Here is a 72,089-nt window from a genome sequence, read left to right on the forward strand (position 1 = left end):
TGCTATCTCAAAAATGCTTTTTTTTTGCAATGACAGTTCCGCCATTTCAGCAGTTTTCCTGTAAATTTATGTGACACATGTACATATACACATACAAACACTTTCGTATACTCAATTACAGTGAAATAAGATATGTTTCGCTATTAATTTTACAGCCACGGACGCTAATCATTCATCAAATGGGTCTATATTATTTGGGCTTGACAAATGTAATGACCAGTTCTTCAAAGTGGATCACAAATTTTTATTCACTTATTGCATCATAGAAAACTGAATATTTGAAGTATCCATGTTATGATTCAGTCAAGGTGGTTGCAGCTGACATTAATCATGACATTATAAATATCCTTTAACATCCATGTTAGCACATATGCTTGATTTTAAGACAATGTTGTTAAAAATAATTAGGGAAATAGCAATCGCCAGGTTTTGCAATACGAAATATAATCAATAGCTCGTGTACAATCGTTACGGTGATTTTAATAGATATCATTATAATGATTGAAGTAAAACTTTCTCAGTGCATTTTAAGGTTTCCTGATGCTATGAAGTGCTATACACAACAAAAAGTATTTTTAAGTAGGTCCACTTTTTAACAAAGCTTTGCATATCCTGGATTGTGCCATAAATCAATCACAATAAAATGTATTGGAAAGAAGATATTGATATAATATTTGATTAATACCCAAAATGAAGGTGTAAACGTATGTATGTGTACTTTTGCATATGTTTCATTGCATTTCTGTCGTCAAACTATTACATTAAAATATTTTTTAGAACAGGACCTGGTTAACAGTGGGGAAAGGCGAGAGGCCTGGTAAAATGGCACTAAAAGGTTTTTACAGTAATGATATCATATCTTAGAAAAAAAAGGTCTGTATTTCTTATGCTTAACACTCCTAAAATAGAATAGTCTGCTCTATGCCACAGTATGGTCGACAGTTTTCTTTAATAAGTATGTTGCAATTGTCTATGTTCGATCAGAGGTGCACAAAACTTCAACAGAGCATGTCGAAGGGTATCTTGAAACTGTTATTAGTTCTCTTGATGTCAATTAACCCTACTTTCGTACACTAGATCGATCTCGATCTGCCAAAAGAACAGCATACACTTTCTAAATAAGGCAAATATTATTACTTTTGCTTATCATTTAGAAGAACAAATCATACATTTGGAAAGTTAAAAATTGTAGCCTTTACTGTTTGTAGGCGGGAATTCGAATAGCGACAAACTACCATTGTCGCAAAAACACATTGTCAAATGTATTTGATCATATTTCTACAATAGACAATTGATGTTCAATGTTAAAATGAATGAAACTTCCGGCACTGCGGGACCACTGGCAAATTGAACATTCAAGCAACTTCAATTTTTCTGTGAAAAATCGTCTGTAAAAATATATTTGTTATATTTCATGCCTTTGATGATGAGTATTCCATTTCAAATGTGGGCGATAGGAAATACATAGGGTATGCGAACTGTGAGACCATTTCAAAAATTAATATTAGACCAATGTCGGTTTCCCTCTTTAGAGGTTTTTTGCTATTCATTTGGTTCTAGACTTAGGTTTACCAGCAAAATATTAATCTCTTAAGATAATTCGTCACCACCATCATCGCCAAAGTCATCATCATGATCATCGTCATTGAAACCGTCATCGTCTTCATCAACGAATGCCTCGTCGGCTCCACCACCGGTAATTTCATCCGACAAATCAAGCCGGAATGGACCTAATCGGACGTCCTTCAGGACCTTGTCGAACTTGTACATGGAGATATTCTCAACTACTCGTCTCCACCCACTCAGACGTTTGCATTTGTACTTAGGCTTCGACCGTTCCATGTACACCGTACATATGTTATAGCATTTGCCAGCTTTCAACACCACGTTGAATTTGCTACATCGAACAGTCAAGTGTACATTCGACTTGATGTCTGGACATGCCGCCTGCAAGAAAAAGTAGATTTTTTCACACACTGTCTCAAGTGATGAAAAATGAAAAGCCAATTAGTACAAACAGGGAAGAATACAGTAGCAGCAAAAAGCAATTTGAAAGTTATGCAATATAGTTGTGAAACGTCCTTAACATTTTCAGATTTATTTTAACGACTTTTATAATTACCTTAGTTGACTTTTATGACTGTGTAACTTTTGTGTGCCATTTTTAAGATATATTTTCCAAATAACTATCAATCTGAACTCACCCCGCCATCTTTTCATGTTAGCTGATTACATAAAGTCAATGTACAGAGCCCAATAATTGTCCTGTTTTCCTCCTTTTATGAATCTTACTGTTCTGAACATTAATATCTAAATAACGTCGACAAGTTAAAATAAATCATACTTTCTATTTCATGAAACTAAGCTAGGAATGAGTTCCTTTTTGGATTCTTAATACAATTACATGATTTCAAATCTGTAAAACTAAAACACGGAAAAATATATATATATATATATTATTTTTTTCTTAAGGATACCACTCATCAAAAATCAATACTCTACGTAGAAAGTTCACTTTTAAGGGATTTAAGTTATAGTGTAATATATATATATATATATATATATATATATATATATATATATATATATATATATATATATATATATATATATTATACTTTCTATTTTTATCTTTTAACGATTTTTATTTTGTAAAGATTTATTAGTGTTTTCAGTCTGTTGTTTAGTGTACTGTTTTTCATTCGCACAAGATCTCGAAAGAAAGATTATCATATACATACACAAGGACAAAGTCATTTTTTCAAAAGTGTTATCAGAAGAAAAGTCCTTTAAAAGTGAACTTTCTATGTAGTATATTGTTTGTTGTTGAGTGGTATCCCTAAGATATTTTAAGTATGTATTGCAAGCTTTCAAATACAATAAACAAGCGCAAAAAATTGTGAGAAAATGCAGATATTGTGGCAATTTTATCTGACAACAATTGCATTAACTGAAATCGACAGCGGCCTAATTTTTTAGCATATAGCCACTAATGTATATATATATATATATATGATATTATGAATGAGCACCTGACATTTAAAGATGGTCTTGGAAGTAAAACAAGACAGGAAGAGGCAGGGCAAACGTTCCGGAAATGCATCATATGATTCAATTAAAGGAGCTTAGTTTTTATACATTTACCTTGAGATCTTCAGTTCCCTCTTTTTCAAATACTCTCTTGACATACAGCAAGAGTCTCTCATCATCCTTAGATATAAGTCTCCATTTTTTAAAGTCTGAAACGAGTCTATCGACGTCTGTTTCAGAGATGACATAATAGCCAAACTCTTTAGTGTTTTGCATATGTGGAGCTGCAAAGCAGAAAAGAGGGGCATAAGTTAAAGATTCCGCGCTAAATTCACGTGACTGTGGACCCAAATGCACATTGTGCTGTACAGTTGAAATATAAGCTCGGAGGCAATTGATGCAACTACCGGGTAGAGTATGGCAAAGATGTTAGCCAACTCTAAATTTGTAGCTGCCAAATATGTATCAATAGGGTACAGGTAACGTTCAAAGAGGTAAAGAACTATATTTTACACGATCGCAGTCAGCAAGAAAAGACTAAGTTGTAGTTACCATTCAATATTCTCCTAAGTTCATGTTAGTGTTGAGTAACCTTTAAAGGTAAGACTAATTTTTCTGACAATGAGGGTGTGCCTAAGTATTCCTTAAGTATGACATGTGTGGCACCCATAATAATTTTGCTTTGACAAATAAAAACGTATGACCAATGTTTACAGTGAACTCTCAATGACCTAAGAGTATTTAATGTAACTCGATAGATGTGCCTGAATTACCAAACAAGAAAAGAGATCGGGAGAAGAATGGTTCCGCCCTACACAACCGTACAGAAGATGATGTTGATGGTCATAAATTTTGATGACACCTCAAAGGATTCATTGAGTCACAAGTAACATTCGCCTTAAACTGTAAGGATGTTAAAATAAGGGGTTTTAGAATTAGATAACTTTGTTTTAAGGAATAACGTCACCCATTCTTCCTATGCATGACCTAGTTGTCGACACTACTTCGATGAGATTTTTCATACTGCATAAAGAAAAAACATCAGGTGCTATGGCATTCTCAACAATCTCAGATTACGTCAAGTGTTCATGAAATAAGGTTCAAATCTTTGTTTAGTTTTTTGTTTAGGTTTGTAGACGTTGCAAAAGTTAAATCACCTCGGGGCACCTGAACAACACAAATTGTATTTTTTTCATAATTTGATCAGTAAGACGGTTTATTTTTGAGAATGTTGTTGACAGGCCATTTATTTGCACGCAAGCGTTGTTAGATCCTGAAATCGACTCTAAAGAGACAGTCAAATGTTTTATAATTCCATCATTTGCTTTCTTACCGTCGAAGCTGTCATTTTAATAAAGGTTACAGAAAATGTTTTCAAAGATTCTTTTTACAACAATACCTCCTACCAAATAATGACATTTACGGACTTAATTCTGAGAAAGTATCGGCATCCTTCTTTGCTCTTTAACAACGAATATCTTAGAGAAAGACACAATAAAATGATATAATGCTAAATAGTACAAGCAATGCCAAATCCATTTCCTGAGTGTTCTGTGTGTGTTTATGTTCTAGTTTTCAATTAAACAGGAAGCATTAGAGGAATATCATCAATACCTCCACAAGCTCCTTGTCTGTAAGATCCATCAACTATGTTGTTAATCTCCTTCTTAATTGGCTTTCCTTTCTCGTTCAATGTGAACTCAAAGACATTTGATCCATCTCCAGCATGCAAAACGACCGTCACCTCGTCTCCGCATGAAACGATAAAAGTGGCATTCTCTAGAACCTATAAATAAAAGACAATGGATACAGAGGACTGCCAATTATTCATATATATAGCCCATTCAGAGCCGCTATTCAAGTGACCAATACAGAAGTTCAACAAACACATCAATAGCTTACTGTGTTTAGGTTTTTGTCGACAGTTCATTTTTGGCACAAAAGTGTTGGTAGATTCTGAAAACGGCTGTACAGAGACAGTAAAATATTTCGTTTATCCTCTTATGTTGTTTTTATGCCTGAGGTATGAAAATCGAATCATTTAACAGTTAAATAACGAAACTTGGATTAAAGTACATCCACTGTAATTGGTTAAACCCGAAATTCAAATAGACCATGGTACACAAAGAACACGTGTACCAACGCGCAAAGAAATATATATTTCCATACGCGTTTGTACAAATGAGTTGGTTTGTACCAGATCATGTGATCTCTTTGGTTACTGAGTCCACGGAACACTGAGATTCCGGAGTATAACCATTAACTCCCTGGATCTTTCATCGACCAGGATATAGCGACGGTAGTACAGTTAAATCAAATTAAACCATTCTTGTGATAGAACATCTACCTTTGTGTCTGTTTTCTCGATGAAGGTGTTACAGGAATTCAAGGTCTTTATGTCAACCTCACGTGTCAACGCATATTGATTGGCAAGTCTTGTCTTTGCAGCACTGATATGTCGAAAGCTTATTGCTGGTTCACACTTCATTTCAAGGATTGCTACATCGAGGAAAGATTTCAAATATTATGATAATGATGATAAGACGAATATTTTTGAAATTACAAAAAACGATCGTATAAGAAACGTGAGAATAGTGTTATCCACGTGCAACCTTCATGCTCAGAATATCGAATATGATTTTGAAATTAAAGAATTTATTATTGTAACCACAAACTAAACCACCAAATAATGAATTCGTCGATCGGCAAATCTATTGATTGACTGACTAACCGATTGACCGACTTAATGATTTCCTGTGTATGGTGGAGGTAAAATATTGCACCACCGTTGCAGGTATTTGATGTTTCGGGATTATCTCAAAGGCGAGACAAGGGACTTTGTAGTGGAAGACCCTGATCTAGATTTCAACAGGTCTGAAAAGTTGCATAATGGCAACCAAGTGAGCTTTGCACTACCAATATGTTTTAACCAGACCGGACAAAGACGACAGTTGAAATACTCTAAAATAACCTGGAAAACGTGTATCATTCCGAATAATGCAGACTTTAAATTGTTAAATCAATCTTATCTAGCAATGTACGTAACAACTACTGCGGATGTACCAACCTCCTTCAACGTTCACAAGCTGACAGCGATTACAAATACAGGAACACTTTTTGTCAGGCGTTTTCGCTCTACAAAAAGACATGTATTAAATAAAAGTTATCAGGTTTAATTTTGAGTAAAAATCCATCTCCTGAACGGAGAGATCTAGAATGGTTACTGCGTTCAATGAGTGCAGTCACGTATTCAGGCGCAGAATCGTTCAGAGCCTTGTAGGTGAGGAGTAAAATTTTGAATTTAATTCTATACATGACAGGCGGCCGGTAGAATTTTTTCAGAATATGATATTTGTATTGTTGTTGCCTCACTTGTGCGAATAAACGTGCAGGTTGTGCACTCTCTGTAATAACGTGATCGGATGTCGGCAATCAATATAAAAGTGCATTGGCATAATCAAGCTTTGAACACGATTGGAACTAATTTGGGATAACTTGATGTGGAAGTAATGTCTTAAAATCTGCAAATGTAAGTTCATCTGCTTATCTTTTAACGTTACACACTAGTTTTTATGAGTAATTTGTAATATTGAGACCTTCAGCTATAGGGATCCTAACATTTTTGAGAAATTTGAAAAATATGAAGATCCAATTATCCCAAATTAGTTCCTATCGTGTTTTTGAAATTTAACGGATATTAGAGATCTATAGTGGAATGTTTGCTGGAGCAATACCAGTGGAACAGCGAAATGCCGTTATTTTGGTAGATCACACACTGTGAATACGTAAAGGTATAAACCTATGTCCGTCGAAATGGTCCTCTTCTGTGGTCCAGTAGCTATTTCAGCAACAGAACAAAAAAAAGTTGACGACTGTAATGCGATGTTTGGTGTTTCACAGAGCTCCACTTTGGGCCCCCTATTACTCTTAGCTTTTATTAATGATATACCCAGGGTTACGACATAGTAGGATAGTGATGTTGATGATTACACTTTGTATATTAAACATATAAATCAGTGGAGCATCTTAAAAGAAAACTTAATGGCGACTTTCTATATTTAAAGTTGAACAAATGACCGTAACTACTGAAAATACTGAGTTTTGCTTGTTAAACGTCTCAAAAAAGAAGACGCCTAGCTACTAAACAATTGAAGTTTGAAAATATTTTTCTTAAGCATGATGGCAAAATGCTTGGTATTACATCGACAGCATTATGTCATGGATCAAAAATTTGGAGATATTGATTTGAAATGTTCTTTACAGAAAATCTTTGCGAAGCAAAATACTAGACTAACCGCTTTTCAAAACAAATTTAATAAGTACGCATGAACGGACAGCTAGGCCTGTTCTCGGTGTAACGTCCATCGGTAACACTGCCCCTCTAGACCTAAATGTCCGATAAACATTGGTAAATATAACTCAATGAATTTTATACGATAGAGTTTTGCTGCTGTATAAAACCATTTGATCAAGCTCCAGTATACCTGAAAGAGTATATTATTCACAGGTCATCAGAACCAATTTAGAGATGGATGAGCCTATGAATTGGTACTCCCAAAAGCAAAAGCTAAGGGCTTTTGTTTGAATATTGATTATATATCGAGAAGCTAAACAAACGAACAAAGTGTAATATGTTTCCTTACTGTTACACTATTAAGTGTCTTTAAAAGACTCCAAGAAAATATCTTGTTTTTGTTTTCATTTTCTCTCTCATTTTTGGAATTGAATGAAGTATTCATAAATTCTGTTTACATTTTAATTTGCACTTTTAATGTTTTAGAACTACTAAAGAAATAGCGTTTTCTAACATTTTTACCCTCGTTAAATTAAAGTCTCCTTACTTAATGGTGTACAGCTCGGTACATTTAAAGAAGAACGTATTTTATTTTGACAAAGAAGGTACTTGGCTCAACATACAGGGATATGTAAAGAAGATTGAATTCTCGCTATGTTTGTTAGTGGAACTGAAAATAACGGTGCAACCGACCGGGACAATTGATAAACATATCACCTTACCTCTTGGTTTCCTTTTCACCAGTACTTTGGTTTTTCACAGTGCCTCGTAGACCTTCCGGAATTTGGCACACAGGTACCCCATCGGGTCCCATTGCTATGCTTATTGTGCGTTCTTTTTCTGCGTTTCGATCTCCTAATTTTTTAATTTCCTCTTTACCATATATGTTTAGCAGTACGTCTTTCAATTTCTGTTTGAAGAACAAACATGAAGATAAGCTAGCAGACTGCATCACGGTGCAGTTTGTAGAACGACGGAGCCGAGCCACCATAAAAGATATTTGCGCTGCCGTGTTGTTCCATAACCATGTTAAAGCTCATTACCTTTAGTATTTGTTGCTTGATGAAACTTGTTATATTTATAAAATGAACCGATAGAGAAGTAGGATATGTTTTATCCCCAGTCCGTTTCTCCCTTGGCTAAAGAAGTCCTATCTGTGGCATTAGTAATATAATTGCCTATCACTGAAGTTTTGTGTTTTTCGTGGAAATGTGGAAGTACAAGAGCATATTGTTTATGAAACAACAAATAAATAACATCGTACACTTTTAATCTATAGGGGCCAACAAATTAGTGCAGGTCTGCCTGGTACAATGAAATTATGATCGAGAAATGTATGATTGGTTTCGTCCTTTGCTCAAATTTCCACGAGGACCGAAATTGTTCAACTGTCAGTTATCCTATAAGGCTTCACTTTTGTGTCCAACTTGTCAGTTGCGTTTGTGGTCGTGTCAGTCATTACATGGGTTATCGATGAAAGTAAGTTTTATTCCTACGCATTGTATCAGGCACAATACCAGTACTTCGTTCATGTGAAAGAATAGTGCAAACCTGTGAGTTTAAATGTCTACATCAAGTTGGTGCTTGCTTGGTTTGAACTTTAATTGGAAGTATTTCTATAAAGATCATTTTCTGCTTGAATCAAAATGCAAACTGTTCTGAAAGATGAATGTAGCATTCTGTGGTAGTATAGGGAGTTGTAGGCCAAGAGAAAGCATAGGAATGAGCATGAATTTCTGCACTAACACCTCTGGGGCGCTATTTTCATCACTAAAGGAAAATGTCTGTGGACTTGCCACACGAAAAATGCATCAGTAATCAATCTGCTATTGTCTTGACGCGTGTCAAGAGCATTCGAGTTCCTGAATGTTTGAAACTAGGAAGCTCAGGCAGGGTTAGACAAATCTCTTCGATGAAATATCAATTACATTAGTCTCAAAGGTTGAAAATGGGCGTGGAAGTGGGAGCTAATTGAGTTTTGGCGAAAAAGATAAAGTGAAAACGAAAGTTAGAATTCAAATAAAAATAAAAACGAAAAATACTTATAAATAAACACAAACGTAAAACGATATTTGTAAATCAAACTAGAAAAATAAATTCAATAAATAAATCAAACCGAACATGATTTTAATCTTGAAAACAAAATAAATCAGGACAAAGAAGGGCAAAAGGGCAGAGATACTTACTTTAATTTTTGAACGAAAATTAATTTTGAAAATGAAATGAAAATCCGAAAAAGGAAAACTATAACAAAATTCCAAATAAAAGTAAATCTAATCATGAAGTAACAGTTGTAATGGAAATGTCATTTTCTTTAAATGTAAACAATGCTACAATTGGCATTTTTAATATGTTTTATGAGCGCCGATTGGTGTAAGTACAATGGAAGATTATGCCTTGAAGTTGATTTAAAAATGCTACAAGGTCAGAGTGAATGCAAATGACATTGTTAGGGATGAATAAGTAGGGTAACGACGCGTCGGGGAAAGTGCAAGGCCAGGTCTAAGGAAAACATACAACTGATAATGTTGGCGCCTTGAAGACAAATTACATACAGAAGTATGGAAGTATACATGAGTCAAAGTGGATGCTTGATACTCTTACCGGAACTCCTTTATCGCCTTGTTTTGATCTCGGAATGAGTGAATAACAATATCGCATGCATCGAATATCGTCATCATCCTTAAGCTTTCCTATTTTTTTAGTTACCAGTTCACGTGTGATACAACTACTCGAAGTATTCCCTGATCTTGACGCAACTCCATTTCCAACACCTGACAAGAAAGTAGATAACTTAACACATGACGCTTCAACGTGATTGCGATTTTTACTGTTATGCATTGACAAGTATATGAAGCAATAGCGCTGTTCGCGATTTCAGGTTTGTTACCAAATGTACCTGCACACACGCGACATCGGACACTACTGCTTGAAATTCGAGCAAATTTTGTTGTTGCGTGCGTGGCTGTTGTTGCATCTTGTAGTCTGAGCCATAAATTAATGAGACTTTTGGTATCGATTATAACAGTAGCACGCTTTATTTTCGTCGATATTGCGGAAGACCCCGGACAAATATGTATTTTTGCATATTAATGAAAGAAAAATTGCGACAGAGCCTCCGTATGTCAAAGAACATAAAGGTACCGGAACTCCGAAATAGTCGAACGGGAAAAACTTTGTATGGTGCAATGTCTTATTACAATCGTAAAGGATCAAAAACACTCCTTTGCTTTAAATCTCTTTATATTTCGATTGCGTTCGATTGCCACACGGAGCGGAGAGAGGCGGTCATTCCGTTTATTTACACTAACAGTTGCCATGTCAAGAGGAGTAGCAAGCGCGACATCACTCACTACATACCTGTTTGGAGGTAGACCGTGCGGTGCGAACGGCATAATGTTTTCTAGAGTTTGTCTAAAAAATTACAAGATCTTTTACAGAATAACAACCAGATATAATTTCCGTATTAAGCTACCCGAAATATCCTTTGTGCTCAAAGCCCTTCAAATTCTTACGTTGGCAACTTTGCATCGTAAGCGGAGAGCGGCAGCCGTTTTGCTTAATGTGTTCAGTTCGAGCACTCTCAAATCGATGACGATGACGTTTATCGTGCATATCTCGACGTTCACTGTAACGTATCACGGCTGATGTTTCACGTTAAACGTCACCAGCATAAATCGACATGGGCATAGGTATATGATAATTAAATAAAGGCAATTGTGTCGATAGCACATTCTTCAAAACTGAACTTGATCTTCATTACATTAAATTTGGCTCTATACGATTATCAAGGATTTTGAACTATTTTTTAGTCTCTGAGGTTAAAATCAAAATGATACTCGCCATTAGTGTTGCTTCCTGCGCAGCCCATTCTTTCGTTTTGTATAGTAGATGCACCTGTAATAAAGCGAAGTATATTTTTTCTTCAATTCTTCAATTTATTTCGGGTTTATCTGTACACGTTGCTGTTACAGGACTCTCTTCATGGTGAGTCAATCTATCAGTCAAATTACGACATAGTCATGGAATTCTAACGACAAAACAGAAAAATAACAATATCTTATTCAACTGGGAGCGCGTGAGTATACTGTAACAAAATATATCGGAAGCTAACACGCCCTCTATCCGAGATTTACTATTTCAACACCTCTAGACTTATTGCAACAACGAATCAAAGAGGCTGAATCGAGTACACAATGATTGCATCTGTTTTAGATTCCCCCGACGATTACTTATGGTATTAGTCTGGCTCAAAAGCAGTTAAACCACCAAGCTATCGTGTTTCAAACTAGCATTTTATCGTTTGATATTCCGAAAAAAAATATAAAGAACAGGCTGAATAACTTAAATGGACATAAAAGGTTATTGGAGACTAGACGTGAAGGAAAAAAGCAGGTTGACCACATTGCACAGTGCAAATGCACATACTTCAAAAGCACATTGAATACACTACTTCTAGCATACCGGGCAGGGGGACATAGATGTAAAATATTATGCGTTACACCTTACGTATTAACGAACTTCAATCTACGAGTAAGTTCAGATTGAGTGAGGCACTGTATTGAAACAAAAATAACTGAAAGAAGGATTAATACATGTACATTACGTGTAATGTCATATCATTTGCGTTGCATTTGAACGGCAAAATAAGATTTGTGATGACACTGAGCCAGCTCGCCGAATTCAGGTTGCGGCAACCAACACAAGGCTAATGCAGACTTCATGGTATGCATTATCTAATTACCTATCATTTATTGCATACGACACTTAGCGTCACCAAGCTTTGGTTTCAGGCTCATTTGCCTAGATTCATTCATTTTAGGCCATGGTCTTGGCTCCCATACTTCCACTTCCTTTGACGTTCATTTCAAGTACCTCCATTCAAGAAGGTGGTAGCCATCGGCCTGGCGGAACCACTTTTTCTTTCGGAACTGCCAACCCACGTTTGCATCCCAAAGCTTTTCTTCGGAAGCCGGCTGATGGAGATCCCTTGCCCAACCTTTAAGTTGTTTTGTTTACCTAGTTTATTGGCATTTGTGTATTTTCTCATTTATTTAGTATATGTTTTACTTCTCTGTTGTATATAAAAATATTATTTTAACTACGTATCATGTGTAGCGGTGTGTACTTACAAAAAATCATACCATGTACAATTACTGTCTATCCTTGTGCCCGAAAGAGGGGGACTTTTAGCGGGTGGAATATTGCAATTCCCTACTCTATGGAATTATTCAACTATTGTCAGATTACCAATTGGCTGAACGAAGAATAGTACATAAATGAATATGAATAATTGATGTAAGCTTTTGTAACTATATTACTAGTGGGGTAAAAGGCTTTTGAGATTGAGTAGAGCTCTTGTTAGCAAAATAAGGTTTCAAAAAAGAGGCTGGGAAGAATCGTATTTGAAACATATTACCTAAAATCAAACCTAAAAAGGTTGTAGTTCAAATTATTTTTGTATCAATGAAATGTGTCATAAGACGTACAATAGAAAGAACATTGAATCAAAATTTAAACGACGAAAAGTTTAAAAGTATTAAAGGAGGACGTTAGCCGATAGTGTCACTAAGTATTTGTATCTCACTTGTCTATACAAATGCAACCCAGCAATACCATACCCCGGATCTTAATAGTAAGAGTCGCTGGGCAAATGCAAATGCAACTGATTACAGTACATTGGTAGATAGCCAAACCATCAATAGTGTTTTTGTCCCGTTTAGGTTATTTTCTCCGTCGTTTGAGAACCCAAAAAGAGAAAGAATATGCGGAATTTTAAGGAGCTTCGCCGAACGAAAAGCCAACGATCGAACATTGTTGTCAATTGGATATCTTACACGTGCAATCAGGCATTTCTCGTGATTACATGTGTCTACATTGTATACTTCAAGTTAAATAATTCAATTGTACGTTTATCTGACCCCGAATTTTCCATTATATTAAAGGGAAAGTTCACCAAGGATGATTTTATATATGTTCTAGCTTTGTGGTCATTTACCCCGGAAAAGCTATTTTCGTCATTTATAACTCGCGCGTTTTTTTACAAAAACCGATAAAAATAGTACAGGAAGTTGCCCATGTAATTTGAATCATGGAAAAAGCTCCAAGCTTGGAGCTTGCATCATGTGATATCGAAGGGACCACTCACAGTAACACAGTAGTAAACAGCAACACAAAATCTGACAGTCGACAGTTTATTATAAGTGATTCATCATTTATGCAAGGATACTCAGTACATACAAAAGTTATGTAAATACGCACAGCCTGGTTTGAGCTTTGGTGGATGGACAATGCCATACCCATGGGAAGATGGTCCCTTCCATATAACATGATGCAAACTCCAAGCTTGGAGCTGTTTTCCCATGATTCAAATATTATGGGCAACTTCCTGTACTATTTTTATCGGTTTTTGTAAAAAATCGCGCGAGTTATAAATGGCGAAAATAGCTTTTCCCCGAGGTAAGTGACCACAAAGCTGGCACATATGTAAAAATCATCCTTGGTGAACTTCCCCTTTAACGCCCTTTTATGCTAGCTGATGGGCCAGTTAAGTACAGTCTGGCATACAACTACTTTTTCAACACCAACTCATCAGAATCTCGTAACATTTTGAAAATATAGCAACGGAATGTTTTTTCAAAAACAAGGTATACGACCTTGCAAAATACTGCGAGCCATGAGGTTTTTTCAAATTTCATTGCTTTTGCATAAAAAATATTAAATATATGAACATTCACTGTCATTTTCAGACCACTGTCTTTTATATATTTTACCTTGATGAATATTTTCTCCAAATTACCTGAAAGTTTTTCTCAACTGATTTTCATAATGTTGCCTCTGTTCGAAGTTGCTAGGCAGCTCACTTCATACATGTATAACCTTTGATACAGTGGAACCTCGAATGCTTGTATTGCAATAGCGAAAACGTGCTCCCCCACGTAAGCGTTGCTATGTTAGCACCTGATAAAATATTTTCGCTTCGCTAATCGACGTTGGCGTGAACGCGATGAATACATTTGCCAAGCGAACTGATCGCAATTCAGCCTACGTGTAGAACCTATCTGTTCGGCAAGGAAGGCCTTCAATGAAAACTGGTCCATACTTACCTTCGACGGTATATCAGTTATCTGTGTCTTGAAAATTTCTTAGGAAGCTCAGAGTAGACCCTGCTATGTTGATCGGTCTCACTCAAATTCCAAGTGAAAATGTGACATTGTTAGCTGCACAAATGCATTCAAAACTCTGATTATGACAGCTGGCATATACAAAATAGTGCAGTCAAATCTCATCAAGAGTCGATATGTTACCGAAAAAGTTCAAGCAAACCTCCTGCGGGGATCGATTGTAAATGTAAACAAATCGCTGTTGATTTGCTATATTGTTCTAACACTGGCATGGTAATAGATTGTAAATCACAAGGCAGCCCAGTTTTAAACGAACACGTTCCCGTCAAATTGAAATGCAAATTACATCTCCATTACGGCGCCACCAAGTGTCTTAGTTTGTTACTTTGTGATTAATCAGGCTCAACTGACGTCCGTCGTTGTGTGTGTATGTGTGTGCACTTCACAGGCAAACAGAGAGACAGACAGACAGCGAGAAATGTAAAAGAAAGATATAATTGCAGCGGTCTTTATTGTGTTTGAGTCAAGTGAACCAATCGGTTCCACCATCACTTAGTCTTTAAGTTTTCAATGAGGAGATGAGTGTTTTAGGGTAGCAGTTTCGACAGGACGTACATTAAATTGCGAAAATACTTGTGTATCACATCCTTGTCTTGGCAGGTAAGAATCATGGATTAAAAAGTGGGATGGACCCTGAAAGTTGTCACAGATAAAATTGTAAAGTGACATTTCATGTTTAATGGAAATACGTGTCATAGAAGACATCAAGATACAAGATAAGAGTTGGCACAGGCACTACTAGGCTGAAGTGGCATTTGCAGAAAAGAGACTTAGAAATGTCAGAATGTCCCTGCTTGTCTTTGGAGTTTAAGTAAGACATGTTAGATGTAGTACTAAATTTATGCCACTCTTCAGGCAATACCATATATTTCACATTACACAAATAGCAATGCACTGTAAATCAAATAAGGGGAACCATGTTTGAAGGCCTCGATGGATACCAAACACGGCTGTGGAGAAGTGGATAGCTGGAAGATTGCCTAACTTCGCGGTAGGTAGAATCTAGCTGATACTTCCTTCTTTGATGTTTATATTTGAGGGTTACCATGGTCTGTTTAATTAGGAAGCTGAGACTCTGCAGTGAGTGAGAGGTCATGGACAGACTTATCCTAGATTGATTCTGCGATGTGTGTTGGTCACTTGGACCTTAAGGCTATCGACAGTAGTCTGTACCGTTTTGGCTCATATTGTAGGGTTGAGTTCAGTTAACATGGGAAACTCGAAGAAACTCAACTTTCATGAACACTAACACATACAAATCCCTGCGCGAGACATTTACCGTATACTGGCTTCGAATTAGTTCATACAGAGTTATCTAAGTACAATTATATGTTTGGACACTGATTGTGTAAAAACAAAGCATTGAGGGTATGGGAAACTATTGGCATTCTGCTGAAACACCCACCAACCCCAACCCTACCCACCTATATTAATAACGTGAGACAAATATAAAACTTCAGGACGGGGTGACTAATTTCAGTACTTACATGCCAATTCATTCCATTGTACTTTGCGCAAGCTTTGTATAGGTAAAAACATGATAACCTTTCACAAACCGCTTTCTGAACGATCATTAATGTTAAATGATTTTAAAACTTAAGACTCGAAAACGGCTTAAAAACCTGACATCAGGACTGTGTTCTAGATTTAGTTTTGCTTTGAATAACTGTGGAAGGCACTATGATTACGAAAACATTGTGTGCAGCAATCGACCGTTGAAGGGGCAGATTGATGGAATGGTTGCTGGGATTTATGCGATTTACTAAATAAATTCTACATCACATAAATCTTTGACTTATCGGTGTGTTTTATGGTTATATAGGACAAAGGTCCTGCAGTGTTTGAACCAGTGCTCCAAACTGCCGATGAATGGTCGTAACAAGGCTACCGTGATGCGAATGGTGACCTTGAAGAAAGGCATTATAAGCCAAGAAAAAATCTAATATTTAACTTGCTACTTATCAATGTTTTCTTTCTAATCTTTTGTTTGTAATGTCCTACAGCGAATACACCCCGCCTTAAAATCCTTGCGTAAAATGCATGAACATTTTAGGTACAGCCATTTTAAAAAATCTTTACCGTCCTTGGGTTTTTGAAAAACCTACCTTTCCAACCAGGGAAAATAATAAATACATTCAAAAAAGTGTATCAACATAAGGTCAATTTTTATTTGTAATATATTAACATTGTGTTTGTTTTCTTAACTTCCTCTGAAATCATGCAAATGCTACCTTCAACGGGAACAATTTTTTGTAGTAGTTAAGAACTTTGATGACTATTGTTCCGGGACATTAAGAGGATACAGACGTTGGAACTGCTCTCAAAGGTCGAATGGGACCCATACAACAAATGTAAACACTGTGTCCAAGGTACGATGGTGATTGATGGAAGTAACACACGTCTGTTATAATCTACATCATATAATTTAAATGTTGCAGCTATGATGGTGAGGTGCATCTAAACATCGTGCACGAAATACATTGTTTGTAAACCACAAACTCGCACAGGCGAAGTTCCGATGGGTTTCCCTTTAACAAGAATAGTGAGTTTTGTTTGCACCTCCATTCTTGAATTATATGGAATTTTGAGTTCGATATTGTGTCAGAATGGGTCAAATATGTCAGGACGTCAGTATATCGTCGTTTCAGCCGACAGGAATTAACATTTTATGCTGCTAAAAGTCATTAACTGTTAAAACTATTAACCAATTTTAAGGATATAGTAATCCGACGTACACAGATATCATCTCTATATGTATCTGTCCTGAATTATTTCAGCAGCGAGACCAAAATCGTATATACGTGGCAAAATGGCAACATTCAGAGCACTTCCTTCCAAGATACTTAAAGAAAGATCACACATATGGAAATATTTGTGTACACTTTGGTGTGGACAAAATCATGGATTGAATAAAAGTAGGGCTGTAATATCTTCTTGTCATCATCAGCAAGATTAATATAGATTTTAGAGTTCAAAGCTTAAGTTGCCCATTCCATGTAGCTCAAGACACACTTATCTGTAGGGCAAAAAAAAGTCACAATCGATGTCAACGAACATGTCTCAGATTAAAACACGACTATTAAATGACGTTGCATTCCTTTACTTTCAAGAATACTTCTATAAATTGCACGAATTCATGCGAGGCTCGAAGACATGAGCTTATTTGGCAAACAAGCGGTGTAAATCCACATTCAGTGTCATTGTCTTAAGTATATCATCGTGAAAATATGAGGCCTTCGAGAATTTTTGTCCACTCGTTAGCGTACACCATGACAAACCACAGAAATTTAAAACGGGGCAAAGATTGTTCAGTTATAAAAAGTGCAAAAGTGCTTACTTTTCACGGATTTTAGGCACCTTTTTCATCCGATTTGGCTTTCTTGTCCGTAGATTCGCTCCTGGTTTAAACATTAATCATTTTAGCATGACCAATAACAACATATTTGAACACAGCCATCGTGTTATACCGAAAATAATGACCGAGAAAATTTTATCTTTTTCGGTTTTCTTCAAAAATAATCCAGAGAAACATAAACTATCTCCAATTATGATCGATACTGAAAATGGTTCGACATTGTAGCAGTTGACAGTAATGCGAATAGTACATGTAATGAAGTGAGCTTTGCATCGCTCTTTTTCAAGTTTTTGTACTAATAATTTTACCTATTTTGCCTGATACATTCTGCTGTCCATCAAATAATTGCAGAAAAATAAACGAGGGCAAATAAGCTTACTAATTCACATAAAACACTAAAAAACTGCAAGTATATGTGTAAATATCCACTGTACAAAATGCTATACTTACTTCTCCAGGGTCTCAGCAACCCTGTCATCCGATTTGGTGTTCTTTTTCAAGTCAGTAGAACCGCTCCTGGTGAAATTAAATAGGAATAAACCTTCAATACGTTTGCAATGATGCCACACAATAATTTATAAATGCCTATTCATTTTATCGCAGTCGTTACAAAAGGCATCGCTTTAAAGTAGCTGGCTTCGTGCTTATAATGCATGAGAGCATTTCATCACAAGAAGTAGATATTTTAATGGTTTTAGAAATCATCTCCAAGTAATAACGCAACGAAGAGGCCCATGGAAACATTAAAAAAACAGTTATTCAATATTGTAGAATTGATTCTTCTTCCAACTTTCATTTTTAATTATATATGTTAAGTTGCATTCCGAAAGCATCATTATTATTCGTTTCATGATTAAATTCACTTTTATTTCAACGTTTTCGACTTTAGGTTTTTGATATCTTAATTTGGGTTTTAAATGCAAGTTCCTGTTTGTTTCTGTTTTTAATTGATTTAGATATTTTTGTAATATACATGTTAATTTTAGTTTTGGTTTGCAAAACAAAACTGATTTACGTTTTAATTTTCATTTTGATTTTCGCAGTACAATGTTTTTCGTTTTGAGTCTGCTCTGATTTTCATTTTGATTTTGATTTTGATTGTCAAAATAAGATTCAGTTCCGTTTGTTTATTTTCTTTTGTCGTCGTTCAGATGTTCTTCGCCATTTTCGTTTTCGAAATTACAGTCATCCTATAGGCTTTCTCATTTTAATGTCAGCCTTTGTTTTCATTTTGGTTTTATTTTTTACTTTAAAATCAAATTAACTTTCATTTCAATTTTTCAACCTTTACACCTATCTGCGATATGACTGTGACATAATAACATTGTTCAATGGACATGATCACATGTGCAAGACATGTAATTTACATGAGACAAAATTTATTGGCGAATTCTGGCTAGGCTTCTCAAATTGCGTTGAGTTCCTGATAGGTTAGCAACTTTAAAATGTCCTGGCACCCCCACCCAGACAGACCGGTGACAGGGAAAAAAGGCTGCGCCACTGTTGTAGTGCTGCATAAGTCTATTCATGCACATTTAAAAAGGCAGTGGACGTCCCAAAGCAAAAGACAATCAAACAGTTGTTCTTGTCGACCCTTCTGAATAATTGTTTTGTCCCTGGCTTTCATTGTGCAGCATTCTCCGGGCTCATATTATGGGATACGAAACACTAATTACTCTACCGTGTAAAAGTCTAGAAATCAATGAAAAATTCACCCACGTAAAATGGTCGATCCCTTTCCCAACCCTACCAACCCTACTCTCCGACCCAAGGGCTTGCTTAAAGATCGAGGTCAAGTAGAGAATACACCGACTTTTACATTGATTTTCCGCTTTTTCGCATTTTTTCTAAACTTTAAAGTTTATAAACTGTAATTCTATTAAGAAATTAATACTATCTCCTTTTTAAAAACTGACTTTCATTTCCATTTTGATTTACTAATCAAATTCGATTTCACTTTCATTTTAAGTTTGATTCAATATATTGTCCTGGGCATTCAATATGTTGCCCTGGGCATTTGATATGTTGTGCTATGTCGTGATTAAGAACAACGTATTAAAATACCTAACGCAACATACAAAATGCCTGGGACAACAATTGAATGCCTATGACAATATGGTAAATGCCCAGTACAACATATTCAACGCCCAGGACAATACATTCAATACCCAGCACAACATATCAAATGCCCAGCACAACACGATATTAGACCACTTAAGTCAGTCATGACTTTCCGTGTGTTTCCATAGTGAGAGTGCCTACGGAGGTACTTCAGAACTTAATACCTCCATGAAGTGAATCTTTCGACAATTGCTGCAAAATTGTATGAGTATGTCATCTAATTGCATTTTCACTGAGGGGAATGTGGTCGCTAGTCTTGCCACTCCTTCGACTGTGTTGTCGATTATGGTCAACGCGCAGTCATTGCGCATCATGATACGGTATAAGGCGAATAGCTCTCATGCAGGTGACATAGTGTCTGTCCACTGATGCCGTAAATCTTATCCACAGACCCTCTACAAACTACTTTCGTATGCAGAAAAGAATGGACAGTGAAATTGATCTAAATGTTATCACACTTGTGTAATTGGTTTGTAAAGTTGTTTCAAAATTTACTACAGGATCGGTAACTTTAGTTGAGTTGCGGCAAACAACACGAGACGGATGATAGTGTTGTTTCACAGTAGGCTTCTGCTGTAATTGTTGATATAAAGCAATAAAGTAGACACTGAATAGTGTCTGTGTGTGAAGGGTAAAGATTTCCTGACTTTCTATCCCTGTACATTTCGACAACTTTCTCACTTATTATTTCTGGCGTATGTACACCTCTTTTCCTGTAAATCCTGATTTTATGCCAAAGAACTTCATACAATGCAAAGGCAACAAGAGTCTAATGACAACTAGACTCTGACTTGTCTGTGATACAATGTAACTCAAAGCAGCTTATAAGGAATGTAACATGAGTCTGTGTATGTGAAGTGCACTTCAAAGTGTACTCCCTGGTGTGTGTTTATTATGGGTCCATAAAAGCTCTTCGATTTTCACCGCAGTTATAACAAGTCAGTGCAACTTTGAGGCAAGTTTTGGAACAACTTTACAAACCAATTACACGAGTGTGGCAACATTTAGATCTATTTCACTGTCCATTCTTATCTGCATACCAGTGTAAAACGGCACAAATAAATGTTGGTCAATACGTAAGACACAGTCTGTCAAAGAAAAGGTAGGCGTAAATGCTGTACACTATGGATGCAGAGCAATCATACAGCAAAACTTGCATGAACTATCAAAACTGATTTGGTCTCTTAAGAACAAGGACCAGGTCGTTGACATGTCATGGTTAATTATTGACGAAGCATCGATTTAATCTAACATAAGCAGGCGACGAAATCTTTGTATATCAGAAAAACTACACATTATCAATGCTGACACACACACATGCACACCTACACACACCTACACACACCTACACACACACACACACACACACACTAACATATAATATATATATATATATATATATATATATATATATATATATATATATATATATATATATATATATATATATATATATATATATATATAGTTACGAGATGGTTATCGGTATGCAGAACTAATTTTCACAACACCATATCGTGTACCAAAAAGCTAGGCGATCACAGAAGTGAAAGTTGGTACGGAAAACATAACCCTGTTACATTCAATTTCTGTGTAAGTTTGTTCAGAAAATAATTTTTTGCTTAACTTTTGACTGTGGACATTCAACGGACATTCAATAGTACATTTTAGTTCCAGCTACAGAAATAACACAATGTTGAAAGTGAATAAAAATCCAACAACAGCAAGAACATATTATATGTTGATCAAAAAAGTTGTGAAAACATCAAAAACTTCAGACAAAATATGTTGATAACCTAGACATACTGTAATTTCGATTCATAAAATCATTGTTTAGAAAAATCAGGACAAGGGCACCAGTCTGGAAGGAATCGCTGAAAGATGATGTATTACTAATTTGCTAGAAGACATGACAGAGACTCTGATCTCGGCAGAGAAAAACGCCAATACCTAAAATCAGTGGGTGCAAGAGACTAATTCCTTATACAAGTGAACTTACAGGCATATGACAATTCAATCCCTAAACACTGCTGTTTTTGCATTTAAACACATCAATACTGTACTAACTACCAAGAGAATTTATAGGTTCTGTTGGCCAACGTATGCCTGCATGGGAGTCTTTTATATTTTTCAAGGAACCAATCCACAAACCTTCAGTTTTACTGATATTTAAAGTGGGGCCTGCTACTAAACTAAAGTCGTTAACAATACCTAAAACCTTAGTTATTGAAGTTTTATCAGAAACAAAAATGGTAGTATCATCAGCTACCTGGGAAATGCGTATTTCTTTTGATAAATTTTTTGAGTAGCATACCCTGATTCCATTCATGTCTTTTTCAGATCTAATTTTAATAGCAAGAATTTCAACGATTAATAAGAAGAGCAAGGCAGATATGGGGCAACCCTGTCGTATACCTCTTTTAAGTAGCAATGGTTGTGATATCCATCCATGATTCAGCACACTAGCTTGACAGTCATTATACAGGACTCGAATAAAGTTAATAAAATTATCCCCAAAATTAAACTTCTTGAGAACATTGAACATAAAATTCCACTCAACTGTATCGAAAGCTTTTCGAAAGTCAAGAAAGAGGACAGCACCTGGTAAGTTTTCATTATGTGTATACTCAATGATATCATAAATTAATCTAATATTTTGCCCAATAAAGCGCTTTTTCAGATAGGCTGTTTGGTCATGATTAATAATCCTACCTAGAACGGGTTGTAGTCTGGCAGAAAGAACAAAGGCGATAATCTTATAATCCAAATTAAGAAGACTTATCGGTCTCCAGTTTTCAAGTCTGTCTCGTTCATTCTTTTTATGAATTAAACGGAGGAGGGCATGTCTTTGTGTATATGATAATTTACCATCTTGCATACATTTGCATATGGTTTCATGAACTATAGAGCCAACACAATCCCAGAATTCCTTGTAATATTCCGCTGTTAACCCATCACTCCCAGGGGCTTTATCATTTCTTAAACTGGCAACAACTTTAGTGCATTCACTTTATGAAATTGGCATGTCCAGCAGTATTTTTTCCTGGGCATTTACACTATTCTCGACAATAATATTATTTAAATAATTATTGACACTATCACTAGAAACCTCATTTGATGAGTATAATTGATGATAAAAACCCCGAGTGGCATTTAATATATCCTCAGGATTTTGTAATGTGGTCTCGCCATCCTTCAGACTTACAATGTCATTTTTAGAGCTGCGCTTTTTTTCAAGATTTAGAAAGTACTTAGTTGGCTTATCACTTTCTGCATACCATTTTGCTCTGGCCCTTACTTTGGCACCCTTCACCCGATCAGCATAGAGTTGCTCAATCTCAAACTTCACTTTTCATACTCATTTAGGACCATCAAGTCAAGGGTTGAATCTATTTTCTTTTCAAGCTCTTCAAGTTTTTGTTGTAGCACAGGTAGGCGGTCACGCTTTTCTTGTGCATGTGATTTGGAAAAGTTGATAGAGAAATCCCTTATGCGGGTTTTACAGAGTTCCCAAGTTAAATCAATGGGACAACTACGACTTTCTATTTTTGTTGTTTCAATTACATTGATTATACCTTCTTTGTATTTTTCTACTTGTGGTAGATTTGCATTCAATTTCCAGACTCCCGGTCCTCTTGGAAAATCGGAAATCTTAACGGAGACAAAAGCAGCACGGTGATCGGTTAGGATGGCTGGCTGGATTTTACAAAAATTTACACATTCCATGAGAGTTTTCGGAATAAAAAAGAAATCAAGCCTTGACAGGACTAAAGGTGTCTTTTGACGAAAAGTAAATTCTGATACATTAGGATTTTTAGAGCGCCACACATCAACAACTTTCAAAGACGATCAAAATGATTTCTTGGTACTTATTTTTCAAGTAACCCGTATGATGGGATTCGTTTTGCCTTAGATAAAAAAACTGTCATCTGTTAAAAACACTCTAAATCTTTGGACTCATAGAAACCTTACTTTGTTTGGCAAAATTACTGTTATTAAATCCTTGGCAGCTGCAAAAATCATGTTTCTTTTAAATATCTGCACTGTCTCGGAAGATTTTCTCAAACGTTTAGAAAGAATTTTCTTTAACTTTCTATGGGGATCAAAGTTCGACAAAATTAAGCGCAAAACTATTATTGGTGATTATAACCAAGGTGGATTAAAAATGTATGACGTTTTCTCTCAATATAAATCCTTCCTTGCTGCTTGGATTTCACGTTTTCTGAGAGAAAACTCCGATAATATTATGCCTTCATGGAAATGCATTCCCCTGTTTTATTTGTATAGAGCAGGACTTGATAAAATGATTTTTCACATGCATTTTGATGACTCAAAGTATTGTCCGGCCACACCTGGTCTCCCGGACTTTTATAGATATGCCATCATCGCATGGCACAAGGCTGGTGGGGGCTGTTCGCCAGTCAACAATGCAAAAGATATCGTACAACAAGTTATCTGGTGTAACAAACATGTTCAATTTAAGGGTAAAGTTCTACTTTTCAAATCATGGGTCGAGTCTAATATTTTCTTAATAAATGACGTCATTGATACTGATGGTAGTTTTCGTATACGATGGCTTTCAGGTAATATTCATGACAAGTCAAATTTTGTATGTGAGCTGTTTATGTTGTATAATGCCATACTAGCTGGCTGGCGTGCTCAAGTAGAGCAGTCAACTTCTATTTTCACCAGAGCCGCTGAACTTTACAGAGCCGCTGAACTTGTTGACAGCCTCTGTTTTTCTGCCAGGTTTTTCTTCACGAAAATTTGTCCACAAAATCACAACAAAGGAATACTATTGGTCTTTCATTCGTAAAAAATCTGTCGAGCCTTGGGTTTCCAAAAAGTGGAATCGAGTTTTAAATTTAGGAAATGACTTTAATTGGTCGGAACTATGCTATAACAGAGTTATAACTGTAACTAAGGAAAGAAAACTGTCAAACTTCATGTACAAATTTATACATGACATACTTCCTCATGGTTTAAACCTGTACAGGTGGAAAATAATGGAAACCAGTCTTTGTCAGATCTGTATGTCAACAAATGACCTTTGTCATATGTTCATAGAGTGTGAGCGTGTTAAGCTTTTCTGGAGAGACTTTCAATCCTTTTTACTTCAAAACTTTCATTTTCATGTAGAGATCACCTTGAAGACACTTTTATGTGGTCTACCAAATCAAAACAAAGTTGTTAATCTTCTTATAGTAGTAGCAATGTTCACCATCCATAAGTCATGGATGCTTTACAAAGATACAAATAAGCTGCAAAATATTAATTTATTTGAATTTTTAACGCCGAAGTGCGATTAAGAGAACATGAAAGTGCTTTCTCACAACTTGTAAAAGACAAGTAAAGAAAAAAAATGTAATACTATTCTGTATGTTTTCACCCAGTTACAACCAGTTATGTATTGATATTTTTATTTAGATTATTGATTTACTGAAAGGAAAGCTGCTTCAAAAGGGGAGAATTTATATAAGATGGCTACCAATTTTGTTCAAATAAGAATGTAAAACTTTCATAAAAGCAATAAACGAGTAAAAAAAAAAAAAAAAAAATACTGTACTAACTAGCCCTTATCACAGATAGCAGAACATGAAAATTTTAGTTTTATGTGGATATTTGAACATGAAATATCTTAGAGGAGTTCACTGTATGTTTTGTCCACTGATAAATGTTTGATAAATGTTCTTCTTTTCCGGCGTAGGTAGAACTCGGGGTAAAATACGACCCCTTAAATACGACCCCTTCTACTTTAACAGACACTGATAGCGCTTTGTTAATTACTTTAGTGGTTCCTAAATCCAATGTTTATGCTATCAAGATTGAATTTACACCAAACGATATTGTTCCTATCTTCCCGAAATGTTACTCTCAATCAAAATCTGTAGTATGGTTTTGCGAAAAGGCAGGAAACATAACGACTCGGAAGAATTCTCTTCAACTCGTAACTTTTTACTCAATGCTGAGTTTAAAATATCAATTTTTATTATAAACAAATGTTTTAGAAGTTTGCCTTCATGAATTAGTTTTTAATCGACGTTCCTTGACGTTAACATTGTTACAGGATACTTTGAAAGTAGGTTCACATACACGAGAAGACCGTGTGTAATTCAGAATGAACTTTGCATTGTCCTTTTTTAGAGTCTGGTAAAAATCTTGATGACGCCACTTCTGTCTTATACATTTCCGATGTGCACAAGCTTGCTGCTTGACAAATGAAACACAAGAAGAAACTAATCGTGTAAAAATACATGTCAAACCCTCAATGAAGAAATGTAATACTTGCCCTTTACCGCCTTCTGTTGCTTTGTCATCCGATTTGTTTGTGTCTTGCGATGTAGTACGATCGTTCCTAAAGTAAACGTCAATGTAACTTTAGCACATGAACATATTCAGACTGTATGAATGTACAATTTGTAAGTGACTGAGTTCCTGTTACCATTAACATTTTATAAACTGTGTGCGTGTAGAATATTTTTTTAAGCAGTAATGTACACCTCTGGCCCATAGTGGACTTCAACAAAAAGCCATAATGTAATACTTACCCTTTACTATCTTCTGTTGCCTTGTCATCCGATTTGTTTGCCTCTTTCGATGTAGTACGACCGTTCCTAAAGTAAATGTCAATGTAACTTTAGCACATGAATATTTTCAGACTGTATCAATGTACAATTTGTAAGTGACTGAGTTCCTGTTATCATTATCATTTTATAAACTGTGTGCGTGTAGAATAATTTTTAAAGAGTAATGTACACCTCCGGCCCATAGTGGACTAAATGTAATATTTACCCTTTACTGCCCTCTGTTGCCTTGTCATGCGATTTGTTTGCCTCTTGCGATGTTGTACGTCCGTTCCTAAAGTAAACGTCAATGTAACTTTATCACATGAAAATATTCAGACTGTATGAATGTACAGTTTGTAAGTGACTGAGTTCCTGTTACCATTAACATTTTATAAACTGTGTGCGTATAGAATAATTTTTTAAGCAGTAATGTACACCTCTGGCCCATAGTGGACTTAACCAAAAAGCCATAATGTAATACTTACCCTTTACCGCCTTCTGTTGCCTTGTCATCCGATTTGTTTGCCTCTTTCGATGTAGTACGACCGTTCCTAAAGTAAATGTCAATGTAACTTTAGCACATGAACATTTTCAGACTGTATCAATGTACAATTTGTAAGTGACTGAGTTCCTGTTACCATTATCATTTTATAAACTGTGTGCGTGTAGAATAAACTTTTAAACAGTAATGTACACCTCCGGCCCATAGTGGACTAAATGTAATATTTACCCTTTACTGTCTTCTGTTGTCTTGTCATCCGATTTGTTTGCCTCTTTCGATGTAGTACGACCGTTCCTAAAGTAAAGTAAATGTAACTTTAGCACATGAAAATATTCAGACTGTATGAATGTACAATTTGTAAGTGACTGAGTTCCTGTTACCATTAACATTTTATAAACTGTGTGCGTATAGAATAATTTTAAGCAGTAATGTACACCTCCGGCCCATAGTGGACTTCAACAAAAAGCCATAATGTAATATTTACCCTTTACTACCCTCTGTTGCCTTGTCATCCGATTTGTTTGCCTCTTTCGATGTAGTACGACCGTTCCTAAAGTAAATGTCAATGTAATTTTAGCACATGAAAATATTCACACTGTATAAATGTACAGTTTGTAAGTGACTGAGTTCCTGTTATCATTAAGATTTTATAAACTGTGTGCGTGTAGAATAAATTTTTTAAGCAGTAATGTACACCTCAGGCCCATAATGGACTTAAACAAAAAGCCATAATGAAGCTGAGTACTGAATGGAATGCAAATCATGCTTGAGTCCATTACCTGGAAGGAGACACATTATTGCTATCATTGGTTAGTTTTGGTAATGCCTGAGAATTCGGGGATATAGAAATTATCTGGGGCCACAAGTTTAAGTGATTGACATACTTTGATAATTCTGTGTTGTTGACGTATGCTTTGCTTCGGAAAGATTGGACATGTCTGCATAGCGTGTTTTAAATGTGTTGTCAGTTAGACCGATGTTTATGTTTCGCCTCGTAGCCATTGCTTGTACTAACAGTAGCTTTATAGATTATAGATTTAGACTGGCAAGTCCCGGGCAATTGGTCTTTATGCGGCATTTAGATACGTCAGTGAGTTTTTTATCACTTCTCTAGGTAACCCGTTTGTTGTCTGATTTCACAATACTGTCCATGTTCTGCATGCAGCTGTAGCTTAATTTGACTGTATTTCTATTAAAACTTTCTGTAATTTGCAATCCTTCGGAAAATGTTTATCAAGGAGACGGAAGAATTCCATTCCGACGCTAGTTTTCACACTCTTACTGTATGGTGGCTTGAAAAATGTAATTCTACGCTGTCTGCTTCTTGTTTTCTTTTCCGGCTTGTCAACACGTGTGTAATTTAACAGGTCGTCGTACCAACTGGTCTGAACCACACTGTAAATATCACTGCACGCCTTGTTGAACAGACTCCCATCGCTGGATATCGAGGAGATACGCTTTCCAACTGTATTGGCGATGTGTTTATTAGTGGACGGAGGGTGGTTTGATTTCATACTGATATATACCTCGTTGTCATTAGGTTTTCTGTATGGATAGTATTTGCCGTTGCTCAAGTATATATATATATATATATATATATATATATATATATATATATATATATATATATATATATATATAAAATCGTGTTGCAAGACTGCTCGGAACGAGGGAAGGTAAGTATTAAATATAAGTAGTAATGATAATATATATATATATATATATATCGAAGTATACAGATGTCCTCGAGGGAAATTACAGTGCTCAATGCAAGAAGCAGAGCGTTATAAATAAACAGATTACTTCAAGTACAAAGTAATGAAATCTATTACTTAAGTTTCATGCATCTTGCAATCCTCAGATACATGATGCATGAAACTTAAGTAATAGATTTCATTACTTTGTACTTGAAGTAATCTGTTTATTTATATATATATATATATATATATATATATATATATATATATATATATTATATATATTATATATATATATATACATGTGTACCATATATATATATATATATATATATATATATATATATATATATATATATATATATATATTCAAAAGTAGTTAAACAGTTTAAATTCACTCGGATGGAAATAAATACAGCAATGATGTAAAGTAATGTCATGCAAGTGCAAGCAATAGATCATTATGGGTTTTCTATGATTATGTCATATGAATGATGAAGATATGACATCAGCAAGATTAGTTTTTAACAATTAATATACAGCAAAGAAATAACATCATCAAAATCTCCTAGGTGTTCATCAGTTATTAACCAAGGCGACTGTTTCGGGGATTTGAAAACAATACAGTCAACTGCCTTGGCTCCCCAAGCAGTACTGATCAGGTACCACCACACCTTAAGTTATTCTGAGTCTTATGTTATATATGATGTCTTTCGGTGTTACATTGAATTTTTCAAAAAGTTGAGGATGTCTTGACATAGCTTTATGAAACTGTCTGATAATTTTAGGTTGTTGTCCTCCTTGAGACAACATCCTGTTGTACAGGCTGGCAACTCTTGGAAGAAAATCTTCTATTAGAAGTGTTGCGCGAGCAATGCGAAGATATTCTGACAATACAGTGCCATAAACAATATACGAAGGGATGTTACTTTCGCGATCTGGCATTCGCACTATAGAAAACTTGAAATCATCGCGCTTGTCAAAGAGTTTATAGACGAATATTCCATCTACTATAGAGTGAGCTCTGCAGGATATATTTGCTCGTATGATCTACAAAACTCTCCACCATCATTTAGAAGACATGTATCACCGATGAATCGTGCGCATCCATGAAATTTCCGAGCACGAGCTATATCGGTATGAATGAGTTTTGACATAAATCTATACTCATGCCTGTGTAGATATAAATTTGCCCAAAATGGTGCTGGATCAATACCCATAGGAATGCCTGTGTTTTGTAAAAGGAGTAGGTTGCCTATCTGGAAATAGCTTTCAAGTATGAGATGTTCTATAGCAGACTTTAGTGATGCCTGAGAAAAACAAAGGCTTTGTTTCTCTTTGCGCCAAAATGCCTTAGAAGAAGAGAAATCAATATATTGTTTAGTTCCACCCTCAAATACAAAGTCAACTACGTTGTACATTTCTTTCAGTAGATCACTATGTTCAATTTTGGTGTGTAGTGTACTGAAATCGAATGTTGAGATGCATTTGGCCTTTTTCCTAGTGTTGATGACGTTCAACTTTTCAATTACTGGAAAAGAATTTTTCACAACCCAGAAAGTCTTGATGTTGCTGTAAAATTTACTTTTTAGATGGAATCTGTGTACTTGCTCAAAAATTAATTTAAAGACACTAGAAACCGCTTTACTTAGTGGTTTAGTGTTGCAAGTGCTTGATGCTACAATAAAGCGAGCTCCGGATTTGTTCTTATGCATCTTGGGCATCCAGTACATAAGTGGTAGTTTTTGTTCTTTCTCTGATACTTTAAGTCCAAATCTGTCACATACTGCTATGTTGTTCGTGATTACAGATGTCACATCTTTTGTTGATATTGTGTATGTGTCTGACCCCTCCGTTCATGATACCCACTTCAGTAAGGAGACGCTTTATATAGAATGATTTGCACACAAATGCAATATTGTTTGCAGCTTTATCTATTGGTACCACAACATATTTACGGTGTAGGTTTTCGAGACAGGCGACTGCCGTACGGTCTTTAAGTACTGAAAATGCTTTCCTTGGTTTTTTACGTTTCTTCAATTTTTGAACATTTGCATTCACCGCATCCATCACCTTACCTTTCCATTCATCGAAAGTTGTGATGTCAACATCATATTTTGCGGCCATGGATTGAATGAAGTCCTTGAGAGATGACTCAATAAACCTAACACACTGTGAATAATTGACTGTCCTGGGCTCCCTAAAATTAGGTCCCTTGGATAACAATTTCCTTAACCTGACATTTTTAACAATCCTGAGATCCCCTGTTACAATATGTCTGTGATTCGGATCACAGAACTGAGAATGTTGACAGTCACTTTCAACCGTTTGTTTGTTATTACGAATAGGTTAAACCAGTCTGCATGTCACTCGAGGTCCATCATCATCCCCCTTCATTTCTCATATATATATATATATATAGATATATATATATATATATATATATATATATATATATATATGTGTGTGTGTGTGTGTGTGTGTGTGTGTGTGTGTGTGTGTGTGTGTACCGTATATATACCGTGTATATATATTATATGTATATGTGTGTCTGTGTGTCTGTGTGTGTTACTACTAATATTGAATACTTACCTTCCCTCGTTCCTAGCAGTCTTGCAACACGATTTCTTTGAGTTTTGCGATTCAGTGAAACTATTCATATTGTAAACATTAATTAACTGTTAGAACCTTAAAATAATTCTACACTGAAACACTAAATTGGTTCGTTTTAATACTTTTATACTATCAGCATCATTTGCAAGTAAGTAGGTTAGGTCTGTCATGATTTTAGATCTCTTCTCGACCATAATAAAAAACATATAGTGGTTGATAGACCCGTCGTTCTTCGACCCATCGAATTATTGGAATATGTATATGAAGTACACGAAGTTTTTTACTGTTATGCGTTCACGATGCACACGTGTCACTTCAAAACAAATAAATATAATTTTAAACGCGTTAACGATAAAATGTCACACGTGTTCATGCACACAAGTGTCGTGATAGCTATGAAATACTGCAGATTGATTGTGTATGCATGATATTGCTGATGACATGAACCTCATAGTAAAAATTTTACCTTCGCCGACGACTAGAGTTAAGTAGTGATAATTACAGTTACCGTAGTTTGACGCATGTTAGAATGAATAAAAATACCGCAATTATACGGTGTCGCTCAAATTTGATCAGAATTGGTACATACCAAAGATCAACAATAAGTGTTATTTCTATCTGTTCAGTGCAGGAAAATTACACGTTATGTTATGACAATTTCTGCATAGTACAACCAGGTCAACTTTAGCAACATGCATAGCAGAGAACCTTTCAACCACGGATGTACAAAAATAGACATCCATGGTTTCAGCAGATCTGTTAATATGTCACAGTTCATAAACAATGAAAGGAAATGACCAATTAGCTGTTCCAGTTACTGCTACCACTCCCAAACATAATAGGTACCCTGCATACAAATACGTTAAAGGTCAAAATCCTCTTATTCAGATGTGTGGGCTGATTCAGTTCACTGCCACTTCTCCTGCACACTTGCAGTATTTCCCTTTTTCTTACCTCATTTGCACATTTTTGACACTTATGTGTTCATTTGAACAAATTCACATCTCAACCCCTACATCTACCTGTACACTAAATACTGAGACGGTAGCTTTGGCTGTATGGGAGCCTTTGTGTGTGACGGACATACATCCGCACATACATACCCACAAATATACAGACATACAGACGCCACTCAGACTCATCATATAAGCTCTTTTTGGTATTCACATATAAAACCAAATATGAGCTAAAAATTACTCCAAAATGTAGATTAAGTGTTGTTTTGCTTTTTTTGTCGATGATTGCTAAACTATATAGAAAAAGTAACGCAATACAATTTGAAAGATTAAGTTTTATTAGCTTCAGCTAATTTCATGATCAATCAATGACTGTCATGAGAATAAAACAAACAAAGAGGACCCCATCTCCATTTCTCTGATCGTGCTTGTTTTTGACAGAGAAAACTAAGTCTTGCGTCGTACTTAATAACTGAGTTTATATTAAAAAGTTTTCATGCGATAAGATGTAGAGCTGAGACTATGGTTGTTACTAAGATCACATTTAAAAAAATATCGAAAGATATCTTTAATGGAACTAGTCATACTTTAAGGCAGTTTCGTCAATTGAGAAAAAGAAATTCAATACTTTTACTCTATTTCTGAATGATATTTAACGGCAAATATACGATTCATCTAAACCGAAGCTATGTCTGCTATGTGGGTCTAAAAAGGGGAAAACGAACATTAATTTGGGTAAAAATTAAAGTTCAATTAAGAAATTAATCAGTAAAAGACAAATATTTACTTGTTTTATCTGTATGTGATAGTTAGTCATTGATTGAAGGTGTTTATTTTTATAAGGTAGTTTTTGTTTTGCATGTTTGTTTGTTTGTTAACTCACTTGCAGAATAGAATATTCAAGGTTTTTTTAATATGAAATAATAAATTATATTTAATAGGAACAGAGATAATGAGCAAATACCTCTCCTTTGGTGGGGCATCTTTCGTAATGTAATGAAGAGGGTCTCCTTTGTGATTCTTTACAACCCGTACGTTATTTGATCCGTCCGATACCTTAAACACCAATGTTGTTTTATCACAATATACTGTGATGGAGTCAAACTGTGGTACGTGTGACAAGAAATGAAATACAAAAGGATGTGAAAAGCTCATGCTTTTATTGCAAAATGACATAAATAAATCATACGTCTTCTTATTAAGAGACGTAATACAGAGGAGTTCTCAGATTGATTTATGCACTAACTAAAATGCACTAACAGGGCCATTTACTTAGCAAAGTTTGAGAAATAAAGTCCTAACCGATCTCTAGGGCGACCGGACGGTAAATGTATTTTTTCAAATATCAGGAGTAATCAGACGTTGTTACCCTGTGTCGTTCATATGTTGCATGCCCAGGACAACATATTGAACATCTGGGTCAACAAGTTGAATGTCAAAAACAACATGCTAAATGCCTAAAGAAACATATTAAATGCCAAAGACAACATGCTAAAAGCCTAGGCAACAACGTAAATGCCTAAGACAACATACTGAGTGCTTAGCACAATATTATGAACGCATATAACAAGATGTTAAATACATATGATAATATGAATAACGCTTAGGCTAACATAATGAATGCCTAGGAAAACATTGTAAATGCTTAGGACAACATTGTAACTAGCATCATGAAAATACCAACATGTTCAATGCGTATGACCACATGTTGAATGTCCAGGTCAACAAGTTTACCATAAAAGACGATGTGCTGAATGCACTAGACAAAATGATGATACTGAAGACCACATAATGTTAGTTTACTTTAGTCAGTCATGGCTTTCCATGACGTGCTATTGTCTTTATATAAAGCCAAAATGACGAGTCAAACTCTAGACATGAAATTAATAGTTTAAGTAAGTCAAATTATACAAAAAACAATGCAAATTAATGCTATTAAAAAGAAATTACTCGATCGCAGAAAAGGAGGTCAGTCGAACTCAGCTTTGAAATATTTTATCGGCAAAGTATGTAAAATAGACAACATCTGTATTTCTGAGATGCCATAAAAAATTTGATGTGAATAGAGAACTATCATACAAACAATGACAGTCTGCTTTACGGAATATTTCTTCCTCAGATTTCATTCACTCGTAAACGTCTTTAGATCATGCGATGCAGATTTGATCATTGGCTCATACTTATTCTTAAATTGTATGTAGCCAGGAAATTCGCAAAATCACCTCAAAACCCTATTACTCCGGTCATTCAGTCCCAAGTATCATGAACAGCTACCTTTTTAGACGGCGCCATCGATGTACCGGGGGAAATCTGAACGTATTTCTGCAAACGTTTTAACATACTTATCCATATATCCATTTTTATTCAGTCTTACCATACTTTTTGTTAATTTTATGTCCTGTCACACATGTTCTTCTCCCTATCATTTTCTGTCTAATATAATCTTGAAATATTTGTTCTGGGGAAGTTAGCTAATCTTATCAATCCCGATATTACTAAAATGATTACATCAAAAATCATTAATATTACCAATTGACAGTATTATTATAATTATTTATTCGTTTTTATCAGGAGGGATAGAGTATCCTCATACCTTGTCATGTTCTTCCTCCGTGTCATCGGTATCATTTGATAGCAGTTTATAACAATATCTAACACAGCGCTCATCTTCTCCCTTGACATTTTTCAGACCCTTATATATGTCGTTGAAGGATATACCAGTGGGGCTATCACACTTCTGCGTTATGATGTTTCTTTCGGTAGTTTTATGAGGTAAATGAGTTTCTGTAGAGAAATTTGACCGCTTTGTTATGAAATATGCCGTATGCATAGTCTGTAACTCATATACTATGGCACCATAACACCAAAATGTATCACTTCACTTCATGATATTCCTCACCAGTAGTATATATAATGTGTATAACTGTGATAAATTTGTGTTTTATGTAACTACAGGGGAATTCCCCCTTACGCGTTTGCCTATTGTGCATGCGTGGAAGAGGGAATTCCCCACTGAGTCAGATATAGGTCATTCAGCGCTAGCTATGACTCACTGGGTAATCCCCTAACAGAACAGCATTCTATTATCGTATGGAAGGGAGATCATTTGTTAGATAGATTCGGACTGTGATGTAAGTATAAAAACAATGCAAATTAATGCTCTTCCGAAGGCAACAGGGAAGCGAGCCCGTTCCGAAGGCAATTCTCGTCTTTTGAATGTAAGTATATAGAATTTTATCAATATCTTCTGGCTGTGTTGTGTCCCTATTCACAATGTTTCTCATTTTTTCCTACCCTAACGGAACGGGAGCAACCCTATCGGAACGACTTATGTTAGATTTTTCCCTACTTACCGGAACGGGAACACTGTTGCGCAATACCCCTATTGGAACCGTAACCGTTGGGTTTCCAGCAGGGGCTTTCCAGTAGGGAGATTCCCATTTCGATAGGCTTCGAGTGTTGCTTAGCAGCCTGTGATGTCATGACAGAGGTCTGTCATTCTACAGTTTTTCGGAACGGTTTTCATGAAAATTTTTCTACAGAATTTTTTCTAAACTCGGAGTTCCTATCGGTACGAACTTTCTCACGCGATAGATAAAATTTTAGAAATTTCCTCTGAACTTAAAATATGTCGGAAGACCATTACTTCAAACAATATGAGACGTTTTAGATGAATGGTACTGATAGCCAAAGTATTCACACTTTTATCTTTACGTACAAATGTAGTTCCGGAGTCGGAGAGGGGTTCTACTCTATTCCCACCAACAAAACATTCAATACTCATTTCATTTCAATCTTTATCGATACTTATAATAATATCACAAGTTGTTCTGTTGTCTGTTTTCATAGCGTAATATCCTACCAAATCATCAAACTCGTCTCCTGTAGCTAACTTTACACATCTAATGAGAACTGTACCATGCTCAATTATTTTCATATTATCAGTCATCTGTTGATTTGCTGTCTGTAAAGTTATTCAGCTGCCTCCTCACCGACACTTTTCAAGCCCAGTTTCTGCAAAGTTGTGTCCCAAAATAATCTTACTGGAACCCCGCTAGAATTGTATGAGCAATAATTCTCCCCCTCGTTTATCCACCTTCGCAGTGTATTATCTGAAGACATTACTGTTGAAAGAGGTTTGATCTTGAGGTGAATCGGTATACCAAGAAGTGCAATGTATGGAATCTTAGGAGTAAGCCAACGACGAAAATCTAGCAATTTATATTTGTTAACATTGCTATCAAAATAAATCACATTTGGAGTTCCTGGCGGTTCATCAACCCCACCTGCAATTTCACTATCCATTATATCTAAGATGTTACGTGGTACATTATAAGGCCTGAATTTCTGACTAGCCGAATCCCATGTCAGTGAAAAAGGAGTAAGATCATTTGAAGCCTTTGTAGCGTCTATTACAGTTCCATCGACGTCTTTAAGTTCGGAAAATTCTACAGCATGTTTGTGGGTTTGCACCGCGACAGAGGCTAAAACAAAAAGTTTCTCACGGTCTTTATAACGAAGGATGTAATCCTTATTATGATTACCTGCTATCTTAGTATTATTGTTAACTTTAACATCACTCAGATCTTCGAGCTCGAGATTTTGTACGTGAATTGTACCTAGACCAAAGTTACTTGGACCAGACATAATTACCCAATATACAGTGAAAATTAAAATAGTACCTTGTTATAACAAGGAAAAACAGGAGAAATATAAACATTATTACGTACAATATAATAATATACAATCATGGCTTCAGCTATAGGAATGACAGTTCTCGGTGCTGTATTAAATGCAACGGCATTCACAGGAGGAAATATTATCGGACAAAAGCTTTCTGGGAATGGTGACGCTCTTATTGAAGAGAAAATTAGACATGATAAAGCATTAGAAAAATTTGAACATGATCGCAACGTCTGGTCAGAAAAAAGATTACTCCAGGCTGACTGGGAAAGAGAAAATCAAGCAAAGGACGCGCATGCTGCAGTTGAATTAAGAGATACAGATGCAGAAATCCTGGAAGAAGCAGAAGCGGTAGCCAACTCTACGTCAAGGCCAGCGCAAGCGTTAGCGCAATTCTCAGATTATTATCAGCCCAGTCAAGAGCAAAAGAAATATGAAATGATTTATATTGCTGGAGGATTGGTTGTAGGATGGTTTATGTTCCGATAGGGTTACACCGATAGGATTCTATGTTAGCTACAATAATTCAATACAAAAGCTAATTGGCCAGTTATTGAAATTGACCATGTTTCCATCCTGATCTGTTATCCAAATACGCATTGAACTCATATAGTCTGAACCCTTTCTCAATGGCATGGAAATTGAGCCCCTGGTTTTTAAGTCATAGGTGACCTTTTCACTTATTTCTGTTGTATCCTGGACGGTAAGTATTTGTAAACAGTCCGATACTTCCCCCTGTATGTATTTGCCAGAGCCAAATGAAACATAATTTCCATTAACATCAACGACATCTGAATGAACTATGTATTTAGTGACTGTTAAGAAATCTGCTCGACCTGGACTCATAGTACTTTTTATCACGGGGTTGTCCTCAGGTTTATCAGAAAAGCCGACAAGGTTGGCGAAGCTACCTGTGGCATTAAAATAAACTTTAATATCTTTAGCCAAAGTGAGATAAACACGGTTTGTCGGCAGATGTTTTTCAAAATTAATTTTTTGCTTCAACCCGGTTGCTTTGTTTAACGTATCAATATTGTAGTTACCTGGACGCATTGATTTGGTCTTCTTCGGTTGGTCACCTTCTTGGTATTTTAGTACATTATTCGTCGATGTTATGTTATGCCATGAATTATATAGTCCACACTCTAGCAGTCTTATTTTAGTAAACTGTGTCATGTCAATGCTAGGGTTAAAATTAACAGTAATCGGTTCGCCTGTTTTGCTTACAATCCAAATGATCATCGTTGTATGTTGTATATACATTACAAAGTATACTGTTCTGCAGGAATAATATTTTTCTGTTCAAGAAGATCTTTTGTCGCAACCGCGGCAGCAGTCGCTCCACCTAATTTTAGCCACCGAGTCCAATTTGGTCGACTTTGATCGCCCATATCAATTTTTAGAAATTTGCTGGAGATCATTAGATATCCCATCGCTAGTCCAGCGATTGCAATACCATCGTACATTGTGTTTACAACTGTTTTAGTATCCATGATTGCTGATAAGTATATAAAATAGAAAAATAAAATAATTACGGAATTCCTTACGGAGTTTGAGCTATGTATATTTTTAACAGGTTTAACATTAGTCATAATAAATAAAATTATGTATATGCTATGTATATTTTTAACAGGTTTAACATTAGTCACAATAAATAAAATTATGTATTAGTCCATCTCATACAATGTAGAGGGACTAATAAATAAAATTATGTATTAGTCCATCTCATACAATGTAGAGGGACCTTGACTTAGTTTCCCTATTGGAACCGTTCCGTAGGGGTTCTGGAGGGGGCTGCAACTGTTACAGGCTCTGTTTTTGTCGCTTTCTGATTTTGTTCATCTTTCAGGAGGGGACACTGTGTATGTCGAGCACGCCCCCAATATAGTCCTAATGCAGTCAATGAAACTCCTATAATTCCTAAAACAAGATAACATTTATTATACCAGGTATCACACTGTTGTGGTGGGCTAGGTAAGCTGTCACAGTCTACCTTAGTCATTGCTATTGATTGACGCTTCTTCTTTTTGTTTTGCCTGTTCCATTCCGCTAATCTCTTCCCGGCTTCCACTCTCCCTGGATGCTTCGTCGGTAATGTAATTTTCTCTATATTGCGCTCCGTTCCGTAGGGTTCCGAATGGTAGTCGTCGGAGTCGGCGGAGCCGTTTGCTGAGTCGGTGTTGGAACCGGTTGCTGAGTCGATGCTTGCGAAGTTGAATCCATTTATTTCGTTATTATATTAAACCCGATTTTTTTTAAATCTAAATGTTTACCCGTAATTAAACCAGTGGAAACTAGAGCAAGTATGGGGCCCCACGTGTAGGCTATCCGTCCTGATAATCGTTTTATTTCACTGTTTAGAATAAAATCCTTTTTAAGATCAGTGGCATAGTTTGTTCGATCATCGATTGGAACTACCTGACTGATTGCACGGGCTCCTAGATCTATGAAACTTTGAGTGATGGTATCACTTATAAGAGAACTGTATTTCGCTTCATAGACTTTAAAGGCTCGTGTTATGAACTCATCTTTCCACGTTTCCACTTCTCTAACTGAAAACTCCTTACCAAAAAATAACTTACTCTGGCCACTTGCTATGAAACAGAGTATTTTTTCACGTTTCGTCTCTATTATGGATCGAGCGTCCGACGCTGCGGTTGGCCCTTCGAAACCGTTCCGGTAGGCCACTGTCGTATTTGCCGCTGCCGATGTCTTTATTAAATTCTCGATTGTTTGCAGTATGTTATCTATTCTTAGTAAAAAATAAAAAATTCGTTTAAACCTGTATCCGAAATATAGTATTAACATGGTCTGGAATATGAAAATATAGAAAATTCTCCTCCATTAAAATCTATCTGTATATAGAAACACGAATAATGAGTACAGACGCATTCTCAGTTGCTTTTCAATTGAATAAGACGAGCATACCGACAGTACAGCATGCAGATATTCCTTCTAAACCAAACGGGGGAGTAAAACCTATTCTCATTGACTTAGAAATATATGTAACGCCGACAGATAAATTTACTTTTCATCCTCGGGATGTGTTCAAAGATAACGTAATCACTCATCGAACAGCTAAAGAAAGTAATATATGGCTGGGCACATGAAATACTGGGACCAGCAATTAAATTTCGCCGTATGGTGCAGCACTACTGGTTGTGGTATATCATTCGCCCATCTCTTTGATAAGAAATTTCCGCCACAAATACGATCATTCTGTCGTTTCCATGTATACTTTACAATACGTCGGATCCTTCATGAAATGGGCGTTGCACTTCCAGACGATACGATCTTCAAAGCGGGCGACAATCCATACAATCTCGTCCAATATGAACTTCTATGTACAGAATTTGGAAATATAAGTCCAACGAAGCCCAACTTTCGTTATCGAAAAGGTCAAAATAAAGGTCTTGGTTATGGTTATGAATATTACACTAATCGTGGTCCCGTTCGTCAGCCAAAAGCAATATACAATGGTCATGACTTTTTCCTCTCCGCCGACGGAGGCGTTTTCTATACACATACCATTTTTGGAAAGAAAAAACATGTACTGCCCGACAAAGACAGACCACATTATTATTTCTTCCGAAATGATGGAACAGAGGGGCAATATAATAGTTTCATTCCTCTGAGGGGAGACTATGGACTAACAAAGGCCGGTCTCGCCCGCCTCAATGAAAGCCTTGAAGCCTATGTATATTGCATACTTGGCGCACAAGCTAATATTCACAGTACCATTGTGGGTGATACTGGCAGTGCAGAGCAAGTCCGAAAAGAATTCGGCGTTCTCCTCGAAGATGAAATTCGTAATACTGATAAGGTAATCAGTTATAGGCGATATCAAGACACAATAATGAATACTGGTGTCAAACTTGATATGGCAGTTTCGCCCAATTTACTTCTCTTACCGTCTAAAATGGTCATTCTTTCGGGCCCGGCAATCACAGGATATAATAATGAATTGCAATGTGCAACGGAATCTATGGTCTTCGGGGTAAATGGAGATATAAACACAGAAATTAAAGAAAGTGCTAAACATGAGATGGATGGGGAAGTGGATGCTGTGAAATGGCAGGATGAGCCTCCTTCGGAACCCTACGGTTACGGCTCCGGAGGGCCACCTAATACGGCAGACGCTGTTGACACAAGTCAGATTCCCTTATCGCCCCTTCGGAACAAGGCAGCAGCCGTGCCACTCGCCGGCGCGGATCCTATTCACGAATACGGCAAAATTGGTTCGTTATCTTCCGCCATATTCATTACTATTGTAGGTGGAATATTCTGAAAGATAAGCAGTTCATTTATGTACAGTATTTAGATCAGATGTACGCGACCCCGCCATTCAACATGATTGTAACTGGGCCGACAAATTCTGGCAAAACAGAATATGTGATGGATCTCCTCACCGGTCCGTACTTAAGGAAATTTGAATATATAGTTTTCATTTGTCCGACATTCATGAACAATAAAACGTATAATAAAAGATTCATTTTCACCGAGGACCACGTGTTTGTGTTTCCGGTCGGACTCGATGCTGTGGATGATACACTAGCCTACGTACATAAGGTATGGGCCGGCACAAACACTTAAATAATCCTCGACGACTGCGCCTCGTCCAAAGATATGAAGAAGCGCAGTGACGTTTTAGTCAAACTTGGTTTCAGCGCAAGACACGACGGATTATCTGTCTGGGTTCTGACTCAACAATATACTAGTATTAGTAAACCATTTAGGGAAAACATACAGATGTCAGTACTTTTTTACACACCGAGCAAGACAGACAACAAGACTATTATAAAAGAATATGGAATGGAGGTGTCAGAACGGGAGGTGGGTTCCCTGATCAGGAAATTGAAAAATACACCATTCAGTAAACTAGTATTTCATTTACGGCATCCGTACGACATTCAATTTTTCGTATAATAGGAAAAAACAGGAGTATCGAAATATAAACATTATTATGTTCAATATAAAGAGCTGCTAAGCTAATCATGGCTTCGACCGAAGGTACTCTTAGAGAATTATATTACAACCCGAAAACTGGGTTTGGAGGTGTACAAAAATTATATGACGCAGTACGCGCCAGCGGACTAAACGTTACTAAGAAAGAGGTGCAGGAGTGGTTAAAAACTCAGCTAACTTATAATCTACATAAACCGGTACCACGTACTCGTGCTACGGGCGGGAGGCGTGTTTTCGTAACATCGATAGACGAGTTTTGGCAGGCTGATCTCGTGGAATTCCCTTCACCGTTCGCAAAAGAGAATAAAAACATTCGATACATGCTAACAGTAATCGATGTGCTAAGCAAATATGCATGGGCCAGGCCGATACAGTCAAAAACAGCTGATGATACGTTACAGGCGCTACAAGACATAATTAAGAAATCCGGGAGGCAACCCGACAAACTTCAGACAGATGAGGGGAGGGAATTAACAAACCGAAAAATGCAGAAATGGTTGGAGGAGGCGGGAATTCACTGGTTTCACACCTACAGTGACAAAAAAGCTAGCGTCGTTGAACGTTTTAATCGTACTCTTAAAACGATGATGTGGAAATACTTCACATACAGACAGACACGTTCCTGGCTCCCCATTTTACCACAACTTCTCAAGAATTACAATAACACCGTACATGGAAGTATCAAAATGAAACCCGTCGACGTAACAGAGGACAACGATTGGCAGGCATTTTATACACTTTACGGTCCTGAGTTGGCGGCCGCGGGCACCACCCCTGAATTCAAGCTGGGAGAACAGGTCCGAATTACAAAATACAAGACTACTTTCAGGAAAGGATATTTACCAAATTGGACAGAGGAGATTTTCATAGTTTCAAAAGTGGTGTACGCAGCTGGACTGGGTACTCCGCCAGTTTACAAAATAAAAAATCTGAATGGAGAGGAAATACTTGGCACTTTCTATTCTGATGAACTTCAGAGCGCCCTTTCGGAATGTGTTGGTGCCGACGAGCTGTACAGAGTAGAACGAATTTTGAAGACGAAAAAAATTAGAGGAAAGAAATATTATCTGATAAAATGGCGCGGCTATCCAGAAAGTTTCAATAGTTGGGAGCCAGAGGAAAATGTTATTAGAACTTCGTAACTACTCGACCAAGTTCCTGTGCTGGTACTAACGCAAGTAATTACGAAAGTAATTACGAAAGTTATTCAATAAGTACCATGGAGCAAGCCTTAATTTCTTGAAAGCCAAAAGTGTCAGTTTACCCCTTCGAAACGCACCCCTCTTCCAACCACCTGGCCAAGTATTTATCATGTATTGTCGTAAGTAATGCTCACTTATTGCATCTCTTTTGGCTGTATGTGGATGAGGTGGTACAGGGGAGGGGGAGGATCTGGAGCCGTAACCGTAGGGTTCCGAAGGGGCACATATTAAGTTTGCAAGATCTTCAAAGCAACTTCTCATGTTGCCAAGGTCCGTTCTTTCCAGTCCTCCTTGTTCAGCTTTATCGATAAGTTCTGGTTGAAGTATAATGTACACAACTGACATGAGCCATAGACAAGTAACTTCAAAGTCTTGCCCCCTTTCGGAACGGTAACCATAGAGTTCCTTCGGCATCATGTCAAGTGCCTTTAAGTCAAAAGAAGCATTATAAGCGAGCACAGATTCACAAGCATTAAGAAGTTTGTGTAGGTTCTTGAGTGAGACTCGAGGTTGTTCTATTTGTTCTTGATTAGGTGGATAGTAAGCTTTTTCAAGTTCCTCCTCGCCGAAACCGTCTATTAAAAATCCCTGGCTGCCGCCGCCCCATGCAATTCCAAAGTCAAAAGCTCGTGGAAAATCTACTGGCCTGACTGTCTCGGTATCAATTGTTGGATTAAGTATATTCTTGAGAACTTCAGGCGTAAGAGGATAACTAATGATCAAACATGGAAGTCTGTAGTCGTTGCAAATTTCTAAGAAAGTCTGTTTGAACTGCTTATGAATCTCTTCTAGTTCTTTTAAGGTAGCTATTTCATATTGTCTGGCTCGAGTCAGAATATTCCGCCTGCAATAATCAAAAGGCATATCTTTGAATATGATAATGAAACTATGTAAATGGTCAAATGCTCTAGAAACAATCTTTTTTTCTTCCGCTGCCACGGAAACGTGGGAACGGATTCGAGAAAAAGTCAGATGTTGAATTATCGAAGATTCACAAATAATGTGGTCGATGGCGCCCGCCAAATTTACTGCATCGTAACTTTTACGAAAAGAATTTCCTGAAGTCAAGCGAGTCGAGGACATCGAAATGCTGGTGGATATCGAAGGTATGACCAAAATAAGAAAGATGTACTCTGTTTATACAGAAATGGAAGTCAAATTAGTGGATCCGAAAAACGGTAATACACAAAATCGTACATTGCCTGTTAAATTAAAAGATATATACACAAAAGATGTAAGAGGCACAGCGGGATCGGATGTGAAAAACCAATTAATAGATCGCTACGACCATATGCTTGATAAAATTGAAAATGTTGAGGGTTCTGGTCTCGTTCTTGAGGAGATACTTAATTTTGAAGTAATTCTAGAAGAAATTTTACTCGGGGCCGGCCGCCCGATTCAACTTCCCAGATGGTTAAAAAATAAGCATTGTGTGAGCGATCTTATTCTTCCTTTTGGTAGCGAGAATTGTTTTAAATACGCAGTTGTAGCAAGTATAAAGTTAGGTGATATCACGTTTCGTGAAAAGAAATGTGGACAGACTAGAAAAAAATGGAATACGTACACTCCATTTATGGCCGATTACTCTTTTGATGGAATACCATTTCCTACGCCCGCCAATGAGACTGTATTCAAGCGCTTTGAGCAGCAAAATCCAGGCATCAAACTCCAAGTATTTCAGATCTACGAGAATGATCCCGCCCCGTCCGACATAACTGTGCTATATAGTAGCTGTAGCGGAGCCGAAGCCCGTTCCGAAGGCGATAGGGATCAAATAGCAAATATTTTACTGATAGTCGGCGAAGACGCCCTTTCGGAACGGTTCCCCTCACGGAACGGAAGTGGCCACTATGTACCAATTACTGCGTTAAATCGCCTTCTTAATTCTAACAGTAATCGAAAGAATGAGCGCAGGCAGAAGTGTATTTGTATGGTTTGTAAGCAAGGTTTTGCATCAACAGAAGAATTAGAAATACATCAGGTGTACTGTGGAACAGACACTGCTCAGCCAGTTTTTCCTAAGGAAGTGTGTCAATTCGAAGGACATAAGAAGAAGGTTCCTTGTCCCTACGTTATCTACGCAGATACTGAGGCAATTATTGAGAAGGACACCGGCCGACACATTCCAATTTGTATTTCGTATGTTATGATTGAACGATGGCCAGGCCGGAAAGGGCCGAAAGTTTTTAGTAAAAGAACATTCACAGGTACAGATTGTGTTACAGAATTTCTAAAGGATATGAAGAAAAGGGCTGAGAATTATTCGAAATCATATTATTGGAAAATAAAACCGATGAAAGATACTTCTACTTACAACGATCAAGACTGTATTGCATGTGGAGATCAAGCCGGATACCGAATAGTGAAGGATCCTATCGGAACGACTTTTTATTGTGAAAAGTGCCGCCCATCAAGAACCATTCCTATATACTTTCACAACCTCAAGGGATACAATGGTTCTTTTATTTTACAAAAAAAAACATGAAATCAGGGATGTTGACGAACCAGAGCCAGAATATCATAGCTAAGACGGGCAATGGTGGAATTATGTGTCATATGAAAACATTTATTTTTCACGCCTCAATTGTTGTCGATGGGGGGAGGGAGACAAAGAAACATTTCTTTTCTATAAAGTTTATGGACAGTGCTCAGTTGATGTCTGGGTCGCTCGAGAAGTTGGCAAAGACTGTACCAGAGAATGGATGGACGGCAGTACCACTTTCATACCCAGACATTCAGCAGGCGAAAGGTTTCTTTCCGTATGAATATTTAGATTCTCCAGAGCGATTGGAAGAGGACCAGCTCCCACCATGACACAAATTTTATAGCGAATTAACGGAAGAGGGGATTTCTGAGTCTGATTACGAACATGCATTGAAGGTGTGGGACGAAGTTGGATGTCGGACGATTAAAGATTATATGGAATTCTATTGTGAGACGGACGTTCTCCTTCTTGCAAATATATTCGAAAATTTCCGTGACACATGTTTAGAAGCATATAAGTTAGATCCAGCCCACTATGTGTCAGCGCCCGGCTTGACATGGGATGCTATGTTACTTTACAGAGGTAATAAGTTTAAACTCATTCAAGATGCTGAGCAGATGAATTTCATTCAGAGGGGAATTAGAGGTGGTATCAGCCTGTGTAATATTCATTATTTACAGACAAATCATCTGGCTTACGGGGATTACGATCTGGAGAAACCGTTAACCGAAATAAAATATTTCGATGCTAACAATCTTTATGGCTGGGCAATGAGTCAGGCAATGCCAGTGGGCGGACTTCATTGGATGACGATGGAAGAATTGTTAGAATGGGAAGGCGGAGCGGGCTTGGATTGGGGACCCGACGCTAGATTTCCGCCAAGTTTTCTAGAAGTAGACTTAGAATATCCGACTGAATTACATGAAGAACATTCCGATCTACCACTCGCGCCACATCACTACGAATTTCCGAGGCAGGGAGCTACCGCCGGAGGGAGTCGACTGATTACAAGTCTTATGGACAGAGAGAGATACGTCTTACATTATAAGTTGCTTGAATTCTATCTTCGGATGGGAATGCGACTGAAAAATATTCATCGGGCACTCGCATTTGAAGAGGCTCCGTGTCTCGCGAAATATATCGACTTTAACACTAAAATGAGGGCAAAGGGAAAGACAGATTTTGAAAAGAATTTCTATAAGCTGATGAATAATGCAATGTTCGGCAAGACAATAGAAGATGTTCGAAAGTACAGAGACTTTAAATTTGTTTCGGGCCGGAACAGTACGGATAGTGGTCGTAAAAAGATTCAGAAGTATAATCCAAAGATGAAACATATAACTCTCATAACTTCCGAAGAGGATGGCGATTCCTGCGACAGTGTCCTACTGGAACTGAAAAGGGATCAATATGAATATAAAAAGCCAGTTTTCATTGGTGCGGCAGTGCTTGAACTTTCTAAGCTGCTTATGTATGAGACGCATTACAATTACTTTAGTAAAGCAGTTCCCTGGAATACGATTAACCTACATAGATACTGATAGTTTTGTTTACAGTGTACCTCTTCCTTCCCCGGACACCTCCAGCATCAGCACTTTCAATGATATAGTCCGAGAAGATGTGGAACAGAATGGTGAGAAATCTATATATGATACTAGTGGTATGAAAGATGTGATGGGAGTTCCAAAGATTAATAAAAGGTGATAGGTAAATTTAAAGATGAGTTGAATGGAGAACCTATTCTTGATTTTGTTGGCATACGTTCGAAAGTGTATGCTTTTCGAACTCCAACTTCCCAGACGAAAAAAATAAAGGGATAAAAGATGTTTGTGTTAGAAAACATTTGAACTTTGAAGACTATAAGGATCTGTTTGAAACTGGGAAGGAGCAAGAGCAGGCACATTTTGTGCAGTTTGTACGGAAAAAACCTGGAGAAATCCGTAGTGAAAAGCGCAGTAAAATCATGATGGCGCCAAATGATATCAAACGTGTGCAGTTATACAATCCAGACACGGGCGAGTGGCTGGCAGAAACATGGCCGATAGGGCGGAGTTCCCCTTCGGAATAGAAACGCCCTTCGGAATAGAAACGGAGTTAACTTTTATATTTCATATCCATTTAATCCATAATGTTGCATGTATCTTTCTAGAGGTGGACTAAATCCTTCTTGTTTTTAATTGTATTTCTAGTGCCTGATGAAATATGTCCTGAATAAGTTCTGAGGCGTTTTCTGTTGTTGCACCTTTTTCTTGTATTTGTGTAAGCAGCTGTTTATATTGAACGTAATAATGTTTATATTTCTCTCGCCTTTTTGATACTCCTGTTTTTCCTTGTATCACATCAATAATGACACCTGGTATAGGAGTTAAAGCTAAAAGAACTGGAACTGTCGGAATTGCTGGTATGACAGCTGAACTTACAAGAATTCCCTTAGTCACATTAAGAGCCATATCAATTCTGCCCATTAATTTGTAACTTCGTCGATATGCGGCGCTAGTTCTTTCGATATAGTCGGCCAATTGTTCAACACTTTCAACAACTGAGACAAGCATTTTTTTTTACTGTTTATGTAAGGATGATAAAAAATAATTGTAGTAATATAGTGAGACAATATGGCAGAAGAAGGAGAAGATTTTGAACTCCGGGATTTCGATGATGCAAATTTGAATGATTATGATGCTGCTGAAACATCTTTTTTCGATGATGATGCCCTTACAAAAGGCGATCCTTTACTGGATAGCCCGCAGGTGGATCGTTTGACTGGCCAGAGAGTAGAAATTACAAAACAAATGGCGGACCAATACTTAGATATTCATATTATTACTGATATGGATAAACGAAGATTAATGCATAATAATGCTAGTATTAGGAATGGAGAGCTGTATTATCGAGACGCCAGGCTGACATCAAATAAAGGCAAGAGGTATTTAATGCTCTCCTCAATAAAAGGTAATGGAGCTGCAGAATTTAAAAGAGATATATTAGAAATACCTCCAGATTTTGTATCACAATTGACTAATGATGAAGTGAAAATGTTATTGAAAAGACAGGCTGATAGACTGAAACCATACGACATTGGACGACTCAGAGATAGAATAACATATTTACGAGAAAATTTTAGCGATAATGCCGATGAAATACGTACTATCGAAAATAAAATCGATGAATGGAATAATCTAAACCCTGACTACAGAGCTTTTGTTGATGAATTAAAGATGGCGAATATGCGTCTAAATGAGCTTTACAATGAAAGAGATAAAATTAAGTCAGAGCAGACAGAACTTACACCCGAACTCAGAACAAGACTAGCTAAAATTAATAATCGAATTGAAGTACAACATGATATGATCAGTGGGGCACGTGAAAGACTGGCGTCGACTAGGTCTCTTCGTGATGTAATTTCCGATCCAGAATTGTCACTCAGGCTGAAGCTGACAGAGTTATTTAAACGGAATGGTATTACAATCGCTGCAATACTGACTGCCCTTGGAATGACAATATCAACAATTGCCTTGGCTGTGACTAAAGGAGGAGGAGGAGCAGCAGGAACTGGCGCAAACACAGGGGGTTCAGGTCCGCCCAAAGTATACAAAAGAGAAAGAAATTGTAAAGCAATTTGGCGAATGGTTAAAAACCTTGGCTGCAAAAAGTGCTGCTGCAATACCAGGTTTAATCGGTTCACTTGTTAGTTTTCTATTAAAAACAGCAGGATCAGTTGTCAGATTTGTTGGAGAACAGCTATGGATATTTTTAACAGGTTTAACATTAGTCATAATAAATAAAATTATGTATTGATACATAGTCTAATAAATTCTGAAGACGACTCCGTAGGAATAATAAATAAAATTATGTATTGATACAGAGTCTTATAAATTCTGAAGACGACTCCGTATGGATAATAAATAAAATTATGTTATTTATGTATTAATATATGACCAAGCATGTTTGGTGAAAAGAATATTACAAAGTTTCTTTCTAAAAATAAAGACCTGTTTGGTTTCTCTGTCGAATTGGAATGGTGCAAACTCCGACGAGTAAATAGACATATACTTCGAGCAAATCCAGGTGTTCGACTCAAAGATGATAATCTATATCATAACATATTAGCTTTCGTGAAGGAATGTCAAGAGACTAACTTCTTTAAGCGACTAGAATTCATAAACGTATTCCAAGAGATAGATAATGATGACCAGGAGGTCATATATTTACAAGAATATTTGGTTCTTTGATTGATTCGCGACACAGGTAATCGATTTATCTTTCAATCAGACGGAAATATTTATGTAAAGATGTGATTTATTTTGAATTTTTTTTCTTCTGAGTTATTATATACACGAAGTGAAACTTAAGATGTGATTAATTTTCTTTTTAACTGTAATTTTTTCTTCTTAGTAACTATATACATTACACGAAAATGGGATATGATAGATCATTATTACCGACTTTCAGCAACCGAATACCGCAGGGAACGAAGTCAGAAAGAACTCATCATGTGATTGCTCATAATCCAAGTGAGGCAGATCCAGGTCAGACACTTATCATACGATGTCCAAAGTTAGAAAGCGGAGTAGTACTAGTTCCAGATACTTTCGATCTGGTTTTTGATCTCGAAGTAATGGGAGATAATTATAACCGAGTAGTACAAAATGTTGCAGAAAATATAATCGAGCGTATGGTTCTCACATTTGAGGGGTAGGCACTTTTCAATTTGAATAAATATAATCTTATTGAATATTATCGCGATCTCTTCAAACATAAAAAGGAGAGAACGAACATGACACTGTACGGAATTCAGAACAAAAATCTAAGAAAATTGAAAAGTGGCGCGACCGATGCAGATGCCGCTGTCGTGGACGATAATTTACTTTTTGACACATATAAATCAAAATATGCTATTCGTTTGACTCATCCCCTCATAACAGGTCATGGGGTTGCATATCCATCAGCGTTAGGGAGTCATATTGAATGGGAAAATACGCTTGCACCTGCCACCCAATTAATTGCCACACACGCTTCATCTGGTTATAAATTAAAAAACATTCAAATGGAATATGAGACATTAAGTGATCAAACACTCGCGAGAGAAACTGCTGGTTATTACAACAACGGTAAAAGTTACCTTTACGAACATTTACATTATTTTAGAACAATCCCATTCAAAGAATCGACCACGGTTATCAATGAAAATATAAATTTACCACGACGTAGCATGAGAGGTATTGCTATACTCTTCACTAAAAATCAGGATCAGATAGAACTTAATAGCGAACTTTTCTTTAATCCATCCATTGAATCTGTGTCTGTAATGATTGAGGGCATTGCAAATAAAATATATGCTCAGAAGATGTTACCAAGACAATTTTGGTCCAAAGCACGACGGTATTTTGCTGAAGATAAAGATTGGTGTGAAATTGATATAGATGAAGTTGATTATTTGAAGAATAAATTTTGTTTGTTTATTGATCTGCGTAGTTTTAAAGATATTGAATTTCATGGAAATGGTCTTAGAGTAATGAACACAAAGGATGGAATACAACTTGAAATTCTGAAAAAAGATACTTCAGTTAGGGCTGGCGACGACGCTCACGATGATAATATATTTGCACATGTTTATGTTATTAGCGATGCCTAGGTCTCTGTTGAAAATAGTAGATTAAAGTCTATACTATTTTAGTTAACTCCGAATTCAGAAAAAATTCTGTAGAAAAATTTTCATGAAAACCGTTCCGAAAAACTGTAGAATGACAGACCTCTGTCATGACATCACAGGCTGCTAAGCAACACTCGAAGCCTATCGAAATGGAAATCTCCCTACTGGAAAGCCCCTGCTTGAAACCCTACGGTTACGGTTCCGATAGGGGTATTGCGCAACAGTGTTCCCGTTCCGGTAAGTAGGGAAAAATCTAACATAAGTCGTTCCGATAGGGTTGCTCCCGTTCCGGTAGGGTAGGAAAAAATGAGAAACATCGTGAATAGGAACACAACACAGCCAGAAGATATTGATAAAATTCTATATACTTACATTCAAAAGACGAGAATCGCCTTCGGAACGGGCACTGGAACCCCTTAAGGAACGGTACAGAGCTGCAGCACAGTCAGAATCTATCTAGCAAATGATCTCCCTTCCATCCGGTAATAGAATGCTGTTCTGTTGGGGGGATTACCCAGTGAGTCATAGCTAGCGCTGAATGACCTATATCTGACTCAGTGGGGAATTTCCTCTTCCACGCATGCGCAAACGCGTAAGGGGGATTACCCTTCTGTACTATATCTGACTCAGTGGGGAATTCCCTCTTCCACGCATGCACAATAGGCAAACGCGTAAGGGGGAATTCCCCTGTAGTTAAATAAAACACAAATTTATCACAGTTATACACATTATATATACTACTCTCACCATGCGGGCGTCCCACGTTATCCAACACACTATTTCCCTTACGTTTTAGTCCTATGCAAATACGCCTTTGCGACATTGAAGTCATCTTTAAGATAGTTCAAAACTTTTTGTCTCTTTAGTTGCCACATGTCTCCCTAATTATCGTAAGACATTATATGGATGGTCAACAAGGAGATACCTGTATCTACATACTGAATGTGCTTGATGTGCATCCCATCTTTAATTAATTAACTTTGACACCATGTAATCCTGGACCACCTAAAAGACGAAAAGATTTACATAGGGAATGAACCATCTTTTTAAGATAAATAGTATATGTGAAGATAATAATTTTCACACTGACAAATAACTCAACATGGACAATTTGAAATGACGTTATGATAAGCTCACAGAAAACGAGCTGCTATCTCGTAATACGTGGTTTAGGAGAGAATAGTAAAAACAGCATAAACTCCAACATATTTTGTCATAAACAGTCTTGGATGTCCTCATGTCACATAAGCATATTAACGTTACATAAAAAGTACTATTTGGATGTTCATGTTTTTTAAAGTTGATTACTAAATTCTATTCAGAAACATCTTTATGGTGCATAAGGTCGAATTACCTCCCCCAAAAAGTACTGTCGATGATAAAATGTAGGCATTGGTACAATGGTAACACTTAAAGTCGGGGAGTCGCTATGGATATAGCAGTGCATTACATGGTTAGCCAATCAGTAAAACCGGTTTACTGATATTCACGAATTTCGCGAATTACGTACTAAATTATGAACTATGATTTATTTAAGCAATAGAGCACACCCAGCGACGGTATACCACTCGATTTTGACCAGTTCACTTCATATAAGCATTCGCTATCGCCCGTACATATATGTCGTGAACTGGTCAAAATCTCATGGTATACCGTCGCTGGGTGTGATGTATTGCTATTATATCATAACGGTAAGCTTATATTGAAATTCTGGCGTGAAACGTCAGAAACGGATTTTTGCTCAAGCTGAGAGCTTGCGCGTATGCCAGCTGTGGTATATCGCCAATATACCACTGTTCTTTTCACATTTCGACCAATCAGATTGCTGTATTTGGGACATCAATATATAGCTATGATATAATTAATCTTCTACAAGGATGGTAGGCAGTATATCTGACGGTTTTGGTAAGCTTTAAATCGAGTTTTATACTCAATTTACCAGACTTTCACTACACAAAAAGACGTGTTGTTCACTATATCAAAGGATAACAGTGCTCAACTGTGCGAATGAATACGTGCAGAAGTGGACAGAGCGCTTTCACCGTCGTACATATGCCATGATATCTTGACTATTGAGCCTTTATACTTTTTATAACACCTTTGAGAGAGGTTTTTTCGATCTACCCATATCTAGGTACATGCACTTAATAGGCTACTGTCGTGCACAAATTAAGCAAAACCCGAGTGAAAGAATTTGAGTATGACCTAGAACGATTCTCGCATACACGCTGTACTGCGAGCGAGCATGCACGCCCTTATTCTGAACATTTTACATTTGTTCACGTTCTCCCGCAAATAACATTTCCTTTAAAATGGGCATTTTATTTGATTTGTTGGTATTATAATAGGAATAAAGGGCACCCGTCTTCCAGTAACGTTTACTAATGGGTTAAGGCGAGAGTTAATGTGCTCGTCTTTTATGCTGGCTTCCCTCTTTCACTGGCAGGTAATAAGCATTAATGGATGTCAACTCCTCAAACATTTTATGTTTTTACAGTGTACCGTAAATAGGCTCCTGTAAATCGACTTATTATAAACGGATGAAAGTACAGATGCATCCAACTCAGCATGTTGCAGTCGTACTCAAACCACTGACTACGGCAAAACTGAACCAAAAATTAATCTGTAAACCCAAAAAAACCAACTTCACCAAAATTAATATTATGTTTACAAAAGGAATCACGCTTTGCGAGATATATCTATTCACATTTTTCAACATGTTGACGATACAACAATAGCGTAGAAATGTGTAATCACATTTTACGATGGCCTCTTATTATACTTGTCTTCATTACATCTAGCCAGCACTGTCAGTGAATTTGTGTATAGAGCAAAGACTTACCTGACACTTCCTTCGTACACAAATGACCAACTGTAACGTCTCATGACAGTAAATAAATAACCAGCCAGATCTTTGCTTGGCAACGATGTGTAGCGCAGTTACAAATGCAGACACTTGAGTCAGGCTATCGCGAAGACCTGAACTACTTGATTGACAGGACTATCATAAGTTATTACTTTGCATTGTCGTGGCTTACCTTTAAAGAGGCTAACTGCGCCTCCGATAGGTATGTTTTTTCATAGGAAGTCATTTTAGATTTACACTATCAGGGCACTTCCAATGTGAAGTCGACTCACTCACTGATCGCCTGGAAAAGTGGAAAATGCTATTTCTACTAGTAAACGCTACAGTCGTTGACTGTAGCTGTACCAAAATATTAACATATATTAAATACGGTATTTTACAAAGGGATGGAGGTCTGTGACGCTTTTAAGATTTTACATAGATTGAATGTCTTATTAAACACCTATTGCCTGGTCACGAGGGCTATAGCGCCCATCTATTACCCCGAGGGGCCGTGTGTTACCAGAAACACATCGCTATTCCCCGAGGCCGTAGGCCGAGGGGTATAGCGATGTGTTTCTGGTAACACACCGCCACGAGGCGGTAACACACCGCCTACGGCCTCGGGGAATAGCGATGTGTTTCTGGTAACACACGGCCCCTCGGGGTAATAGACGGGCGCTATAGCCCGAATACAACATGAGCATGTGGTGTGTTATAAAACACCTATAGCCTGGTCTTTATTGTTATATAGTTTTTAATGTGTTTTGATATTTTGCACCGCAACAATCCATTGTGACAAGTTTACTAGGTGATGTTTCCACAGCGGTTTCAGTTGTACGTTGTACTTTCTTTCAAAAATATTCGAAGCATACCTAGCGACATCCTTAGTTGCACTTTAATCTTTTCCGTCGATGATCTGTTCAAGTTCCTACGCTGTTTGAATGTTGGAAAATGTTGGAAAATCTCTTTTAGAGAATGTGTCGTCACCTATCCCGGACGCACGTCACGTTCTAGCCACCCGCCATTGTTGCAAATCTGCAGACGACACTACGGTCACATGACCAGGCACTTTTCCAAATTTGGTCAGAACTATTTCTCTAGGGAAATAGCTTTTCAAAAAATGCCCTCTGACGTCACTTATGTCGATCCGATGGGGACGAGACGTATCTATTTTTCCGTCATGTGACATATTCTGACGAATCGCGACACGGAATGAGCATGTGGTGTGTTATAATATATTATAGGGACATGAAAATAACGGAAAGGTGGGACTATGGCCAGTTCTATCACTCTAGCAGACGTGCCAGTGTTAAATTGTTACCAATATTTAGTTAATCTGTTCTCTTCTCCAGACACGACACATGGATTTTGAGCTGATTAATGGTTGTTTATATGACTGCCTTCTTCTTTTAGTCACGTAAGCCATGTCCGGTTGGTTATATTTTGAATTAATCAATCACTGATTGTAAAGACTGTATTACAGTAGCAGAGTCTAGTTTTCCGTTTCTGTTCGTACGTACTTTACTCCCTGTCGCCAGAACTACAAACTTTAAATTCAGAATTTGGCCAGATGGCAGTTATTTGTACCTCGTTAAACTTTAAATCGTCGGTATGCCAGTTTAAAAATAATTAATATCTGAGTGATGATGCTAACACATCAAGAGAAATTCAAAACATCAACGACGTGCCCTGACCAGATTACTCGTTAGCAGCTACTAACTTATGAGCTGCTAACGAGTTATTTAGACAGGGCGATAAGCCCCACGTTGGTGATCGGCAGAACAAATTAATGAAGGGGATTAGGGAGGGCAATTAACAGATATAGACTGTTTTGTTTGAAATACTGATCAGAGATAGCTAGGGTAAAGTAATAGACACACACTAGACACAGGTAAGGCTTGTTTATTGAAAAAAGTTTACTTGAATACATGACATATATTGATCATATTCATAACTTCTAGACGAATATTGCTCGCGATACCCTGTGGTTGAGCAAACGCATAATATTCAACTCACTCTCATGAAATTCGCAGACCTTTTACTAGTCCACTAATATGGGACAAAAAGTGCTTGCCCGCCCTACCTTTGATTTCCTGATTTCACCAACGTCTTCGGAAATCATTCCATAACCCTTCGGTTTAGGGCGCGATTGCTCAGTTGCGTGAAGGCAAATGCTCATTAAAATAGGGAGGCAGAAAAACCTGTTTGCATAAACAAGTGTTCAATAGCAGTTAGTTGGTGGCGACCGTACGACTTCCCACTTATCCGTAAACGGAAAAGGAAGGGTGGGCAATTTGATCATCCGCAGGCGAAAAAAATCAAATTTCTTCAGCGGACAACTTAAAAAGAGTAAGGCCAACAGGCGGATGCGAAGTAGTGAGTGCATGAGTTCACGTAGGGAGGTCCAAAGTAGAGCAAAGAGAGCCCCGGAGCGCTTCATAGAGGCGACACGCCGAAGCACAACTTTTTATGAGGAGAAGACCGTAAGGGTGATTATTATGAGTGGACATATAGAAAGGCTGGAGATCCCGGCCGCTTTTTAAAATAGTTATAGAACAGTTGCGAAGTTTTCAATTTAAGTTTTGCTCCACGAAGAAAATTATATATATATAAATATATATATATATATATATATATATATATATATATATATATATATATATATATATGTGTGTGTGTGTGTGTCTGTGTCTGTGTCTGTGTCTGTGTCTGTGTCTGTCTGTGTGTCTGTGTGTCTGTGTCTGTGTTTCTGTGTATGTGTCTGTGTCTGTAAAAGCAAATCTGGTCACAGTGTCTTTAAATATACATTTTTTTGTTTTAAAGTCAAGTCACTGAGTAGAAAGTATGTCTTCCCAGGCTATCTTCTATTGATTTGCAACATCCATTTAGACATATTTAACCGAATTCATTTTGCAACCTCGAGATTTTTTATCTTATCTTAATAGTAGCCTGTGTAGACAATCTCCTTACAAGTAGTTCACGTAGTGATTCTGTTTTTCTCGACAATGTCCACAACGAAGTCTATGCTCAAAATAGTCTCCCATCGTATGATTGCCTTTATTTACTACGCTTTAACGTTGCGGGCCGAAGGAGAGTAAACAGTAATACATGTAAAGCCGTTGTAAATGTTAAGGGAAGGGCGTTTACAGCCACTTAGTTTAACCAGCAACTAAGTGGCTGTAAACGCCCTTCCCTTAACATTTACAACGGCTTTACATGTATTACTGTTTACTCTCCTTCGGCCCGCAACGTTAAAGCGTAGTATTTTATAAGAGTCACGAATGACCACATAAAGTGGAGACCTTGTGATCTTATCACACAGGTAGTCGACCCTTCTCTCTTTGGTTCCTCCGTATGCAAATATCAGTATCTTTTTTCAAACACGAAATTTTCCACAACAACACTGTTTTCCTGGTGCCTCTTGACACCCTTGTTACAATTATTTTCATCCCTTCAAAAAATGCATTTGCTAGTTGAACATATAATTATTTTCGTTTTTAATGTTTGAACTTTTACCCTCCTGAATACTGTACGATGACTTTTGTATTCCTTTGTCACGATTGACGTCGAAACAAAAGGGTATTTATGCTAGTTTTAATGACATCAACAAAAAAAGCAAAAACAATCATATTTATTGGTCATTATTCTAGTTTTACGCGATAAACAAGCGTAAAAAGTATAAGTTCAAGTCACTTTGATATCAATCAATTGGAATTCCTTTGCCTATTACAACGTAAAGAAGACAGGTACTAATAATATCAACATGTGATACACTTGCAAATAAATCATGCTACAGATAATCCTTCGCTTAAAGCCAATGTCATAAAACACTCCCACGGTAACTATGGTCCTACTTCTCCAAAGTGCTATATTACAGCTTAATGATGTGTTACTAATCGTTTTTTCTTCATAGTAACGTTCCTGCCACCACGTTGCTATTCGTTCTTTCAAGGGGAGTTTGTATGTTGAACTCGCCTTGGCCTGATGAGAGGTACCTGGGGATCTTCAGTGTATTGACTACACGAGACGTTTAGAGTTCGTTGGTACTGCATAGACTTTATTTCTCTGTAGACAAGCTTGACAGTTGCCATCGCCCAAGATACGCTTCTCCCATAGTCTAAATGTCTTGGGTTCGCTGTGTTCCTCTTTCAATGTTCAAATCTTACTTGTATTGTTTTAGAATAGGATTTTTAAACGTTATCTTAAAGGCGTGGCTTTGATCATACGATAGACATGAATTAAAGATAAAATAATACATCCAATCATAAACATCAATCCAGGTCTTGATCTTAAATTGACAATTACCATTAATATGTAAACGTAATTAACTACCTTCATAATTCTTAATATAATTCAAATATATTCAAGGCTTCCGTAAACATCCTCGTAAAACATAATTAGCGTTATTTTGCGTTTGTCTCAAATATGGTTTTATGTACATCGACTTATAATTGAGATCTTGTTGTTTTAATTAACCATTTCACTGGTATCAATGACCGCTAGGTTCATTAACCTTTGTGTGAGATAAAATATCTCCGTAACACTCTCCGTCTTTCAAGCAATGCGTCCCGCATTGTTATCCATAAACTAGTTACATCTTTAAGTGTAAAGAACTAAAAGTTGTAAATTCTTTAAAAAGCGAAAAATTACATATTAAATTCCTTGTTTACATCGAGTTTTAAGCGGCATAAAGGTGGCCATCCCAAAACAATTTCGTGAGCTTAGTTATGAAAAAAGAATAGACAAGTTGAATCTCAACATCGCAATACGTATTCACTTTCTGTATAAATAATGTTCAAATCCAAAAATATCCCTGTTCCGTTATACCGATGCTCCAACAAATGCATCGTCACAATAAATTACATAAAATCATCTCTACGATATGAAGTTTCCCCATAACTTCGTACACAAAGTCACTTTTATTCATCGTGACTATATAGAATTCTCGTAAAACTCTTAAATCTCTTGAAACACTGAAAATATCTTAAAAACTCGTCTTCTTCATATACAAAAATAAACAAGACATATTTCTATTTTTCAAGTATTGTTTACACAGGCACTTTATCAATTGCTAAGGTGCGACTCAAATCTTAGAATAATTTCATAAATAAATAAGTAGCATCGATGGTTAAGATAAAAGTGGATAACATGACACGGAGGTTAATTTCCGTTTGTAATACCATATGACACCAGTCTCCTTGTGTAAAAATGTAATCTAATAATTCAACTGGTAGGATTACATCTCGCGCTGTGAGTTGCACTGCGCCGGCTGCAATGCACACTCTCAATTAGTCATGTAAATCCATACCGAGATGAATTAAAATATGAATTTTTCAGTTGTTTTGTCAGCGATTATTGCTTGTACACTCGCTGTATGATTAAAATGAGTTTTAAATGGACAGTCAAACAACACTTCATTGATTGGATGTAAGATTTTGCGAAATATAACTAGAAGAAAGACAATTCTTCATCGAATTCAAATTATTCCATTACAATGAGCTTAACATCTAAAATAAAACTTCCCATCTTGCATATCATTAATCTCTATACCATATTTCACCAAATAAAAACATTGACGTCGACGTCAAAATACCATATCACCGTAAAATAATTAAACAAAACATTGAAACATCGTAATAAGAACCAAATTAAATGTTCATTGTTAGATCGTATTTGGAGTTCATCGAAAGTTCATTGCTAATCAGAGTTCGCCGAGTTCTTAATGCTTCAAATTTCATTACGATACTCACAGGCCGCTTCATTGAAGAGGTTGGTGATTCTCGCAACTCGGATCGCTGCATTGCTCTTCGTTGTTCGACGTACGTTGATCAGTTAAATTGATGTTTCAGCAGTCAGATTCTTCATAGATATTTCGCATTGGTTCATATTCCAAAGATCATTTCGTCGTATTCAGCTCTTCTTGTCGTCACCGTTGTTGGTTACCAGTTCTCCATCTTCGTGCAATTTGCTCTGTACCCGTAGGGTTCTTCTACCATGTTACTAATCGTTTTTTTCTTCATAGTAACGTTCCTGCCACCATGTTACTATTCGTTCTTTCAAGAGGGAGTTTGTTTGTTGAACTCGCCTTGGCCTGATGAGAGGTACCTGGGGATCTTCAGTGTATTGACTACACGAGACGTTTAGAGTTCGTTGGTACTACATAGACTTTATTTCTCTGTAGACAAGCTTGACAGTTGCCATCGCCCAAGATACGCTTTTCCCATAGTCTAAATGTCTTTGGTCAGCTGTGTTCCTCTCTCAATGTTCAAATCTTACTTGTATTGATTTAGAATAGGATTTTAAACGTTATCTTAAAGGCGTGGCTTTGATCATACGATAGACATGAATTAAAGACAAAATGATACATCCAATCATAAACCTCAAGGGGGAAGTTCACTAAGGATGATTTTTACATATGTGCTAGTTTTGTGGTCACTTACCCCGGAAAAGCTATTTTCGCCATTTATATATAACTCGCATGATTTTTTACAAAAACCGATAAAAATAGTACAGGAAGTTGTACTTTAGAGCTTCATTAACTACATGTAATTTGAATCATGGGGAAAAAGCTCCAGGCTTGGAGCTTGCATCATGTGATATGGAAGAGACCATCGTCCAATGGTTATGGCATTGTCCACTCACCCATGCTGGATAAGGTGGGTTCTGTGGCATGTACATCATAAGTATAATAAAATTAGATCTTAGAACACAACACTGTCAATGTTGATGATGTCGCTGTCTTTTATCATATTGTGAGCTATGCATGTCATCTCCAAGCCTTCCTCATTCCATCTACCAACAGTAACATTGAAGAGAAAAAATGCAGAAAGGTCTGCAGTATATTGTCTTTTCAAAGTACAGTACTGTATGTAAAACCTACTAAACTTTCTCATTTTGTTTTCTCAATTATAAATCACATACAATAAATCTCATTCTGTCTTCAATTGCATTTTTACTGTCAAACAAATTACTCTGAAGAGAATAAAAGACTACAAACCCCAAGCATTATACTTGGAGACAAAGACAAATTGAGTATCTATACAATCCCAATATGTCATATGATACTATTTTTACTATCAAACAAATTACTCTGTACAAAATAAAAGACTACAGACCCTAAGCGTTATACTTGGAGACAAAAATAAATTGAGTATCAACACAGTCCTAACATGTCATCTGATACTCACATCAGTCACTGGTAGACCATTGTCCTCCGGTGAATGAATAGTTGACAGAAAACAGACTGGCTTACCATCCATCCAAGGCAGGGCCAGCCATGCTCAATCATATCGTTCCCCTCTGAACGTTGGTAAGCATGTCTGGCACAGCAGAACTAAATTTGACTGTTCCACACAGCCATGTGTCCTATTGATAAAGGTCTTGCTGTCCTAAAACTGTATCAGTCTACAGATGATTGCCTAAATTTAGTAAACCCTGCATAGGATCAAACACTCATTACCTTGCTTGCCTAACTTCTGGTTTTGCCTGAAATATAAACAAATACAAAATTTTTATTTTTTTTAAAATAAGTACAAATAAGTTTCAGTAAGATAATCCAAGTACAAAGCCATGCCTTTTTCATGGTGGCATATTTTATGAAGAAGAACAAAGCTTGGTATGGACTAAGGAATTATTATTACATCCATCTCTCTCTCTCTCTCTCTCTCTCTCTCTCTCTCTCTCTCAGGGTAGTTCAAACATGTTGCGGTTACTTACTTCAAATACTAAAATATAGCAGTATGTAATACACTCTTTTTTCTCATTTGTTTCCATAAAATTTAGATTACAAAGAATTACATTGTACAATGCTTACACATACTATCGGTATCCTCCTTACATTTGAACAAGTAGGAAAATAACATTTCACCTTTGGCATTAGTATCCATGAATAAAAACAATTCAAAGTAAATTAGATTATGAAGGATATTTATATAAAACCATATAAAATACAAAAGACAGACGGGCAGTTCTGCCTCCATACACATCTGCAGTCAGAAGGACATCTACAGTAAACCGAAAAATGCCCTAAATGCCCTATCTTTCATCTGTCAAACGTCTGTCTTATCACCTCTGTTGTTGCTCTGTCATTTCCTGGTTGCCTTGTTGAGGTTTGTCAAAAGTCGAGCTATGCCAAGTATCATCATCGATGCATACATCTTACTGAGGTGCATTGCCAGTTGTCAATTATAAAGAGGAGCTAGCCTATCATTTCTTACACTGCGCTGCCACGATGGTGGATTACTTTGAAGGCACGGGTCGGACTTCCCGTTGCTGAACTGGTGGCTGAATTTTTTGCCGTTGGTGTGGTCATAGGCCGCCATTTTGATCTACATCGATGTCCCGTTGGTCTAATGTGCGATCTTCACCTTTCTGAGCGGCTTTCTATGCTTGGATTTGGTCAAAACAATCCCCAAAACACCCCCGTCCTATAACGGATCAAAGCATAGCTGTTGTCGGCCGCAAATTTTAAATTCGTCTCAACTTTCGCTCACGATCGACGCATAGATATCACAAACTTGACGAAGCTCTTCGTATGTGAAAGAGTATGTGGTTGTTCAAACGCTCATATTAGGTCCCCTTAGCTTTCTGACTCAGAGTTGTATGGCTGGCATTGCACTTCAGGCAGGGAAAGGACCTGACGTCAACGTATTACAATATCAAAACATGCGTGCTAGTATCTTCTCAGAGAGTACAATTGTATAATAATTATATATATATATATATATATATATATATATATATATATATATATATATATATCACATACATAGACCCAATTATCGCTATAATATGACGTCACACTAAAGGTATACTGTTTACAGAATTTCCGTATACCCCAACTTCTGACGTCACACGTAGGGGTATACTGTCGGCACTTTTTTCCACTGAAGCTGCTTGTAAGCATTGTCGTGCAGATGAAAATTGAGTGGGCACAAAGGAATTTACCGAAAAAAGCCGCAAAGGTAATATACAGCGAAAACGTCAAAGATTTTGATAGCGATGATTTTGAAAGTTTGTTTTGTTTTTTGTGTTTTTTTGGGGGGGTTTTGGTTTTTTTTCAACTCGGGAAAAAGAGAGCGTTCACTTTCGTCTACTCCCTACGTTTGCTACTACCACAGTAACTGTGCTAGCTCGTCACAAGCCGTAAATAGCTGAGTCATATATATATATATTGGCTAACACATAAGTCCAGTCTTATTCTTGTTTAGCCATAGTCTTCGTCAGGAGCCACGCCACTGTGGGTACGATAACTGTAATAACAACACCATTATAAGCCATTAACAGGAACAACAAGTACACCTCCGGTGATCTCACGAATGGGAATGTGGTGCATAGCTGTTTGATACGTTGTCAATATTGGCGGGAGTTAAGATTAGCCATTGAGTTGGAAAGCGATTCCATTACTACATATCGCTAGGCGCAGTGTTATCATGTGATGTTATTTCTTGGTTAAAGTGATGATTGCTCTGATATGTGTCGCGTTTGTCTTATTCACATTGATTGCCGTGGCCCTTACCATCATCTACAGAAGATGGTACATTGATACAATGGAATATACATAATATAATACATCTGGGTGATTGATGACGATATTGGATCGCCATCTTAAGACATTTCCGTGGAGTACGTGTACCGTCCATCAGCTATACCAACATAACTGAATCCCTTCGAATAGCCTTGTTAGCTCACGTGTGTGAACATGTGAGCTAATGTCATAGCGATAACTAAAACACCCCTGAACAGATTTGGTTGACAGGTACTGTATGCCATTGCATGAACTGGTTAGATTTTGGTTGGTGTGGCTTACATATTAATGAAGTTATTAAACTTTTTTTCATACAATGGTTTCCTATGGAGACAGGGATGACAGTGTCAACATATATCAAGCAATACTGCACAAAATTCATGAAAATTTTCGCTGATGACAATCTCAGAACATTATAATGATACTGTGAATGTCATGTAAATTTTCTGCTCATTTGCATATTAATAAACTTTTGTAATTAGTGATATAACTCTGAAATTCCTATACCGAATTTGATGATAGCTGCTAAAAATATTGGTCTGAGAGATAACTAATTGTATTGAGAAGCATTTAGCAAAGCCCGGCTCGAAATGGACCGGGATCACGATTAGTGCCAAGTTTGGCTGGGCGTTTTGGGACATGGCTCTGCATACTGAGTCTGTTTGTAATGGTTACGATCGTTCGCATTAATATCTGCGTAATCTGTTCGCTCTAAAATCACGGTTGGACTAATATAGATACGTACAGCCTTCGTTTCCCTGTTCGTTTTAGTTATGCCATGGCATTATTCGAAAGAAATAGAAGGAAAGAAAGAAAAAACATCAACTTCATCAAACAGGAGCTTGCTGCATAGATTGACTGAAGTTTTGAGGCCATGTCTATGGAAAGCCGTATTATGATGATGTCCATTTACATTATGATGATGCCCATTTACATTATTGTGATGGGCATTTACATTATGATGATGTCCGTTTACATTGTGATGCTGTCCATTTTCATCTTGATGATACCAAATGACATTATGATATGGGCATTTACATGGTGTTGATGTCCATTTACATTATGATGACGGCCATTCACATGTTTGTGCTGTCCATTTATATCATGATGATCCACATTTGTGTCATGATGATACCTATTTACATTATGATAGTGCTCATAACTTTATGATGATGTCCGTACAATTTGTTGTGATGCTCTATCACATCGTTATGGGGGCCATTTACTTCGTTATGTGGGCCATTAACTTCGTTATGATGGTCAAATTTCCCAGAACCCCATGCGAAATCTTAGACATGCGCATTCGTTTAAACTAGCTGAAACTTTTGTCGGAGATCGAGAGTAATACTCAACACAGTATCCAGTAAGAATGAATAGTATCTTGAGAGAGTTATCTCTGCAAACACTTACGCCAAGATTCCAACAACAGAGGCAGGTCCTGTTTCACTGTGACAGATAAAAACCGCAATCGGAGAAGGAGATATGGCGGTCCGACGACTACATCAGTACATGGAGTGATGGACTCATTTAGCGACAATGACATTGATTCCACTCTGCGCGTAATAAGATACATACTCTAAAGACGACAAAGCCGAAAGGAAAGAGAAGAGAGAGAGCGAGAAAAAATCAATCAATTGCAAGCTATTAGGGTAGGGAGGGAGGATGGGGAACGCTCTAGGGTAGAAGCTAGTTCTGATTAACTATTAGGTAGCCTCGTCCGTAGACCGTCCCACTCACAGCCTCGAACCCGGCCCATTTAAACTACAATAAAACAAGTTTTCAATCCCAGGTTTTCGCATTAGTGGAGTTCTCCTCCCAGTCAAACGCTTGGCCAGTACGATTTTTGATTTCTATAACACTGATTACACAAACTGATCTCAACCTTTTATCACATTTTGCTAATCCTGCAAACAGAGTTTATGCAAGCTATTGATTGACGGTCGGTTCAAATCGCCAACGGTCATTGATTCCCCACCACAAACGCTCGAATTTCCTAAAAAATTGTCTTCCAGTCGCGTTAGACTTTGAATATAACCATAGAGTTCGATCGGCAGCAACTTCGCGCTGACCGCTTGGCAGTCTGCCTGTCTTTTTGTGGCAAGGGAAAGCTAAAAAGTGACATTTTCTGGACCATGTGCCCGCTTGTTGCCTGTTTGGTGTCCACTTACACAATAAACGCCGCCATACCTTGGCGTCCTTTTAAAGGGAGGCTCCGCCTTTAAATGATGCCTATACTGATAACATACAGACAGACACAAGTGTTGGGGGTCAAGGTCAACAACTTTATTCCCATGTTGACTGGCTATGAGCCGATTTCCGCCAAAAGCCCCCAACATTAGTAGTAGGCGCTAGCCCTCCGGCGCCCTGGAAATAGCGTCATTGTCGCTATTGATTGTTTTCTTAGGAAACTTTACAAGCACGGACACTCCATTTTATGAAAAGATCGTTTGTGATCTAAGTCGAGGGCTAGCAAACACGAGAATACCCTCCGGGATATCCATCGACTACCTCATAAGTAACGTAGTAAAAAAACCAGCAAATACATGGATCATTTCAACCATTATCTTTATGTAAAAGTATATTCATATTTTAACCATGGCTCTTACACGGAAACCATTGGGACAAAATAAACTTCATCAAAGTTTAGAGCCTGAAACCAATTAACCTATCAGATAACGGTCCACTTTGACGTTGACGTAATGTAAATATACTCAAACCAGTAATCACATCCTCCCTTGCTACAAATAGAGCAAGCTCAAACAGTTTGAGACGAGCACAGATAACGATGTCTCCGTATGTACGGCCTGCTCGCTTAAACTGAGCACATAAAAGGGAGGACTCTATCAACACAGGAGAGTGAACTGAAAATCACTGCAGCTGAGCTTACTTCTGGGATCAACCCTCGAGTCGTTTTCTAACGACACTCCTCATGGTCTATTTAACGAGCATTTAAAACAAATCCTTCTTACAAAATCATAGCTCGTTATGTAACTTTGACCAACATGTGAAGGAGTAAGCATTCCGTCGATATCCGGAACGACAACCGAAAAGTCCGGTGAGTTAATTCAAACACACTTTGCCTATATCGCTCAAACAGTTAAAAGGTTTCACGATAGCGGTTTTAACAACGTGGAATCTGATTTTTTTGTCTCCATTTTATGCCACAACTTATCGTATAAAACCAAGATGCAATCTGTCATCGAATTGGTACTGCAATCAACCAAGCTAAAAAGATTGCTGATCAATACAAAAAACAGCATCTGGCAAAGAAAATCAAAAACTGAGAAAGCTGCCGTATTAAAGTAATCAAAGTTGGCAACATGAATTAAATAAACCAATACTCTCCTCAGACCAAACCGATTTCAAAGGCCGTTTACAGCAAATATTGTTAACGAAACCATGAAACCTGGGAATGGCTAAACACAGAGAAATACGATTTATTTCTCGAAACAGCCTTTCACGACATGCTTTCAAACACCGTAAAGCAGGCACCAATATCGACCCGAAATCTATTACAAAGTCCATGAAAAATTGACACAAAACTAAAAGTTCGGATGATCGATGTAATTGCCTAAAACAAACTAATCGTTGTCAAATTACTACAACATTTACTGTTAACATAACGAGCACTAGGAACGCTCAAAATATGCCCTAAAACAAAAATCCTTATAAGCGTCCAGAAACTCCGGTCGATGCTGGGTCATGTTAATTATAATATGACACCACACACCCGATCGCTCAGTATAGAGGCAGTCAATAGTGGCTAACTCTCTCAATAACGAATCTGGCTTCTCCTCGAGGACGAAGATGACTTCATCACACGACCAAGCGGAGGGGATACAATACAAGAGAGCGACTGATGAAGGAACTCCATTTTTGGTTCCGAAACACCGTTAAGACGAATCACTCAATCAACAAACCGGTTTACCGGGGACCCAGATCACAAAGCACTATCGATGTAAATGCCCATCATCATGATGTTAATGGGTAAAATCATGATGTAAAAGGGTATCACCATAAAGATATGGACATCATCAAAATGTAAATGACCATCATTATAATGTAAATGGACATCATCATAATGTAAATGAACATTATCAAAATGTAAATGGACATCATCATGATATAAATGGACATCACCATGGTGTAAATTGACATCATCATAATGTAAATGGACATCATCAAAATGTAAATGCCCATCATCATAATGTAAATGGACATCATCATTATGTAAATGCCCATCACAATAATGTAAATGGGTATTATCATAATGTAAATGAACATCATCATAATGTAAATGGGCATATTCATGATGTAAATGGACATCACCATAACCTAAATGCCCATCATCATAATGTAAATGGACATCATCATTATGTAAATGCCCATCACAATAATGTAAATGGGTATCATCATAATGTAAATGAACATCATCATAATGTAAATGGACATCATCATAATATAAATGGACATCATCAAAATGTAAATTACCATCATTATAATGTAAATGGACATCATCATAATGTTAATGGCATTATCATAATGTAAATAGACATCATCAAAATGTAAATTATCATCATTATAATGTAAATGGACATCATCATAATGTAAATTGGCATCATCATAATGTAAATGGATATCATCATGATATAAATGGACATCACCATGGTGTAAATAGACATCATCATAATGTAAATGGACATCATCAAAATGTAAATGCCCATCATCATAATGAAAATGGACATCATCATAATGTAAATGGGTATCATCATAATGTAAATGGACATCATCATAATGTAAATGGACATCATCATAATATCATCATGATGTAAATGGACATCATCATAATGAAAGTGGACATCATCATAATGTAAATGGGTATCATCATAATATAAATGGACATCATCGTAATGTAAATTGGTATCATCATAATGTAAATGGGTATCATCATAATGTAAATTGACATCATCAAGATGTAAATGGACATCACTGTTTTGTAAATGCCCATCACAATAGAGTAAATGAACATCATCATAATGTTAATTGTATAATAATGATGCCAATGCACATTATTGAGTTGGAAACACCTCCCTAAGACAGTGACGGCTTTCCATACATGTCAACGTACATTATGTGAATGATTTGGCTAGTGACTGCCATATATGTACATACGGAATTGGCGCCGTGCATAGTCAAAGTAATTATCAAAAAATTAATAAACTTATGGAAAAATTACAAATAACACGAAATTAGCAAGTTTGTAAGAGAGTTGTCTAAACTATTCATCTGAACATGGACGGAGGAACACGGTCGGGAAAATGGTAGGAAATAGGTGAACGGCGACGTCATAGACTGATCGCTAAAATCAGAAAATAAAGAAGTACACTACATCGATATCACGAAAGGGTCGAGACTTCCTTGAATCTCGTGTATATCACGATATCTGTTATAGCGATCGCGGTCGGCTGCTCGGTTGCCTTGCGGGTAACATCGACATCATAAATTATGTTTATTTTCAGAACAATTGCATGTTTTGCACGAAACGTTTGTTAACCTTCGACTGGAATCAATGACAGACTAGGTTCGTATTTTGTTGTTGAAGGAATTAAAGTCCACCTTTGACGAAATATTATAATCATGTAGCTCGGACTGAATGAGATGTCCTCCGATGCGTGTATCATAAAGTGTTCATAAGATTGGGTGATGACGCTTACTTGCTCATCTTGAACTGACAGAAAAATATTTCAACTGTTCAAATGTCCTACTTGTTTTGTTTAATTCTCATCCCAGAAGTCCAAATGTTACTGGGACAACCAGTATGTAAAAACCTAACCAGCCGTCCACACACGCCATGTCATTTCCATGTGTAAAAACACGTGGTACATTTACACAAACTATATGGCCGTTTTCAGGGCTAGCATATACATCCAAAACGATCGTTGCATACCGTCATATTTCGCTGTAGATTCAGAAAGGGAGGGGGCAGGATTGTTAAAAACATGGATCTCTTCCACTATTCCACTGACTATAATTATAGTGGATTTCAAAATAGCTTGGAAGTACAACGTGCCTGGGTGATAAGAAAAACGTTTCAGGCGATAAAAAAACGCCAACTGCTTTCATTTCAAACACTCTGTTTCGATAGATTTTGCAACAATTTATCTACTTGGCGTTAACGCTGCCACGCCAGTCTACATAGTCTGTGAAAGTTGTAGCGCGTCCACTGAAAACCTTCCCCGTACACTTCACTGACGTTTACAACAAAACATATCACGTTTATTTCATATTCGGACACTGAAGAGTTGTTTCGTTTTAGAACCTGGCAATAAACTAATGCCTATACGAATGCACATGCAATTATCTGAAAATCTCGGAATACTGAGTTGACGCAAAAAAAAAGAATGCGGAACAGGTGAATAAACTACACTAATTTTCATGTTTCATTGGGCGAATAGAGAAAACCAGTTTAGAGTTTGTCTTTGAAGTAAACGATTTTGAAAACTAGAAAACGATCGCTAACATTCATCTAAAAATGAAAATATCGGAATTGGTGAACAATATAAAACTCTGAGATAAACACCAATCTGTGATCCACAGAATTCGAAAACACACCCGTCCGTGAGCTGTACATGAGTATACTCACTTCCGTCGGTGGGCGAAGGAGCTGCCGCCAAAGCAACGCGCTGGGTAAAGTAGAAGAGGCATCGTTTTAGGCGGTAGAGTTGGATATTTACGTGCGAATATGATTGACTACTAGTGTTAGCACTCCTGGTTGCTGTACTACGGCCATTACATAGTACAGAGAAAACTCCGCCCGTAAAACATTGAGTCAGGATATTCATTACGTTGTTGAATGCTGACACTGCTAGTAATGGTCTTCAGTTAGTGAGAACAGTGAACGACGTGTAGTGTTCAAGTTTTGCAAAATCTATCAAAGGAGAGGGATTGTAATGAATGCAGTTGGCGTTATTTTCATCGCCTGAAACGTTTTTCTTATCACCTAAGCAAGTTAAAATTCCAAGCTATTTTGAAATTTCAAAATAGCTTGGAATTTTAACTTGCGTAGGTGATGAGAAAAACGTGTCAGGCGATAAAAACAACGCCGGTCGACTGCATTCATTATAAAAAACCCTCCCTTTGTTAGATTTTGCAAAAATTTAACCCAATACGACGTTTACTGTTCTCATTTACGGAACACGTTCAGTGACGGGAACATCAACGTTGTACACTCTGTACCGAAAAACTGTCCTTAGCGTTCTGTGCAGTTTCATCAACGGGAAATGTAATAAGCGTAATATAAGAATAATCAAGCAACATCACGAATTTCACGTATTCACAGATCTGTAACATATTCTTAAAGATACTCTAGACAGAAAATCACAATATATTTGAAAACTTTCATGATTCAGTCAATATTGAAACTCAGATACACATTCTTTTGATTCTTGAATTACAAAACAATTGGCATTTTGGTTTTATGAGCGAACTTGCTAAATGCATGGACGAAACGAAACGAAACGAACGATACACGCCCTATAATCGGCGAGACGCTGCAATGTTCGTTCTTTTCGTATACAATCCTTTGTGCTGATTGGCTGAACGAAAATGACGATAGAGTTTTCGTTCTTTCGTTCACATTCTTTTTCTTGATTGGCTGAACGAAAGTGACGAAAGATTGCATATTCGTTTTGTCTGCATGGAAGGGCGAGCTGTTGTTAACCAAAATGTTGGCGCCTCGCTCTCATTATATATTCACCATGTAGGCCTAATATTAAACTCCTGTCTTTGAAATCCAAGGAATAACAGTCAACACAGATTGAACAGAGTTCATTCACCGCGACCTCCATTCAACACGCCTCCTGAACGGGTTTGAAAGGCCGACAAATTTGCATTTTTATTCCTTTATATCCTTTTTTGTTCGCGTGTAATTTAATTCGCGAAAAATCGACATCTCGCGACAATGAATTGTTCTGTCACACAAACACAATTATCAACTTTCTTATCTTTGCATAATTTCCCGGTAAATTGGAAACGTGCACTGAGTGCAATGATACTACATTGTGGCCACGGCAGGGCATGCACGTGAAATCCACCAGCTCATCAAAACAGTTCATTCACCGTGGCCTCCAAGCAACTCGTGTCGTGAAAGTATTTTCTGGTCTAAGACCAAGAAAACACAAAAATACTTTTTTACACTTGGGGTGGCGCGTCTACCCGACAGCCCCCGAGATTTAATGGACTTTATAAAGCAAAAATTTACACAACCATAACGTACATGTTATAATATACACAAAATTCATGAAGAGCTGAACGATATCTAATATGTACTTTTATCTTGATATTAATCTGTTGTACCTGGTCAATTCTTTGATTCGATATCTACTTTTCTGATGACACTTCTCGTGAATAAAC

The 72,089-nt window shown here is 37.1% G+C and overlaps 1 protein-coding gene and 3 long non-coding RNA genes across 4 annotated transcripts; all 4 read right to left on the reverse strand.

Annotated features, from left to right (window-relative positions):
* Window positions 1–1,315: 1,315 nt before the first annotated feature.
* Window positions 1,316–3,313, reverse strand: LOC139132507 (uncharacterized). The gene is made up of 2 exons (XM_070698827.1): window positions 3,145–3,313; window positions 1,316–1,947 (listed from the first exon to the last, which is right to left on the reverse strand). The coding sequence occupies exons 1-2, from the start codon at window positions 3,304–3,306 to the stop codon at window positions 1,591–1,593; spliced, it is 519 nt and encodes a 172-aa protein (XP_070554928.1). The 5' UTR covers window positions 3,307–3,313; the 3' UTR covers window positions 1,316–1,590.
* A 13,940-nt stretch (window positions 3,314–17,253) lies between these two features.
* Window positions 17,254–18,380, reverse strand: LOC139132504 (uncharacterized). Its single transcript, XR_011552328.1, has 3 exons — window positions 18,314–18,380; window positions 17,846–17,906; window positions 17,254–17,524 (listed from the first exon to the last, which is right to left on the reverse strand). It is a non-coding gene; the product is annotated as an uncharacterized lncRNA (long non-coding RNA).
* A 7,892-nt stretch (window positions 18,381–26,272) lies between these two features.
* Window positions 26,273–27,110, reverse strand: LOC139132505 (uncharacterized). The gene is made up of 4 exons (XR_011552329.1): window positions 27,036–27,110; window positions 26,777–26,842; window positions 26,533–26,598; window positions 26,273–26,339 (listed from the first exon to the last, which is right to left on the reverse strand). It is a non-coding gene; the product is annotated as an uncharacterized lncRNA (long non-coding RNA).
* A 169-nt stretch (window positions 27,111–27,279) lies between these two features.
* On the reverse strand, window positions 27,280–35,096 carry LOC139132506 (uncharacterized). The gene is made up of 4 exons (XR_011552330.1): window positions 34,912–35,096; window positions 33,283–33,422; window positions 27,537–27,602; window positions 27,280–27,346 (listed from the first exon to the last, which is right to left on the reverse strand). It is a non-coding gene; the product is annotated as an uncharacterized lncRNA (long non-coding RNA).
* Window positions 35,097–72,089: the final 36,993 nt, after the last annotated feature.

The sequence above is a fragment of the Ptychodera flava genome, chromosome 5 (genome assembly GCF_041260155.1).
Source record: "Ptychodera flava strain L36383 chromosome 5, AS_Pfla_20210202, whole genome shotgun sequence".
In the NCBI taxonomy this organism is placed as follows: Eukaryota; Metazoa; Hemichordata; class Enteropneusta; family Ptychoderidae; genus Ptychodera; species Ptychodera flava.

Bases quoted from the DNA above. Each gene is read 5' to 3' on its own strand.
- LOC139132507 (XM_070698827.1), bottom strand. From the start codon at position 3,306: ATGCAAAACACTAAAGAGTTTGGCTATTATGTCATCTCTGAAACAGAC. The intron at 1,948-3,144 runs GTAAATGTATAA...TTTTTCTTGCAG, and splicing joins AGGGAACTGAAGATCTCAAG to GCGGCATGTCCAGACATCAA.